At 38.7% G+C, this 72,089-nt stretch overlaps 1 protein-coding gene across 5 annotated transcripts; it reads right to left on the bottom strand.

Annotated features, from left to right (window-relative positions):
- Positions 1–25,048: 25,048 nt before the first annotated feature.
- Positions 25,049–59,048, bottom strand: LOC121315973 (BTB/POZ domain-containing protein KCTD3-like). Of its 5 annotated transcripts, none has more exons than XM_041250617.1 (18): positions 58,702–59,048; positions 51,001–51,054; positions 49,003–49,048; positions 48,576–48,649; positions 47,637–47,695; positions 47,148–47,228; positions 45,873–46,058; positions 45,000–45,090; positions 44,213–44,406; positions 39,754–39,869; positions 39,453–39,540; positions 36,593–36,709; positions 32,781–33,008; positions 32,151–32,306; positions 31,772–31,868; positions 29,565–29,758; positions 29,168–29,306; positions 25,049–28,598 (listed from the first exon to the last, which is right to left on the bottom strand). In XM_041250617.1, exons 1-18 carry the CDS (start codon positions 58,770–58,772, stop codon positions 28,025–28,027), a joined length of 2,565 nt encoding a protein of 854 aa, XP_041106551.1. In that variant the 5' UTR covers positions 58,773–59,048; the 3' UTR covers positions 25,049–28,024. The 5 variants fall into 5 exon arrangements, with proteins under 5 accessions (XP_041106551.1, XP_041106553.1, XP_041106552.1 ...); XM_041250619.1 differs by having other exon boundaries at positions 32,781–32,951; XM_041250618.1 differs by having other exon boundaries at positions 44,213–44,403.
- Positions 59,049–72,089: the final 13,041 nt, after the last annotated feature.

Raw genomic sequence — 72,089 nt, 5'->3', positions numbered from 1 at the left:
GTTCTGCGTGGACTATCGCAAACTCAACACGGTTACCTGCAAGGACGCTTACCTGCTTCTAGACTGCTTTGCCGGGTCTTCTTGGTTCAGCTCCTTGGACCTCCGGAGTGGGTATTGGCAAGTGGAACTAGACGCAGCTGCACTTGCCAAAACGGCTTTCTCCATCGGACAAGGGCTGTGGCCACGTCCGCCGTGCCAATCCTGCTCCTCCCTCGCCGGGTTCAGGGCCTGCCCGCTCTGGGTCTGCACTGACCCGCCTCTGTGCCAGTCCTGCTCCTGCCTCGCTGGGCTCAGAGCCTGCCCGCTCTGGGTCTGCACTGATCAGCCACCGCTGCTGCCGTGTCGGTCCCCCCCTACCTCGCTGGACTCTAAGCCTGTCACGACTGGGACCAGACAGCAGACCCTGTGCCAGAACCAGTGACAACGTAGGCCGTCAGCTTGTTTCAGTCGCCGACTACTGGAAGTGGGAGGGGGCAGTGTAACGAGCTGGACCTGAAGCTAGAGCTACCACCCTCTGTCGGATGGCTTCGGGACACTTGGTGTAGAGACTCATTTGCTTACACCGGAGCAAAGGACTATGGGGAGGTACTCGCGCTGTAGCAGTGTCCCGTTCCCCAATTTATGATCCAAAATTATAAATGTTATTGTGTTAAAATTAAGAGTTTTATTTTATGTTGTTCCTGTGACCCCCTGTGTCTGTCTGCGAAATGTAGATCAGTCACTGACATGTTGCTGTCAAGTCCGTGTCTACCCCTTCCTCTCTGTGCTTCAGTGGCTTGTTTCCCCAGTCTCTCTCTGTTGAGAAGATGTGCTGTCCTTTTAAGGGTTGCTGGGAATTAAATAAAAAGCTCTTCTGCTAAAGATCCATTGCAGTCTCTTTCATTGAACCCTCGCATGCAGAAATGTTACAATACATAACAGTATTAAAATAGGTAAAATGAAGACAGAACAAAATGAATTGTAGAGATGATGTTTACATTTAACAAAAACAATGTTATTTTTGATTCTATCCCCCAATCTGAACGATTTTGGGGGAGGTGGCATATGTTCTTTGTTAGGTGAGAAGTTGCTGATGGGGAGGGGCGGCTTGTTGGGGGGGGGGGGGGTACGTGTATGGGCTGGGTGAGGGGTAGAGACTCAGATTCAGAACAGTTGGGAAAACAGGAGAGAGGCTGACATGCTTTAACTGTCCAGGGATAATATCTAAGTATTTTATTTTATCTGTTATTCTGTATCAGGGCATAAACTCTAGAAGTGGTACGCATTAAACAACAATAACCAAGTCTGCATTTTTTTCTATCTGTCGGCATGCGTACCTGCGTACCAGTTAACAAGCCAGGATGATATTGCTAACCTTCTGAGGAGTGTACTGTAGTGTTCCCCCAGAGACATTCAAACATCAGAATCACATTTTGAGGATTGCAAATGTCAGACAGGCTCAGAAAAGACAGATGACTTCTAAATATTTGGGGACGTCTCCTCCTCCTTACAACGACTTACAATTGTTACAAAAGCATAGTACAAAGTATCACATTAATTTAGTCCACACTCCATATTTCTTTTATTTCACATCATTTTATAATATATTGTAGCTGCTGGCTATGTGTGGGCTCCAGCGGTGCAGTAGAACTGCTGTTTTTATTTTGTGCTCTGCCCGGCAATGGATTTCACTCTTTCACAATGCTCTTTCTCATAGATCACTCTTTTAAACTCCTTACTCACAACTAAGGAAGTAATTTATGAATGGAACGAACTTAAACAATTCAGGCTTAGGGGTCTAGGGCTTCTAGACAAAGTTGAATTCTGGAGGGTGGTTGGCATGCATAAAACACACTTTCCAAATTTTAAAATATGTTCTGCAAGTGCTTCTAGTGATCCCAATGACCAATGCTCCATTAGAGCGATCATTTTCAATCATGCAGCATGTTAAAACTTACTAGAAAACCAGGCTAGGGGAAAAGATACTGGAACATCTGCTCAGAATCAAATTGGAAGGTCCAGACATTAAAGAGTTTGATCCCAGTCCAGTCACCGAGAGATGTTTTGCACTCTCAGCAAGGTGACCTTCTGCAAAGCCTTCTGGGTCTAAAAAAAACCCTCAAAAGAGAACATCAACAGAAGTTTTACACTTTAATAGTTCAGATGAGTGAGAAGCTACTGCTCTAAATAGAAATTTACCTGGAAAGGGTTTTCCCCACAAGCAGTGATGAACTGAATCACCCTGTATATGTTTTTACAACATTTATAAATATCAAGAAACAAGTGGTTATAAGCAGACAATGTTTCATGAAAGAAATTTTTATTGTTCTTTTTCATTACTACTGATAATAATAGAATGAAGAACTGTTGTTTTATTTATAAATATTTATTTGGAGAAAATAATCGAGAGTATTGTACATTATTACTTATAAAGCTTACTTATAAAATCCTGAGAATAAACATTTGTTATGGAATTGCAAATGCACTGTTTTTGCTTATAACAGCCAGTATTTTGCAGTGTAGTTAGCACCATTTATTCAGTTGTTTGTACAATAGTGCTTTGATAATAGAATATTCTGTGTATATGGTTACTGTTTGTGTGTAGAAATTGATATGCACACAATAATATAAATGTTTCCACTACAGAATTTAATTTCAAGATGGCAAGACAATTAGATGAATCATTGGCAGAATAATTGGCATCTGATTCTAGTGAATCAAAATGTGTTGACCGATTAATTTATATAATATAGATGTTCTGTGTATTATTTATTTTTAAAATAAATCTTCAGTTCTAAAGAAGCTGCTTGATGAGATTCTGTGATCAATAAGCTATTAACAACCAACCAAGCAAGATGGGCTGAATGTCCTCCTCTTGTTGTAAACTTTCTTATGCTCTTATGTTTGACATACCTTTGTCAAGGGAAAGTGTGTTTGAAAACAAATATTGGAGGCATTTTTTTTGGTAACCACACATTTATTTTTGTTTATATCTAATGTCTTTTTGATGTCATTCACCATGTAACTAATGATGTAACAATATACTGTTCCTTTCTATTTAAACCATCAAACATCATGATATCCAGGCTATTTATCCATTTATTTTCTTTTATTCTTCTGTATTGTACATTATCTAATTTAATATTTTCTAAAACCACAAACTTTAGGTCAACCATGGTGTGTCTTATCCCTGTAAAGTTCTGAACTAGTGGTTCATTTTCTTTTTTGATAAGTGGTTCTGTATTTGTTTATATAATGATGTACCTGTCTCTCCTACATATTTTATTTTATTACGTTATGCAAAATCTACCATTGTGGTAGGATAGCCGGGAGGACAGAGACTCGGAGACAATAAACTGTAGTGAAAGCGCTGCTGCTCTGTTTTAATCAACAAAAAGTAAATCAAAAAGTCAAACAAAACACTGCTCACAAAGCCAACAATAAAAGGTCAAACAAAAAATTGTTTCGGCTGGGCAGAGCCTTAATTGAACATTCACCCCAAAACACCGGCTCCTAGCTCCTAGCTCCAGCCACATTCTCACATTTTGGCAGGGATAGGAAATTAACTCCATCCCTGCCAACCACCACCAAATCACCACAGCACAATATTTAAAGACAGGGCCCTGCCCTGCCACAACCATATTCAAAGTTGCTGTCCTTACAGAACAGATGTTTTCAGACTGAATATTTATTTTCTTTATTTTTCCATTTCACTTTTATCTTTACCAATATATTTGCACACTTTATATATGATCTTTTACAGGTTCAATGTCCCTTAATGTATCTATGACCCCTAAATGTCAGCTACATTGCTATCCCTTCTAAAAGCTACACTCGGTGCTTTCAGAAATATTTTTTTCATTTTTTCTGAATTATGACGTATACATAAATTCTTAACTATTTTTGAAATGTTGGGTAATAATTTTGAGTATGGAATTATTAATGGTACTCGCTTAACCCTCTCTTCATTTTCCTTATAATCAAGTAGTTAATTCCTGTTGTCTGTCAACTTTTCTCAATTCTCTCGCAATAATTTGTCCTTTTTATCCTCTTCTTCACTAGGTGTCAATATTCCAAATATGTCATTGTGACAGAGATCGAATGATGCTTGGTGTTAGATTTCCCTCCCGACCTGAGGGTGTACTAGATAAAGGGAGCAGAATACCATGGACTAAAAGGCAGGACACTTTATTCCCGTGGGTAGGTGGAAGTCAGCCAACTACAAAAGGGACTGAGCTAAGGTACCTGAACTCAATGACCCGAACGGGAAACAGCATGGCATCCGCGGATTGGAGAAGCGGATGCACTCGTTAACCAAGGGGTCATGAGAGAGAGGGTATAAAATAGGGGCATAGCAAAGTAATCTGTTCCTTTGTAAATGGTTAGAAAAACAACCTAAAAGGAGTCCCTACATTTAAAAGAAACTGTGAGTGTTCTGTTAGTCTGTCTCCTGTAAACATTGTTTGATTGTTTTGTCTGTTTTCAAGATTACTAGCATGATCTGGAGCTGCAGCCACAGGCCAGCATTAAATCTGGACACCAGCACTTCACTTTTCACTAGGAACTGTCTTTTCACCACAAGCACTTAATTCACGCACCGTAGGAACTGTGTCTGTGTCTTTGTGTTTTGTGTGGGTGATAAAACTAGACTTTTGGTGCGGGTCAAACCCGTGGGATTATACAAACTGAAGTGATACACGCTGCTGTATCGCTTCCATTATTATTCACAGGTATTCACCATAAGGCTCTGGACATTGTAAACCATTTCAATAAACACCCTTGCACTTGTTCATAATTGTAGTGTGATTTGTATCGGCACCTCACTCACCTGTATCTACTTACCACTTTGCCACAGTCATCCAGATATATTCTAATGTATTCCAATGGTTTCTTATCTATTTTACTCAATAACAATTCCTCTCATTTGCCCATATACAGTACGTGCTTGCAAAATGCATACCTAATTTTGAGTCTATTGCTGTGCCATCATTCTGTTTGCAACTTCTATTTCCAAATGAAAAATAACTGCTTTCTAAAACTTCTTCATCATATTGAATATTTCTTCCGTAGGTATCATGTTCTTATCTACTCTAATTTCCAGAGCCTCTTTACATGCTTCTAAAGTTTCTTGCCTGGGAACACTGAGGTACAGGGATTTTACATCCATGCAAAATAAAATGGTATTCTGTGGAATTTTAAACTTTATGTTATTTACCTTTTCAGAAAATGTGTTGTATCTTTAACATAGCTAGGCAAGCTTTCAACGTGTGGCTGCAGCTGCCTTTCAACTATTTCTGCAATAACGTATGTTGGATTATCAATTACGCTAACAGTCATTTGCATCGGGTGCTTTTCTTTGTGCATTTTTGGGTTACCTCTGACCAAATCTGTTCTTGGATTTTGTGGAAGAATTTAATTTGTTTTTTATTCTTTCGATACAAACCCATTTTTATATAATTTATCTGCCAATGTTTTTGAAAAATATGAGATTTATTTTTTACTTATTGGAGTGGAAAATCAGTAAAAGTATTTTTTACAGTTTTTAAGTATTGTAAAATATTTTCTAGTGTCCTGAACCATAAAATATATTTGTCAAGTCTACTAAAAATATATTTTTTCTTTCTTAAAAATGTAGTTACCAATTATTAATTTTATTTATTTTCCCCCAATTTGGAATGTCCAGTATTTTTTTTTTCTCCTGACCACAGCGAGTCCCCACACAGCACAGACGTTCTGAGGTCATATGAGCGTCCTCCGATCTCACAAGCCTAAAGCCAGAATTGCCTTTACACTGAGCAATCCAGAGCAGAGGTGGGCAGCCTACAGAAATCAGCCCTGATTTTTATCCACTTTGAAAATAGTGCCAAATTCACTTTGTGGGAGTGAATGTGCGCGCATGTAACAGTGTCAGAAATACGTAAAAATAAACTCCCATACAACGTTCTTTGAAATTAAAACGGCACCTCATGGAGGTTTATTTATAATAATAAACAAGTTCCAAAAAACAGATTGAAAACCAGGCACATGGTCGGTACACAAAATCAGGATCTCAACCCAATCCAGGGTCAGATATCAATTCAGGCAGTCAAACAAACTCAGGTCAAAGCCCTTTTTATGTTGAGATGGGCCTTTCATGATGATGTAATTTCCTATTGAATGGACGTCTGATAGGTATAGTTTCTCCGGGGTCTGGGAGGCGTAGTTTCTCCTTGGTCAGCCATCTTACTTCCGGTAATGTAAGGGCATAATCTGCCACCAAACTTGCCCTCATGTACCTCCCATTAATGACCCTGCCCTAGGCTTTACCGCTTTACCCCCCCCCCCCCCCCCCCGCCAGCTCGAACTTCCCAGGTCGAACTACAGTAGAAAAAAACGAGTGGGAGCCTAGAAAGTCCACCCATGTTTCCCATGGCTTTACCTGCCCTATGTCTGACCTTGTATTTATATTGCTGGAAAGACAAAAACCAGTGCATCACCCGTGAGTTTTTGTCTTTCATTTGGTTCATCTACGTTAAAGGGCCGTGATCTATAACCAAGGACAATTGTCTTCCCAGCCAATAATATCTGCTTGTATTTCTCTAATATCTAAAACACAGCCTTCCATTTTGTCTGTCAAACCTGGCAGACTTCCCTTTATTTCTTTCTCCACCCGTAGCTGCTCTTCTTGCAACAACCAGTTAGTTTTTTGTTACGATATCATTGACTCCTGGTGCATTGTCAGCGCCTCTTGTTGTGCTGCCTGGTGTGCACGGAGAGTTTCTTGTTGCCCGGCTACAGTTTGCAGCAACATCTGCAGGATCTCATCCATCTTGGATTCTGCCATTATCTATTGTTGTTATAATCTCCAGAGTTATGCCATTATGTGGCATATTCACTGTGTGGGATTGAATATGCGCACATGTAACAGTAGCAGAAACATGTAAAAATAAGCTCCCATACAAGCACCTGATGGAGGTTTATTTATAATAATAAACAACTTCCAAAAGAAGGTCGGTACATCAGATTCTCAGCACAAACTAGGGTCAGGTATCAATTCAGGCAGTCAAACAAAAAGAAGTCAAAACATAGGTATTCACAATGAACAGCACATACAGGTCTCTCTCTCAGCACATATTGATAACCCAACATATTCCACACAATTTGATAACCCAACATATTCCTTCCAACTGACTTTGTGAGTCAACCCTTTTTATGTTGAGGTGGGCCTTTCATGATGACATTATTTCCTATTGAAAGGACATCTGGGAGGTGTAGTTTCTCCTGGGTCTGGGAGGTGCGGTTTCCCCTGGGTCAGCCATCTTACTTCCAGTAACATGAGGGAATAATCTGCCACCAAACTTGCCCTCACGTACCTTCCATTAATGACCCTGCCCTGTATTTTACCACAATATATTAATTTTTATATATTTTTATATATGTAAAAATGTTATATTTATGATGTGCACCTTCACTATTAGTTTTAAGTTTTTTTTTTGTTTATTTTTAATATTAGTGTGCTTTGCATTTAAATAGAATATATATATAATTTAGAGATGTGGTGATGAAAATAATAAATAATAAAGTGATGTAGTGTTGAACCTGCCATCCTTCAGTCTGAAACAGGGTGCACAATATTTTTATGTCCACAAAAAAATGCCAAAAAATACTGACAAAGAATCCTTTTGGAATGTCTAATTACTTGTGTATACCGTCACAGAAAAAAATTATTGGCACCCTGCACTTAATATAAGATCATTCAAGAAAGCACATTAAATACAAGCTTTTAGTGAACATTAGCCACTAATTAATAAGACATAGACCAAAACATACAATTTTTAGTAGATTAACACACACTGTATAGAAAAACAAAAATAAACAGGACTTAAGTATTTTCAAATATTTGTTCATGACAAAAGTATTGGCACCTTTACATTAAAAGTCTGTTGAAATTTAATATAACTAATGTATTAATTGACTGAAAACAATAGCAAGTGTTCAACATTATACAATGAACTGCCCTTGTATTGAATGTCTGTATTGTCTTTCCTTACAGTGCCACAGTACAGAGCCCCTTTCATTGTAATTAGTAATTTGACTACTGTATATCTGGACTGGAGCTACTCATTCATTCTAAATGGACAGCTCAGAGAGTATGCTCTAATGGAGAATGGAGTTCCACTTTACAGTGGCTTTGACAGCTCCCTGCATATACCGAGGACATCGGACAAAAGTTAGTGATCTGTTCTTGGATAAATGCTTTAAATAATTTTATTAGAGTGCAAACCCTTTCTACAATGTTGGAACAGGAAAACTGATCACCCTGTTGTACTGTTACCATGGCTCCCATTGGTCAGAGTGAATGTGGTTTAAATACTTCTCCTCTGTAACTTTTAAGAAACGCACTATTAATATTTATGTAAGCTTCAGCTTGAGCAGTGGAGTGACTCAACATGAAAAGGAAAGGTGTAAACTCTTTTTTTTTTTAATTAGCCTTTTTGCAACCAGCACAAAAATAGAACACAAAAAAGAAAACCAAAAGGAGAAATGTATCATCTATCTTTAGAAATGGTTTTTAAATTCCAATAAATATTCATCATCGTAACAACTGTTTTAATTCTTTCACAGCGTTTGTGTTTCAGGTTACGTGTACCACTGATGCTGGAAGTGTCAGCACTCCAATTATTAAATACAACACGGCTGCTGGAATCGGTAAGTTTGCTGACGGTCAATTTCTTTGCCAGCATTCTGTGATAAATAAGAAGGTAGCATGACGGCTGTACGGTTTTTGATTTCCAAGGGGCCGCAAAATGTCTGCAGATATTGCTTCCATAATAATGCTCTTTGTAAAACACCATTAGCATGTGCCAATGTTCAATATCTGTGTTGTGCCTTCTCTGTCCCTAAACCTTAATAACCTTAGTATATGTGGGAAGTGTTTGTACATTGTAATTTTGTAATTATGTATGCATATATGCCCTGTTACTCTTTTCTTAATTAATAACACTTTAATTTTAACTGTTAAGCTGCTGTATTGTACAGATGCTCATGTTTTGATACTGAAGTTTAACAAAGAAGAACAGAGAGATTTGTGCCCCACCTCAACCTTTTTTTGCAGTAAAGATGACTGGCAAGCTATCTCATGAGGGTGTTCAAGAAATTACTGTATCCTTGAAGCAGGTCTCAGAGCTCCTTTATAATGCATCTCAGAACAGTTTTCTCCTTTCTTCCTGCACACCAAGGTCCTTTAGAAACAACGGCTGGTGAGAAGACTGGAATGCAGGACTTTGACTCTAAATTTTATACAGAGCTGTGGTTTATCATCCTGATGGCTATCCTGGGGCTCATTTTTTTGGCCATAATATTGGCTGTGGTGCTACAGAGAGCTATCAGTAAACCACCACTTGAAAGGGAGAGGCCGCCTATAGTCCCTCTGCAGCAAAGAATGCCTTCAATGAGTGTCTACCCACCAAGTGATACATACATGGTGAGCTTGCTACACTTTATTAAGAGATTTGTTTTAATGGGTACATGTCTGACATGAAGTGATTGTGTGGCATATGCTTGTATGTGTGTGTGTTAAGAATCAACTGCAACCAAATTATGAAATCTGCAAATCGTTAGTTTACCTACCGTAAACTTGGTTACCTGAAAGAGAAGATGGCCACCAAAACATCATTATGGGATACACTCCTGCCTATTGGTAGGTGTGACTGAGCTCTTTCTATCAAAGCTGCCGATAGGCCCTCTCCCCTCGGTGACCTCGGGGGTATTTAACCGTCACGCAGGAGACTCGTTGTCTTTTCACGACAAAACCGTGATGTTGACTGATGCGACCTCACTGTTGGTGGTCTTCTTCTCTTTCAGGGAACCAGGTTTACAATAGGTAAACTAACGTTCCCTTTCAATTCGAAAAACGTGTACCAGAGCTGTCGCGAGGGAGAAAAGAACGGCAGCATATGAGAGACGTTTAGTCCTGCCTGACCAAGGTCAGCGGTGCGAGCGTGAAACCTCAAGGACCCTAGTGCCCACAAAGGGCAATGAGGGATCTATCACATTCAGGTGATAGAACCTGGAAAAAGTATGCGGGGTAGCCCAGCTAGCCGTATCACAAATCTCAGCCATGGAAGCACCTCGAAAGAGGGCCCATGACGTAGCCACACCTCTCATGGAATGTGCTGTTACCCACCCATGTGGGGGTAAGCCAGCACCACCATACGCAGTCGAGACTGTCTGCAATCCAATGCGAGAGTCACTGCTTTGAAAGGGCTGTCCCATGTTCCGTGTTCCATGGCAAACGAAGAGCTGGTCAGATTGACCCAGCGCTCTCGTCCTATCGACATAACATCTCAATGTGGTAGAGAAGGTTCAACTTCTTATCCTCCTCCATAGCAAACTGTGGAGGATGAAAGGACTCCAGTTCCACAGACTGATTCATGTGGAAGGCTGTAACCACCTTGGGGAGAAAAGCAAGGTTTGCATGCAGTGACACTCTGCTGCCATCATCCCAAATACGCATGCAGGAGCTATGCACAGACAGCTCCTGCAGCTCACTAACCCGCTTTGTGGAGATGATAGCCAAGAGGAAGGCTGTCTTCATGGACAGGTGTTTCAACTCGATGGAGTATATAGGCTCAAACGGGATCTGTGTGAGAACCTCCAGTACAATCTCAAGGCTCCATTCGGGGAGAGTAGCCCTCCTAGGAGGGTGCAATCGCTGAGTGCCTCGGAGAAACCGGGTAGCCAGAAAATGCGTGCCCGGGGACACTGAGTCAACGGCGGCATGACAAGCAGAAATAGCCACTAGGTAAACCTTCAGTGTAGAAGGTGATCTACGAGCTTCAAGCAGATCTTGCAGAAATTGCAAGATGACAGGCATGGGACAAGAGATTGGTGCCATACTAACGGTCATGATCCAATCTTGAAAATGTTTCCATTTATAGGCGTACAGTGATCTAATGGAATGAAACCCACGACTGTTTCTGGCAGCCCTAAGGCTGACCAGCGGTCCCTTTCAGGGGCCAGACACACAACTGGAGCCTGCCCAGCTTTGGGTGCCAAAGTGTGCTTCTCACCTGGCTGAGGAGATCTCGGCAAAGCAGGATCTCCCAGGGTGGCCCGTTCAATAGCTGGCACAGGGATGAAAACCAGATTCTCCTGAGCCACCTGGGGGCCACTAGGAGAACTGATGCCTCTCTTACTGGGCCTTTTTGAGAAAGGCCGGGAGTAATGGCAGAGGCAGGAACGTGTAAATGAGTGCTCTGGACCATATGGGGGCTAGGGCGTCGACGCTGAGTGGACCACCACAGAGGTGGAGGGAGTACCATAGGGGACAGTGTGTTGTTTCCGCCGAGGCGAAGAGAGGTGGAGTCCACTGTGGTAAACCCGGCCAGGCCCAGCTTCTCTGCCCCTTCCAGCAAGGCCAGCAGAGAACTATGTCTCAACTGTGCCGGAGCTGTGGCTGGGTGGTTCCAAGAGGAGCGCACCTCTTCCACAAAATCAGGGAAAGCAGGAAAGGGTTAAGCTCCAGGAGCCACGTCATGTGTTTGAAAGACGGAACAGCATGGCTCTGCCTACGCTGTCCAGGGGACCTGCAGGTACACCGCCACGTGCCCCATAAGTGCGGTCACAGACCCTACCAGTGGGGGCACGCTAGTAACTGAGACAGCCTCGGAACTAGGGGACGTATCAGCCGGGAATTCAGGCTCTGCCTCGACCTCCATATCCGGAGGGAAAGCAGACTCCCCCCATGAGGCGGCGATGGAGAGCACCTCCTCATCCGAACAAAATGCCTGGTCGATCGACATGCTCTCCCACAGAGGAGTCAAGGGGCGGTACAGAGACTGCGACCGGCACAGGGGGTGGGGGGGACGACATAGGGGGGCCCACGACTGGAGCCAGTGAGGCCTGCCTCTCCAAAGCTCCATGATGCAACAGATCTGAGCTTTCATATTCATATTGTCCCTTGCCTGCTGGGACGTCTTCACCCATCTAGCCAGAGGCTAGGGGGAGAGGCTGTGGGTGGATACAGACGTCTGTGCACAAGGGATCTCCCCGAAGGGGCTCTGTGACGGCGTTGGGATGAGCCCACTGCGGGGGACGAGGAACCCCCCCCGTGCAACTCTCTCCAGGCGATTAGCAAGTACGCATGGGGTGAAAAGCCGCACAGATGTCGCAGGAGCCTTTCAGGGCTGAGGCTGTGTGCTTGGGGCCTAGGCACCGAGCGCACATGTTGTGCCTGTCCTCCTGTGGGATATTGGTCCCACAGGCCTCATAGGCATGGAAGCCAGCCCTGCCTGTCATAGCTTGGAGTAGACTGACAACCGTGTGCACCGAGCAGCGTGTGCACCGCGTGCACCGAATGTCGTGTAGCACCAGGTCTAAAGAGCACAGAGTACCATCCAACAATAGATACTGTGCGCACCGCTTGCACCGGGTATAATGTACACCGAGCACCACGTGCACCGCTTGTACTGAGCACCGCTTGTACCGAGCACTGTGAGCACTAAGTACTGTGCAGCGCAAGGCACCTTGCACCATGCAGCACTGGCATGCTAGCCTGTATCGGTTCAGCGAGTCAATGAGCTCTGTGTGCACTGTGGTACCGAAGTAGTACAGGCAGAGTTTTATGCACCACTGTATTAAAAATCACCAGGGCAGCTAGGCACGGTACCTACCCTGACTGCATGGTCACACACCTGAGCAGTGCGTAGCGTACAACAGGGCCGAAGCCACAGCCGGCAACTGACTTTCACTCACAGTAATAGAAAATCGTTTTTAGATTACAGGGGGACAGCACATTGTCTATTGATTGAGAGACCTACACCAGAGGTGAAGGCCCACGCAGCCCGCATACATCTCAACTCAATAACGAGGGAAGCCTCGGTGAGGAGTATACGGCTGGCCCGGCTGAAGCAGCCGTGCTGCGGCTAGTCCTCTGCGCAAGCACGGGGACGCACAGCTACAATCAAAACCCGCAGGAGGCTGGTGGGCTAACTCAACAATGAGGACAAGGCATGCCCAGCCCTGTGGAGTAACAGTGCTCTCCGAAGCAAGAAAGGGTGAAAATACACACAATTCAACAATAATACTTACCATACTAAGACGGAAAGACAGAGAGAAGTAGCCTGACATGCGGAGCTAGCAGGTGCTAATAGTTAAAAACAGAATATAAAGGCTACGAATGGAAAACGACTGATTCTGGGAAAAGTGGTGAATGCCAGCTTTCAGCATGAAGTGCAGGGGAACTAGCAGTAGCTTATGCAGCGATTTTTAGAAGAAAAAGGCTCAGTGCAACACAGAGAGGTCTTACCATACCAATCTTGAGAAGTGAAAAGAGAGCGAATCTCCCCTGCGTGACGGTTAAGTACCCACGGAAGGCGGGACCGAGGGGGTCACTGAGGGGAGAGGGCCTATCGGCAGATTTGATAGAAAGAGCTCAGTGACACCTACCAATAGGCAGGAATGTATCCCATAATGATGTTTTGTTGGTCATCTTCAAATTGAAAGCTAACCTGTATTACATTAGTAGACTAACAGGAAATCATAAACAAGAATTAATTTTGTATAACAAACTAAATCTTTTTTTTTTTTTATTTGTGTCCTCATTCAAAATGTGGACCCCTACATACCTGATAATGCACTCTGGAGAGTGCAATATCTGCCTTGAATTTTCCCATATCTTCTTGAAACTATAATAGACTATATATATATATAATATATATAATTTATATATATATATATATAATATATATATATACCTTTTGTATTTCACTTGGGTATGATCCTATGCTGTTGATTGTATAGAAACATATTTATCATGAGGTCTGTTTGTGTGTATATGCACTGACATGCCCCACACAAAACTACTATTGTGAGTAGTTGGCTTGGTTAAAATTTCCATCTACTCTACCTGGCTTTTAGCCTTGTTGAAAATGTTAAAATATTTTCAAAGGTCATGATTAGGGACAGATAGAATTCATAGGTACATTTTCCAGATTTGATAGGGCATTAGTCTAAATTGTCAGGAAGTCTGTGGAAAATAATAATATACTTTCTTTTTCATGTAAAGAATAAATAAATAAAATACAATAACTATATTTAACCATTTAAATAAAATTAAACCTTTAAATTAAACCTGGAGTGTGGCAGCACTACAGTGGACTACTCCTGGTGTGGAGTGACATTAGAAATAATTAATGATAATACCCCAGGTATATATAATAGATTAACTTTTAGAGATAATATATAATACCATTTGTAACACGGCAGGGAGGGGGTTAATATCCTCCCTGCCAAAAATATGTGCGAATGCACATTTGTGTGTTTAATGGTTTAATTGTTTGATTGGTTTATTAGTAATTATCCCCTGCACCTGGCTATCATTGTAAACTAGAGCCAGGTGCAGGGTATATAAAGAAAGCAGCCAGTCTGTTCAAGTTTGTTTGGAGGAAAGGTCGAGTGAAACCTTTTCCTGTGTTTAGTTTTTATCATGGGAAAACAGCTTATCTGTCCTGGGTTAGTTAGGGTGGAGATTGTGTTTAGTTAATGCTCCAAATAGAGCTAGGTTTTCATTTATTTCATTTTGTTTATTAAAAGTGCGCGCAAACACTAAAATTGCAATTCAGTGTGTCTGGGTCTGCTTTTAAAGGGGCAACGAACGTAGAGAATGAAGCCTGGTTTACTCATTTTAAAAGAATAAATTCAAGATCATTATTATCTTTTAGTTTCATGTTTATTCTGAGTCATCCTGTGTAACCCTATGACTCTTAAAAGTAGCTACAGGGGCATGCGTACATCCAGTTGAAAACCCCTGGGCTAAGGTAACCTGTTTTCCTTCCATGGGTGCTCGATTACATGCACATATGGTCAGTTCACATTAGATTGAATGTTGTTACACGTCTGAATCAAGTATTGGTAGTTTTGTCCAAAAATGCATTCCTGCTTATGGTTTTGAAAAGTGTTGTAATTCCAATTTCCTTCAACAGCCCTAGAGACAGCCAAACTTCTGTTGTCCAGCAGATGGCTCTAATGCTGTGACATTTATATTTACAGCTTGTGGGTGTCAACTAGAATTAAAGTTTTAATTATGTTTGAAACGGAGTCATAAACTTGAAATGACGTTACCTCGGTCAACCTTACCACCTTAGGTTTGTTGTTGTTAATCACTTCTCTTTCTTTTTTTACCCTCTTTTTAATTGGTATTTCCTGAAAGAAGTCCCCTTGCTCTGACAATCCCACTAATCACATTCCTAATGCAAATACATCACAAGTTCCAATAGTATCTACTCCACAAGCAGAGCAGCTTGCAGAGCTGATGAGACACGATATCAAGTACTTCTAGATCAAAGTAAGAGAGTGGAGTCTGTAAAATATTCACAAGTTTGTCCTTTTTGTTTTAGCTGAAGTTGTATTGTAAAAATAATAACATTTAACAATTGAAGCCATCAGGATGTATCATCTCAAGCTATTAGTGTGTTGCCAGTAAGTGGCTAAACTGTTTGGGGATGGAATTGAAGTTTCACGTATCAGGCCATCACTTATGGTTCCTACTGTTGACTTCTGCTACAGTCAAAGGCTTCAGGAGCTTCAAATACAATTATTTGCAGAGGTGGCTTCAAGTACTCTATTGTGTGTATTCTCTTTTCAGTACAACTCTGCAGTTGTGTGGAAAACTGGAACAAGTTAACGCATTGTGTATGTGTCTGGTGTATCTTACCTTGTGCAGTTTGGGAGAGAGAACTTTAAAGAGTTCTATGCACTGTATGATCAGTACACAGGATAAGATATACTGCCATTATGACAATCAATAACTGTGATTAGTACATGTCTTCAGTGATTTATATACAGTATATGTAAGTTGAATCAGGTGCTTTAGTGGTATTCCCCATAATAAGACTCAGCTTGGACTTTATCATGTATTTCATGAAAAAGGTAAGTTTCCATAATTAATTCCTTGTCTCAATTTTGTATCCATGTCTGCGCAGCACCTGCTTCAAGCTAGTAAAGTTTTCCTTCTTTAAGGCATTTTGGAAGCTATTAACACTATCCTTTTCATTCTCAGTTTGATTCTGTTGCAGACATGTCAGATTCATCAAGTAATGTCACTCTTAAAGGTTTTACAATGCATCTGGAGGTATGAATCAGAGTGTGGTGTTTTAATAGTAAATGCATACAAAAATAAAGCAGCATGGACTGCAGTGCTTGCATGGATTGGTTTGGACGCTCTGTTGCATATTAATGTTACCCTGTATAGTGCCAGAGTGGTGTGGATGTGGCTCCCATTTCCCACGTAATGGCATTGCACTGGTAAACATCAACACATAATTGAGGCAAAATATATCAGTATTATAAACAGCATTCTAAAGGTTGGGGTATCAAATTAATACTATGTTTACAATGTGTTTCAAATAATGAATGTTTTAATGTTTTTATTTTTTTTTTATCTCATTTATTTACTTTAATGGAGTACAGCAGGCATTTCTGATTATAAGGTTAATTTACAGGGAGGCCTTTTGACACGCATGTTTTGTTTTTGCCTAAATACTCACTATTAACCATTTATATTTATTCCACAGGGTCTGGCAGATACCAAAATAGGAGGGCCAGAGTCTCATATCAGGAACCATAGTAACAGAAGTATGTCCGTTCTTCGAGTGCCAAGTCAAAGCCAGCTGAGTCGGGTCTACTCCCAGAACTCCCTGCACCGCAGTGTTAGTCAGCTCATTGACATCCATGATAAAAAGTCTCTTATTGAAAACACAGTCTGGGAGACAATTGTCCAAGGACATGACAGTGGAATGGTACGTTCCTAGAATGACGTTACATTGACAGGCATGTAACCATTATCATCCAATAACAACCAAGATCTGCAACTCTAGTTTCTATTTTAACACCAACTTTTAAAAAAAAGAAAAAGGTCAATAGAATTTATAGTGAGTGTAATGCCTAATAGTTGTAAATAGTTTTGTGGAGGTCCTCCATAGTTTATACTCCTATGAGTCAAACTTTATCAACATAACAATGGGAGAGACTTATTTTCATCAAATTGAATGAGAATACTTAGATTATTTTTTAGATTTGTTTATTAAATATGATTTTGACAAGATCTTGTACTATAGGTATATTACACTATGTAACACAATTTTTGTTCCTGGGTAGTAAGTGTTATTTCCTAGTTGCTTATGCCTCAAAAGTATAGAAAATGGCTATTATTCCCCACAGACTTTGCTTTTGTGACCAGGACAGTGATATTTTGAAATTTACCTATTTCCAATGAGAAAACGGGTGAATTTTCTTTTTATTCACATAAAGTCAGAAAAAAACAACATATGAATCCAAATCAACATGTATTTATACTAAAGTAATACAAAAATGACTACAAAGGATTTAGAAGTGAGTAGTTTTTCAAAATTTACGATTATACTGTAAATCACTTTCACGAATCAGCCCCCAAATGTAGTCTCCCATCATGTTCTCGTTATACTGTCCTTGGTAGCAACGTTCAAAGTCCAGTATATCCTGGTGGAAGCGCTCGCCTTGCTCCTCCGAGTACGCTGCCATGTTCTCCATGAATTTATCAAGATGAGCATCAAGGATATGGACTTTGAGGGACATCCTACAGCCCGTTGTGCCATAGTTCTTCACCAGAGTCTCAACCAGCTCCACATAGTTTTCGGCCTTGTGATTGCCCAGGAAGCCCCGAACCACTGCAACAAAGCTGTTCCAAGTCGCTTTCTCCTTACTAGTGAGCTTCTTGGGAAATTCATTGCACTCCAGGATCTTCATTATCTGTGGTCCGACGAAGACACGGGCTTTGATCTTTGCCTCAGGCAGCTTAGGGAAGAAGTCTTGAAGGTACTTGAAGGCTGCCGACTCCTTATCTAGAGCTCTGACAAATTGTTTCATAAGGCCCAATTTGATGTGCAGTGGTGGCATCAGCACCTTCCGGGGGTCCACCAGTGGCTCCCACTTGACGTTGTTCCTCCCCACAGAGAACTCGGTCCTCTGTGGCCAGTCCCACCTGTGGTAATACGCCTTGGTGTCCCTGCTGTCCCAAAGGCAAAGATAGCAGGGAAACTTGGTAAAACTGCCTTGGAGACCCATCAGGAATGCCACCATTTTGAAATCTCCTATGACCTCCCAGCCGTACTCATACTTCAAGGCGTCCAGCAAGGTCCTGATGCTGTTGTAATCCTCTTTGAGGTGCACCGAGTGAGCCAGGGGAAGAGACGGGTACTTGTTACCATTATGGAGCATCACGGCTTTGAGGCTCCTGGATGAGCTGTCAATGAAGAGGCGCCACTCATTCTGGTTACAGGCAATTCTGATTGCCTCAAACAGACTGGTCACATTGTGGCAGAAGCAGAGCCCATCTTGACGGGTGAAGAAGCTGGAAAAATGTTGGTGACGCTTCCTCTGATCTGCGACTTGCACACTTTCATCCAACAAGTTCCATTGCTTGAGCCTAGACGTCAAAAGCTCGGCATTGGACATGGTGAGACCAAGATCTCTAATCAAGTCGTTGAGGTCTTTTTGGTTGGGGTAGTATGGGTTTCTCTCCTCAGCTCCACCTCTGAAATTGTCATCTGGATCTACAACGTCTTCCTCGCTCTCTGACTTGCTGCTCTCTTCTAAAGATGGCTGCTACGGGGCTACGGGGAGCTCATGGCAGTGTGGCACCGTGGCGATGGATGAAGGAAGGTCTGGATACGTGATAGCAGGTGCATTCTTGCCAGTCCGACGTTTGAAAGGGTCCACCATGCAGAAGTAGCAGTTGCTTGAGTGGTCAGTGGGTTCCCACCAAATTCTTGGGATAGCGAACTTCATGGCTCTCTTTTCCCCTCTGTACCATCCAATAAAAATACATTTATTTCACCCATGACTAATGTGTAAGAGATTCTTGCAACATTTTTCATATATGATATATTTTTTCAATAACATTGAAAATTATAAAACATTTTAAAATTAAAAACTTTTACAATTTAAAAAATTTTAACAAATTTTATAACATAAAATTCCGAGCAACAATTGTCCATCTTACCTTCAAGAGTTTTTTTGCAGTGCTCACAGATGAAATGAGGTGCCCAAGGTTTGTCTTGATCCCCGACAGGCATGCCAAAATATGCCTTGTAGGCCTCACACATTTTAGCAGATGCTTCCACAGAGTACTTTTTCGCTCTTGTCTTGATAAATTGGCCGCAGACATAGCAAAATGCGTCTGCCGGATGCTTGCAGCCTCTTGATGCCATCTCAGAAAAATGCAGCTATGTATCCACTTAGGCAGCTGGAACTAAACTGAACTGGTGGGCTTAAGGCCCCTGTATTTATACTACTATTTATATTAGTGAAAAGTTCTAGAAAGTTCTAGAAGTTACTCCAAGTTTACTCAGTAATCAATCTATCTGGAATGTTCTGGAAAATAGGTACATTTCAAAATATCACTGTCCTGGTCACAAAAGCAAAGTTTGTGGGGAATAATAGCCATTTTCTATACTTTTGAGGCATAAGCAATTAGGAAATAACACTTTACTACCCAGGAACCAAAAAAATTAATAAATAAATTGTTACACGGTGTTATGATATATTTTACCATAACTGATTACAGGTACTGAGTATAAATTGTCTGCTGTTACAAGGTTGGCTTAGTAGTTCATATTAGACATTAATTTTGATGTAACAGCATGACTTAATATTAACCTCACCATAAAGCATTGTTTGTTTTGTTTTGCTCAGTTTGTAGAAGATGAAGACTTCATTGATTCTATAAAGGGCTTCAGTACAGTGAGAAAGGAACACACCATGTTTACAGACACCCATTTGTAGCAAGGACTTCTGTAAAACAGCAGGTTGTACAATGTACAAACAGTATTGTTTGTTGCTAGCATTAGTAAGAACTCACTAAACACTAATAATTCATGCATTCATCTTTGGGGTCCATTATGCAAGAATGCTTATCTTTCCTTTTTAAAATAATCATCCAAAAAAAAGTTGTTAGGTTGTTTTTTTTTTTTTAGAAAATTGACATTTTGTCATGGCCAGCTTATATTAACCCTTTGCGTTCCATTTATTCAGCTCTTGCCAGGCACATCATGTCCAATTTATTTTCACATGTGCTGTTTAAAATAAACCTTTTTTACTCTGAAAAAAATGAAAATGCACTGCATCACAAAAGGACAGTCAGTACTGCATCTCCAGCTAAGCCCCACCCTTTGTTCTCTGTATTTTTCACATATCTCTTCATAGTCGTGCATGCTGATAAATACTTTCCTGATCACTCGTTTTATCACCAATGCCTCAATAATGCTACCCAAGTCATTATTATTACTATAACATCTCAAAGCTCTGCAAATGTCGAATTTTTCTTTGAGCGCTGAATGCAGAAGCAGCTACCTTCTATGTTTGTGTCTGTGTTAGCTCTTTGGTGCAGGGCCTCTGTGTATTGTTCAGACACAGCCCTTTTTTTTGGCTTCCCTCAGCTCCTATCAGTCTCACTCGGCCATTGAAAGGTTTTCTCTGCTTTTTCTGGAGAAAAAACGTATAGAGACCTGTGCTTGACATCTTTTTGATGTCGGACACGGTCCAACATCGGACTGGAAAGAGAAAATTGTAATGTTGGACCTGGTCCGATATAGGACCGCAAAGGGTTAAAAACAGCACATTTCCATCATAATAATTATAGAATAATATTCCAATCTGTTCAAAATTGATTTAGCTGATATATAGAGAAATCTGAGATATTGCATATAAACCTATGGATGGTATACAGTATACTATACCATAATGCAAATACATTTAGTACCATAAACCTTAAGGTGTTCTTGTAAAATCAGGGTATAGACCAACTGTAAAGGTAATATGTATATATTTCCACTCAAATGTATTTCAAATTGTTATTACTGGTATGTTCAATATTTTGTTTTGTTTTTTGCCAGTATTGATGTACAAAGGGAAAATACCCCATTCCTATTTTTAATATCTTGTCTTTCCTTTTGGCCCATAATTAGCAGTGTAAAGTAGCAAGAATAATTATGTAAGTTATACAGGTACATATACAAGACATTTTGTCTGATACATTACGATTGCTCAAAATACAACTACTACTGTACAACTTGTGTTTGGTATATTATGTAATTGTGAAATATACAGAAAGTAATGTTAATTTACAATGTCCAACTAAATGAGACTATTTTAGTTTGAGTCTCACTAAATATACTGGTTAATTTAAAAATGGTTGGTGTAATAATATTTATTAAAATGTGCCTATAAGATTGAAAAACATGAACAGGATGTTTATTTTAATTGCTCTGTAGTAATAACAAAAAAGGCCAATTATTTGTATTGTCTTTGTTAAATGTATGTTTAATGTAGCACTGTGTTACCTTGAATTAGGATCCTGAAACCACAGATATATTAGATTGTGTATTCTGGGTTAGTTAGAGTTCAGGTCTATAAACTAATTACTGCTTATTAGATTTGAACTGTACTGTTATGTTTATTATTATTTCAATCCAAAAGTGTCACATACTGTGCAGTAAGTTCACTTTTCAGCAAACATTCAGACGCCAACATTTTGTGTTTCAGCTTAAACGTCTTCACTAATATTTAAACTTAATTGCCTCGCTCTGTCAAGAGAGCAGTGCCTTTGTGCAATCGGCATGTTGGAGGCTGGGCTAGGACAGCTTACTGTGGTTCGTCATCTTGGGTGCTCATAGCCAGCAAATTCAAACCTGGCGAGACGGTATAACCAGACACTCTGTCAATGAAAAGCCACAAACTGGGAGACTAAGGGTTGCAACACCTGCCCAAGATCAACAGTTCATTTTGCAGCATCTTCGTGATGTCAATTGTTAATCAGCACAATAAAGTCACTGCCCCTACTCTAAAACAGAGTTTGTCATTTTTTCAATCACATCTAATGAATTTTATCCAAATATAAACTTTAAGTTTCTTTTGATGCTCAGATATAAGTGTATACTGCAGAGAAACAGACATTAATAGAATTAGAGCCAACAGTTAATCATCTTGCCGTGTTGAGTGGGTGTATTTGGATGCCCTTGTTGATCATGTAACAGACTAGTGTTGTGGTGCTTTTTGGAAGGAATTCCACATTCTAAATCTGTCAAGTTGCAATTTAGCTAAAAACAAAACTAAATTGAACAAGGAAAAAGCAGCACATGCATATAAAAGTACAACATCAAATACGTGAAAACTGAAGCAATGTCATTGCAGGTGTATTAAAAAAAAAAAAAAAAAGTCCCATCTGCTTCCCTATTCAATCAAAATCGGATTCTGGCTTTCATCATCTACGCTAGGGATTATCTCCATCTCGTATCAGTATCTACTAAATCTTACATTTCCAGGATCCAATATCACTGCTGTATCATGTATATGCCTTCTCCCTCCATTCTCTCCATACCATAAGTTTGCCTGACCCTCCGTGGGATTCTTAAGAGCCTTCCCTCTGTCTCACCCTCCCACTGCCTATATCAACGGACATTCTCCATTCGCTCATTTCTACTGTTCGGAAATCTACTTTCTCCCCTACGACGATCTACTTATGGAGACCATCTCCCTCTTAGCCACCTTGGGTCCTCTCAGAAGCTCCGAATTCACAGTTTCTTCTACTTCTAGTTTCTCCACAGCGGGTATTCATTTCTGTGACCTTTCTTCTATTACAGACACCTTCATCATTTGGCTACATACCTCCAAGATGGATTCATTTTGGCGTGGTCAGTTCATTCAGCTGTCAAGTATGGAGTCCCCTATCCCCTTTCTTTTAAAACAGCAAGGTATCTTCTCAACAGCCCCGAGACCCTTTGTTCATTGATTCCTCTCACTGTATCATCACTCGTCATTGGTTCTCAACCCACCTCTCCACACTCATCTCCAGATATGCCCTCCCTCCTCAGCTCTACACTCCCATTCATTCCGTAGAGGTGCAGCCAACTCTGCCGCGAGGGCAGAATCAATCACAGCCTTATCAAGAATATGAGGAGCTGGTCCTCTTCTGCATTGGGTTCTTATCGTCATTCATCCTCCTCTGATATAATTGCAGCCCATTCTAAAATTGCTAGCATGCCCAGAGTGGGGGCTTTCTGTCCGCCAAGCTCACCAGAGGTTTTCCCCTAATCAGCCTCAAGGGTTTTTTTTCCTCTCCAATGAGTGGCAGGTGTTCCCATAGTCACACCTACTAATAATTCCTAACCACCTCTGTTCATCCAGTTTGTCCTTCTAGTCTTTTGTATATGTTATGCATCAGCACGTGTTCTTTGTTATTATCTCACATTGCAGGTGTTTCGCGGAGAGCCGGGGGTCCATCTTTTGAGGGGCAAGTGATTTCACTTCCCCGACCTCAGGTTCAGGCATCTGCCCACCTTCCTTCTAATGGGGGGCGTTCTCACTGCCGTGAGTCAGAGCAGACCCCCGGCCACACTCTATCCTATCTCAGCTCATGTGCTTGTCTTACCTCGCCCAGTGAGGCTCTGTTCTATCCATTCCTCCTTTTGGGATGTGGCTGCTTTACGATTCCAGTGCTCGAGTCCCATATTAATCTGCATGCATTCTCTTTACCTGAGGTCCCAGGCAGCACGGAGTCTCACCTGCCAATTACGGGGTTTAATGAGTGCCCCTTTACAGAAGCCTCAGATGCTGGGTACCCTACTCTCCTAAGGGGAGACTCCCTCATACTTCCATTTCGTGTCCTGGTACCCAGGACTGATTTCCTCTCACAAAGGTTTGCTCTTCGATTACACTATGTAACACAATTTTTGGTTCCTGGGTAGTAAATGTTATTTCCTAATTGCGTATGCCTCAAAAGTATAGAAAATGGCTATTACACTGTGTAACAATTTTTTTTTTTGTTCCTAGGTAGTAAATGTTATTTCCTAATTGCTTATGCCTCAAAGGTATAGAAAATGGCTATTATTCCCCACAAACTTTGCTTTTGTGACCAGGACAGTGGTATTTAAAAATATCACTATTTCCAATGGGAAAATGGGCAAATGTGTGTCTTTTCGTTCACAAAGTCAGAAAAAAACAACATATGAATTCAAATTAACGTGTTTATACTAAAGCAATACAAAAATGACTACAAAATTATACTGTAAATACAGTATAATCGTAAATCTCAAAAAACTACTCACTAATCATATTTAAGTATATGTTGGTATACTGGTTTGAGGTTTTTATTTTTTTTTAAATTTCCTGGGAATTTATTTGTGTGTTATTACAAAACGGGTGAAAATCAGTGCAAAAAATATACTCCACATTTTTCTCGGTATATATCAGGGTTAATTTTGGCGGACGAGAGGACAGCAAAAATTTATTAAAAACTAAGAGAAAAGTATTAAAAGTAAAAGCAGTTTAATGCTGTGGTGACAATGTTTAATGTGATAGAACTGCAACTGAACTGAACATTTTTTACTAGTAATGGCAAAACAAATGTTAGACTTGGGAAGTTTTAAATTTAAATCACATTTGTAAAATACAATAAATATGTACTGGTTACTTCAATTGTTTAATTTATTTTGATTCCATTCCTTACATTTCTAAGCACTCAGTCACGCTGCTTTTACCGGTGTGTTGTATTTGTAAAACAGCTTGAGATACCAAGAGTAACCAATGAACTATTAGTACTGAATGAAATAACATTACCTATATCTGATGGATACAAGTGACTAGATCTGTGTGACAGTATTGCCTTCTTGTTTTATTTACTCTAATTAAACTACTTCTAGGGGCTAAGCAGCTAAAATGATGTGTGTTTGGTAGAGTCTCTGCTTATTGTATAAGTTAACAATGACATTTTAAAGCATTAAGCATTTTATCAATGACTGGATTCTTGATCTATTCAACAGATAGCACAGTATTTTGTATTTACTGTATGTTTTGTCGTGTATTCTGACAAACTATAAAATGTAACTTGTTTCTGCAATTTTTATTGTATATCTATAAAATTATTTCAGTCCAAATATGTAGCTGTTGCAACATGTGTATTATGAGCAATAATTAAATTATATAAAAAATATACATTTTTAAATTTATCCTTGTGTTGCAAAATAATACAACAGAGACAGAAAACATTTTGTTGAGCCACTTTTTATTATTTGTGACAGCTGTGAAATGAAAGAGCAATAAAGCTTGTGCATGTTCTTATTTTTCGGGGTTGAATCCAGGTACCAGCTCTATGTACATTTTCACCGTACCTAATTTTAACATACATTTGTTTTGTGTAGTGTTCAAGGTCCCCACTCAGTTTCATCCCCAGAGTTTAGATGACCATAAATAAGCAAGTGGTTTCCAGTACTGTAAAGCTACCAAATTCTAAATGAAGAACTTTCAAGAAGCTAGGTTTGTTTGTGGTGGCTTGGCTTTACCATTTGATACAAACATTTATTTCTCTTCAAATATTATATTTGTACTTTTTTAGACTGATAGTTTATTGTATCCCTTCTAACTTTAATTATTTCCCTCTATCAATGGCTTTATCAATCACCAAGTAGCAACCAAAATGACAACTCTGGGTAACTTACTGTAACAAACTTTTAAAAGCTCTGCGAAGCATCCGAAAATATTTCTGAATTTGAAGTAGATTCCACAAGTTCTGGTCACATTTACTGTGAAAGGATCAGTAAGCCTTCCAAGAGAAAAAATGTAAAGATCTCCATTTGCCACTAGCTGTCTGTTTGCACTGTGCTATAACACAGGACTTCACTGAAATGTTTGAATAAATGTATTACAAGCTTTCTATTTAGTACTACTGCACTATGATATTGAAGTACAAGTAACTAGATGCACAGGGATTCTTTCTTTAATAGCTCTAAGCTACCCAAAAACAAAAAAAATGTTAGGTAAAATCCAGGAAACATTTTAAGATGACAAATTTAAGTAAATCTTATACAGCAAATGCAGACATTTGCAATACAGAGATTGCTATTGAAAGCTATTTTCTGAATGATTGGTACAGTTTTGGTCATTCCATCGTAACATTACATACAAATATGTATATACAGTTTGTTTGAGACAAATTACCATACATTTGTACATGTTCCTTCCTGGATTTTACTTGTAAACAAGCTTAACACTAGTGTTGTGCAAAATGGCAGCAGATTGCTAGAAATAGACAGTTTAGTGCAGCAGAGATGTCATACTATTTAAAAAAGATTCAGTGATATTTCCCCCCTCTGGACAAATAACTTAATTTCTTACTACAAAACTACAAAAATAATTTGTAACTGTATACTTCACTTAAACCAGGGAGTACATTTGTTTTTCTTTGCCTCGAAAGTCTCTTCATTCAGTACACTACAGGGCAGTTTTTTCTTTTCTTTAAGGAGAGTGCAAATACATATAAAACAATATTATTAATGCATCAATAAAAATAAGAAGCTTAAACATTAAAAAAGTAAAAAAATAAGACAATACACTAACACATTTATAAGTTTGGTGATACAGACTATATGCTTGTGAGGCTTCTCGGTCAAATTAGAAATGTATCATTAATTATGGTGGTAGCTCCTTACACTGATGACAATTGGAATAATTTCAATTACAGAGTTTCATCCATTTTCTCTTAAAATCAATCTCACACAGCTACAGTAGCAACACACCACACCTCAAATGCACCACTGCAGGGAAAGTACACAGAGGTAATGTGTAATTGTAAATGAAAACAGAACACTAAATATAGACTGGATTACCAAAATAACAATGATAAAATACTAAAAAAGAAAATATAAATAGCTTGCTTTGGTTTAATTGTTTGTTTTTTTCAAAAGGCATCCTATTAATAAACAAACAGCAAGGTCTTGGTAGCCTAATTGTGCTGCACTCTGGCCAGCTTTGATAGCACCACAGATGTACATTTTATGTGATAACCTTGCCAAAAAAAGAAATTGCATTACCAATAATAATCCCTGCCCAAGGTACCGAGGTGCGCTTTATTATGCATTTGTTTGCATGGTTTCATCCATCCAATGTAACACTGGTACTACACGAACATCCCTATCCCTGCTTTGTGAACATTAATCCTCACCAGTAGCAATACTGCTGGTTTAGTATATCAGCTTTCCATGTCCCCAATGTCTGGATTTTACATTAGTGTAATTTTAAAGCTTTAGTGATTATGAACAGTGTAGTGTAAAATATAGCAAGCTAGGCTAGAAGTTTACATTTTTTCAGACATCACCCCTACTGTGGAGAAAGCTAAATTATAGAAGGATGAACATTAAGGTAGGAATACGAGAGGGGATCTCCAAAAAACATCTCCCAAAAAAGACACCCACTGGCATTAAGAATCGTATTAGCATTCCTTTATGGCTATGGGTGATCCTGTTTTATGCCCCATTCCTGCTAAATACCTAGAACACATAATTAGTGCTTTACCTCAAGCAAAACTCATGCATGCTTGTTTCTAAAGAATTATCTAGATCAGCGGTTCTCAAACATGGGGGGGGGGGGGTCGTAGAATGTATCCTGAGGGGCAGGTGGGAGAATGTTCAGGAATGTATTTATTTATCTTTTTAGATTGTCTGTATTTTATTTTTTTTAATTGCCACGCACATCTTAGCTTATTAACTTAAATCAAATCTTACTGCTGACACCTTCCGGCATGTCAGAGTTTCTAGATGGCACGGTACATCCCACTGATGCCTTTTATTTAAGCTTGCATATAACTGAACAAAGTCCACTGCCATGTAGTGTTGTTTATTGGCTTACTATGTGGTGTGCACATAAGTAAGAGCTGGACACAATCGGTGAACTATCATTTGCAGTGGTAAGTTTGCCCTTATTACAATGGACACATGTACATTTATATGTACACGTGTTTGGAGGGGACGTCAAGTACCACAGCGAAGAGGAAGAGGGAGTGATACAAAAAGTTTGAGATCCACTGATCGAGATTTAAAAAAAAATACAATTAAAATAAAAATCACAGTTTACAACGGAATCCTGTTGGCCACTTCCAAGGCAATCTTGAATGGTGCACTTATGGTCATCTTCAATTGCACCCTGGTGTTTTAAGTCAAAAACACCATTAATTTTAGTTGATTCAAATTTTTTACCCAAATCATAAACTATGCTCCTGACAACAGGAGTCATTCTTTTTATGTCTTGGGGATGTGGCCATTTTTGTTGGGGATGGTGACGCAGTGCCAGATGACTCGCTCCCTCCTTCTGCTCCCGAGGGAGGGGGGACGAGCGGAGGCACTGGATATGCCTTCTTCCTCCCCAGGAACCCTCCATCAAATGTGCTCCTCTTCTTTATCTCTTGCTTTAGGTCCATCTCTTCATCCTGGCCCTTTTTCTTGGATTCCCCAGGGCTTTCCGGAGGTGGCTTGGTGGACTCTGGGACTCCATCTCCCCTGTTTGTCCAAACATCTACCACTGAACTTTTCTTGGCCAAAGCACTGGTCTCTACTGTACTCCTCCTCGCCTCTAACGAAGGGACGAGGGACAAGCTGCCGTGCTCAGCACCTTCCCTCTCCAGCAGATTAATACCCAGGTTAAAAGACTGAAAGTCCTTGTAACTGTTAAAGCTCTCAGTCCGCCTGGCTCTGGCCAGAAGGGGGCTCTGCCTGTATGGTCTCACTGCTCCGTATGTAGCCGACTCTGGTATTGTGTCATGAGGGTGCAGCTGCAGACTTAAACAAAAGAAACAGCTTTAAAGCCATACAAAGGATAAGACTATTGGCATATGACATACTTTTAATGGTCTGTTTTCAACTGAATTGCTCTGGCCAGTTACACCAAAAAAAAAAAAAAAAAAAATTACGAAGGCTACAGGCATTCAAAATGAAGTATGAATTTATAAAATAGAGGGCCTGAAGCTCTTAATTTAATTGGTCAAAAACAGGAACTCGTACAGGTGCCTCCGCTATATCCTCAATGGGGAATAATAAGGGATTGGTTGATTACAGGTTCCAATTTTTGACCAATTAAATTAAGAGCTTCAGGCCCTCTCACACATTTTTCTTATATCTAGAAACCTGTTTTTTGATTGCGGGAAAGCTTGGGATATATAATGGAAATAGTCCATACATATAACATATTTTTGTTCTTATTTTGTTTTTACAGATGTGATAGCGAATGTATGCTGCTAACATACTTGTTTAGCCAGATGAGAAGCCATTGAGAACAGTTTCTCATTTACAAAGTTGACCTGCAAAGATTTCAAATTTCTGCATCTTGTTAGCAATATGGAATTTCTCACCTGGAGTTAGACTCTTGCAATCGACTGTGCTGTACCATAGAGGTAGCTGGGCTGATGTTGGGGGTAGCACAGCGAGAGCTACTCAAGTCACATTGATCCAGCAGTTTCAACAGCTCTTCTTCTGTGGGGCCTCCCACATCTAATAAACAACAACTTGTTACACATATCTGAAAGGCTATTTATAAACCTGTACATGCAGTACAAACTGTACTGACCAAAAAAGGTTTAATATTAAGTCCCTTAACTGGTTTGAAATGAATAGCAGGTAGCAGTGTTTGCTTTACAGACGATGAATGTATGTGAAGGCATTTTGCAGTATTACTGCTGGACCCATAATGTAAAGACTTGCAAACTCATGCACAGTAGCCAAAAGAGTCTAAGGAAATTGCCAGCTTACCAACATCTTTCGTATCTTCCGCCTTGTTCACCATGTCCATGGCAGTTGTCAGATCCCACATCTGAATGCTTCCATTTCCATGGCCTGTGAAAAGGTATCGGCGTGGCCTGGACCCCATTCTGCTTGATCCCTCACATTCCCGCACTGTGAAAGAGGAAATTGTGGTGCCATCCACAGCTTGGATCTCACAGATTCTGTCATCGTTAACAAAAAAAGCATTTCAGTTTAAAATACTGTGTCTGAATGTACCTACAGTAAGCTTTCAATCAGTAGCAGTAAGATTATAAAGAGACTCAATGACTTGACAGACAATCTTTATCACACCAATTAGAAATAGACACATTTTCAATTGTTTTTTCCAACTAAAATGTATAAAGCTGTTACTTTTTAAGATAGAATATAGTTGTGGGTTCTCTTCCATTCACATCCCTGGTATCACTACTGTAAACAGTTTGTAGCAGTGGTTCTCAACCTATGGGTTGCGATCCCACTTGGTGTCGCAGTCTTATGAGTGAAAAATCAGAAAGTCTGAATAACGAATTACATAAAAATCGATAAAAACAAGGGCAGTTCACGTTGAGGTGGAGGTCCCCAATACTGCAGTCTAACAATTGTACTAACAATATATACTGAACAAAAATATAAAAGCAACATGTAAAGTGTTGGTCCCATGTTTCATGAGCTGAAATAAAAGATCCCAGAAATGTTGCATATGCGCAAAAAGCTTATTTGTCTCAAATTTTGTGCACATCCGGCTTCTTCACCTGCGGAATCGTCTGAGACCAGCCACCTGGACAGTTGATGAAACTGTGGGTTTGCACAACCGAAGAATTTCTGCACAAACTGTCAGAAACCGTCTCAGGGAAGCTCATCTGCGTGCTCGTTGTCCTCACCAGGGTCTTGTCCTGACTGCAGTTCAGCATCGTAACCGACTTCAGTGGGCAAATGCTCACCTTCGATGGCGACTGGCACACTTGGGAAGTGTACTCTTCACGGATGAATCCTGGTTCAACTGTACTGGGCAGATGGCAGACAGCGTGTATGGCATTGTGTGGGCGAGCGGTTTGCTGATGTCAATGTTGTGAACAGAGTGCCCCATGGTGGCGGTGGGGTTATGGTATGGGCAGGCATAAGCTACGGACAACAAACACAATTGCATTTTATCGATGGCAATTTGAATGCACAGAGATACCGTGACAAGATCCTGAGGCCCACTGTCGTGCCATTCATCTGCCGCCATCACCTCATGTTTCAGCATGATAATGCACGGCCCCATGTCGCAAGGATCTGTACACAATTCCTGGAAGCTGAAAATGTGCCAGTTCTTCCATAGCCGGCATACTCACCAGACATGTCACCCATTGAGCATGTTTGGGATGCTCTGGATCGACAGCGTGTTCCAGTTCCCGCCAATATCCAGCAACTTCGCACAGCCATTGAAGAGGAGTGGGACAACATTCCACAGGCCACAATCAACAGCCTGATCAACTCTATGTGAAGGAAATGTGTCACGTTGCATGAGGCAAATGGTGGTCACACCAGATACTGACTGGTTTTCTGATCCACGCCCATTCCTTTCTTTTTTTTTTTTTAAGGTATCTGTGACCAACAGATGCATATCTGTATTCCCAGTCATGTGAAATCCATAGATTAGGGCTTAATGAATTTATTTCAATTGACTGATTTCCTTATATGAACTGTAACTCAGTAAAATCTTTGAAATTGTTGCATGTAATACGCTTAGAACTACACACTTACTGTTATAACTACACGCAAGCAGGATAAGCATAGACGCAGTTTAAGTTTACAGCTCCTGTATTGCGCAGCACGACAGTATGCTCCTTGGTTGCTAAGATACAGACTGCCAGAAGGTAAGGCCATCTGTATCTGAGTGAGTAAGAGCAAAATAAAGCTGTGTTTATTTTTCAGTTAACTCTTTTCTGTTGTGTGTTTTCAGTATTTAGCAGCTTACGCATTCAGGGGGTCAGCTGTGTAGTTTCGACAACACCTGGTCGGCATGTCAAAGTGCAGTACGCAGCTCCCAAAGAGCTCTCAATATACAGCGGCTCATACCAGCTACTTTATGACACCCAAACTCCCTAGGCAATGTGGGTCACAGACCTTAGACTGAAAAAAAAAGGGTCGTAGGGTGGAAAAGGTTGAAAACCACTGGTTTACAGTTAGTCTGCATTAAAGGAATAAATTACCTTTTTCCAGTTGAAGAAAGTCGCACAAAGAGTGTATTAGTTATCGGGACAACTTTCTGGATAAAAACCTGTTGATCATCTCTCTCTCCAAAAGGACCTGCAAACAGTTTTGTATGTATTAGTTTCAATATTATATTCAGTACGTATTACTAGCAACTGCAACACTCAAGTGTTATAACTGTATAGATTTTTGTTAGTTGCAGTCAGGTATTTTAGACAACAGGTATACTGAAATATGACATATCAGAACTGTGGAATTCACTGCAAACACCTATAAATACAAGTAAATAATATCATTTTTCAATAAACCACAATGTATTTTACCAACCTTAACACCAATAGTTGGCGATTCTAACTGGTTCTCTTTCTCTTCACTTACCAATATCATTTCCAGATGAGTAGCTGCTATGACTCTCAGTTTCTTCAAGGGACAAGATTTTGAATGAGGCCAAAGGAGTGGAGCCGGGCTGGGTGGAAATCATTCCTCTGAATCGAGTCACAGTCCATGTTCGCACATGGTTGTTGTCTGCACAGACTAAGGGGGAGAAACCAGATCACGGTTCAGACCATGACAAAAAATATATAATTGCATTTATTTAAAAAGGTGTTGGCCCTGTGATGCTCTCAATCCTTGTAGAACAACTGTAAATTTAAGGCATTCTGCTATCCCTGTGTAGCAATGACAAAGAACCTCCACATGCCTAATTTTGAGAAAACTTGCATCATTGTGGAATGAGAACTAGGACAGCTTAATTCTTCTTCTGGGTCACATTTTAATCTTACTGGAGTTTTTATTTTTTTCAGGATTCTGCTTCAGGACAGTAAGTTTAAATATGTTAATCATAAAAAAAAAAAAAAATTGTTAGATATGTTTATTACAATACAATACTGCAATCAGGAACATACATCTTTAGAAATTAGAAATGCGAGGGTGAACTTAGATTTGTAGCATTAGTCAACTGGTTTTACTGTGCAGGTAAAAAGACAAGAGACAAGTAAAGCTGGTTACCTGATACCAGGTGTTTCTCAGAGAGCATGATCTTGGTGACAGGACTACGGTGTACAGTGAAGGTCTGGAAGAGTTGAGGACCAGACCCCACTGTTTCTGGATGTTGTACAATCACTCGCACTGCCCCAGAGCTTGTACCATAGGCAATCTCAATCCAGTTCCCACTCACACCTGAAAACACAGCATCTCTAAGTGATAGAGTACCAATTGCTTTAGAAACTGCTGGTGCTGCAAAAAAAAACAAAAAAAACAAAGTGTTCCTCTTAGAAATACCAGCTGTTTAAAGCTGCAATACATAAAAGTTTGTCTTTGGGGAGCAATCTTGTAAAGCACCAGAAGTTGTATTTGTATGTTACCAAAAAGATGAAGCCTGTTCAATGCCAGGCAAAGTCAAGAACACAGACAAAGGAGAGAAAAAAAAATCTTGGTGTCTTATAAACATATAGCTTCTGAGCAGCACAGTTTTGTGATACATTTGATATTCAAAGCTTCAATATTTAAAGCCCAGTGATGTACAACACATACACAATCCATGTACTAACTATCTGATTGTAGTATTTAACTGGGTGCCTATTCATGAACATAGTGCATTCATTGTCAAACTAGTAACATTTACAAACAAATGTATGTCTAAACATTCTAGGTTCAACATAGAAGTTTGTAACATCCGATCTAAAGCTAATAAAAGAATTGTGACTCAGATATTAAGCAGTTCATTTTATTGCATGTGCTGTATGTAGATAGTTTTTTTTTTTTAAATAGATTTTACGGTAAAACCTGCAGTAACCAGGTTTTATCACAATGGATGCACATTTCTTTGTGACATAAACAGTATATACATTATCCCAGTGGTATGATAACAACACCCACTCTGTGGTACCACCACCAGAAGCAATAACATCCAAATCATTTCTGGAAATACAGTGCCTATAGTAAGTATTCATCCCCCTTGGATGTTTTCAGTTTGCTGTGTCTGGCTGAGTGCTTGGGGTTACTGTCCTGCTGAAAGGTGAATCTCTGTCCCAGTCTTAGGTCTTTTGCAGACCGAAGCTGGTATTCCTCAAAGATTTGCCGGTATTTAGCTCCATCCATTTTGCCCTCTAACCTGACAAGCTTCCCAGTCCCTGCCGATGAAAAGCATCCCCATAGCATGATGCTGCCACCACCATGCTGCACAGTAGGGATGGTGTTACCTGGGTGATGTGCTGTGTTGGGTTTGCGCCAGACATAACGCTTTGCATTTCGGCCAAATAGTCCAGTTTTTGTTTCATCGGACCACAGAATCTTTTGCCAGATCTTTTCCAAGTGTCCCACATGCCTTTTTCAAATTCCAAGCAGGATTTTACATTGTCTTTTTCAGAAATAGCTTCCTTGCTACTCTTCCATACAGGCCAGATTTGTGGACTACCTCAGCTATTGTTGACACATGGACAGTTTCTCCCATCTCAGCCATGGAATGCTGTAGGTCTTTCAGAGTTGTCATTGGCCTCCTGGTGGCTTTTCTGATCAATGCCCATCTTACCCAGCTGCTCAGTTTGGGAGGACGGCCTGCTCTAAGCAGATTCTGGGTGGTGCCGTATACCTTCCCCTTCTTAATGATCGACTTGTCTGAGCTCCAAGGGATATTCAATGCCTTTGAAATCTTTTTATACCCCTCCCCTGATCTGTGCCTTTCCACAACTTTATCCCAGAGTTGTTTTGAAAGCTCCTTGGTCTTCATGGTAGTATCTTTGCTTTGAATGCACTACCCAACTGTGGGACCTTACACAGGTGTATTTAATCTGAAATCATGTGAACCACGTTTATTGCACACAGATGGACTCCATTTAACTTATTGTGTGAATTCTAAAGGTAATTGGTTGTGCCTGAACATATTTAGGGGTGTCATAGCAAAGGGGGTGAATACTTAGCTAATGAAGACTTTTTATTTTAATTGATTTGTTTTTGTTTCATTTTTTCACACACTGGAAGTGTTGAGTAGGCTGTGTAAATCATAGGAAAAAAGAATCCCTCCCATCGCACAAAACAAACACAACAAAGTTAAATATAACCAATATGATTTAGCTTTTATTTAACAGTGAACGCAATCAATCAACTACTGATTAATAACCATTTCTGTTTGATGAAATGCAAGATAAAAAGTGGCAGTGGCAGCATTATCACTGGCACTAGGTTTACATGGCTTATTGTCACTGTTTTTTTTTCTTTATCCTGGCTTTTTTTTCCTGAACCCAAAGCTGAAAATTACTACATTTATTTCCTAATTAATGGTTTAAGGAAACGTGATCTGTTATTATCCAGCACACGTTTACATCACATCAAGTTATGATGACATATCACTTTAAGTAATAAACCATGCAGCCTTAGAAAGACACATGGGAATACCAACAATTTCCATTACTGGTAGTCTGTAGTTTTTATAGGGCACGATATATAATGTTTTGCTGGAGAGAAGGACACATCTTGTGTCAATTGGAGCCCTCTTTTATATCTATGGGAGTACCAGTTTGGCGTAGAAATATATTGTCCAGTAAAATGCCAGAATACTAGGCCCTATAAAATGGAAAGCAAAATATTTTTTCTAGACTAGGTATCCGAATGACTAAAATGACACGCTTTCTCGGTATCTTGAGACCAGTAAATGGGGGGGACAGACGGACGGACAGAAAGCAAAATAAAATGCACTGATGACACAAATGTTTGCATAATTTCTATACATTTAAACCTATAATGTTTGTTATAATAGCTACAGTAAATGCATTATTTTGCAGACAGGTACTATTAATTACTCAGACGAAGATTGTTTTTAAAAACTTAATAAAAATGACAATATGTAAATATATAATTATTTTAAAAAGTGTTTGATTCATAAAATGCTAAACACTGAAACATGGATTGTTTTTTGCTATATTCTATGTAGGTTGTAAGCTGTAACATTTTATAGCGTGAAACTGATAAATCGGAAGTGAGCATTACTACTTATATAAAAACAGTTTAAAGCTTTTTGTAATTTGTATTATGTTACATGTTCTTCCTAGAGCTGGCGGTCAAACTTTACTGGGCTCCTACTGCAGACAAAAGCAACGTAAACTAGTAATAATATTGTTGCATTCATTTAAGGAAGTTTGTTACTGTGCGTGTGACTGAGGGTTTGTGAATTAATAGGATAAGTATATGTGAGTATATAGCTTTGTTTGAGATTTAGAGATACACACTTTTTAATATTTTGTTTGTATGTGCTAGACTTCCACAATTCAGAGTTTTCAGAATTTAGATATCTACCCGGAGTGTTTTTTCTAGCAACAAAAGGAATGCAGTGAGAAAAAAAAAACACAACAATATATGTCCAACGGGCAAAGTATAACGGCAAAACTTGTAGTCCCTGAGACAAATCTCAAACACCTGAGGTAAGTGTAAATCAGAAATATAGGCTTGGCTTCTCATCTCCATATTTTAACACTTTGTTGCTTACGTTATACAAATATGTACAACATTCTTTCTATCACCTGTAGTAAAAATAATACAAAATTAACAAACACAAACCTATACAAGAAAGCTTAAATTCCTTAATATTGTAATCCTAAGTATAAAACAATACTTTTTTTTTTTTTTTAATCAACTATACTGTTCAATAGAAAACAGAAAAACATTTCTAATTACCACAGAAATCTGATGATAACCAATGATGGCAGATCAAAGCATTAAAAACCACAATCAGTCACAATGAATGTGCATTGGTATCTCAAACTACAGCAGTTCTAAAGTGTATCACACAATCCTCAGTGCTTGCAGTGCTGTCAAGATATACCTACTTGTCTTGGGTGTGAGATAGACACTCAGGGCAGTGATGGCATCATTCGATGGATCATGGTAAAGTTCAGTCACCAGAAGATCATTATCCTTCATTCTTAAGGGAAATTTCTGCATATCTGAAGTGGAGATCTGTATTAGGACCATGTTGTTTTAACAGAAAAAAAGTTCTTAAAGGAGAATTATACAAAAATATCAGTATTTAAATTAGCGAACTGTAGTTATTCTGTACATAGGGCTGTTTACATGTACTTTAATCAATCAATCTTTATTTTATATAGCACCTTTCACAGTGGAACACCACCACAAGTCATTGAATTCAACAAATATTGTCTTATGCACGCCCTTGTCAAACTAACTCTAATCCTCTCCACTATTTTTATGGCACATACATAGCGTTCTCATCAGGGTAGCAGAATGTCCAAAACCGTCAGGGCACAGACTACAAACTTTCTGGACACTAGGCTGGGGGTGGGGAGAGAAAGCCTGTGTGAGCATTACTGTGCGCTGTAAAGAGGACATCTTGAACACAGCACTGTTTTAAAACAAACATTTCTATCTTTATTTGTTAATTGGAAAAATGTAAAATATGCCTCTCATAGTTAGCATTAGTAATGTAATTTACCAAAAAAACACACACACAGAAACACTGTTGAATTGTGTAATGCAGCGCACGTGACTGTCTGATGGTAGGGAGTTAACATAAATGTGCTGTGTAAATGAAGCCTGAGAATAGATTTCGGACAGAGTGCAGAGTGCAATCACACTTCCTTTTAACTTCAACTTTTTTCACAGAAAAAAATCTCAATTAAATTAATTTTACTATTAACACAGTTCTGTTCAGTATCAGGGGGAATCTAATGTAAATATGATGTTATGATGTTGAATAAAATTATAACACTATTTATTTATAAGCTTGAAATGGAGAGGAGACATACAAATGGATGTCAAAATTGCCATTACGCAGCAAATAAACTAGCTGATTGTGGGAATTATACATTTAAAATACTCTCTTTATAATTCAGAACTTTTGATTAAATGAATATATAGAAAGACATAACGCACTTAATCAAATGCCCACCACCTCGTCTCATTTCTTATTTACAATAATCACATTTCACCCTCTGATGATTTGGAGGTGGCATTTTAATTATACACAAAATATGAATAAAAATAAGTGTAAGAAAATAGCAAAAATGTTGGGTTATTATAACCTTGGTTCCCTGAAATTGAAATGTGACCATTACCAAATGGGTATTTACCTGTAAGGACCAGAAACCTGAATAGAAATACCAAAGCTGGGGGGCTCCTGAGTGACGCATCCAGCAAAGGCGCTCCAGGGTTTTGGGGATCCATAACATTCAGGTCAATAGAATCGTGTAAAGGTATGAGGAGTAGCCCACTCTGTTGCATTACAAATGTCACTGACAGATGCACCCTGGAACAAAGCCCATGAAGTTGCCACGCCCATGGTGGAATGGGCAGTGCTTTTCATAGGCAGTCCTGTGTCTGTTATCCATTAGGACAGCCTCTGTGTAGACATGGCTTGACCATGGGACTTCGCCCCATAACAGACAAAAAACTGTTCGGACTGCCTCCAACTCTATGTCCTGTCCACATAATACGCTAGTGCTCAGTGCCCACACAGGGCAAAGCGTATGGAGCGGTCCTCCCTGTCAAACTGAAAGGAAGTGGATGGCAAGCCTCCAATTCCACAGACTGGCTGGTGTGAAATGCCATGATAGTTTTCAGCAAGAAAGCAGGATTGGGAAGAAGCACAACCTTTGTCCTGGCTTCTGCAGAAATTAAGCAGGCTTTTGCAATTGAAAATGCTTGCCTCTCACACCCACTTAGCAGAGGTGACTGCAAGCAAGAAAGATGCTTCAAGTGACAAAAATTTCAGCTGTCGCATGGTGAACATTTTGAACCTCCGTCGTCACAGATACAGGTTGACCTGTCTGAGGTCTAGGATTAGTCTGAAGCCTTTATTCCCATCAGACACTCAAGCCTGGGAAAGCCAAAGCTATCGTCTTGCAGCTACCAAAGCAGCAAGATTTCTGCTCACAGCCTGTCTGTTTAGTTTGGAGATAAGGAGCAGGTTTCTATTCACCAGGTGCCTCTAGCTGCTGTGGGAAGGGTCTATGACTCTCAGAGAGAGCCTTCAATAAACAGGTCTGGTAAGCTACCAATATACTATTATAATTACCCAGCCTTGCTGCAAATGCACCGCTTCTGAATGTTTTCTGAGACCTGACACTGTTCGTTAGGGGAGGTAGTGTCCTTGGTCAAGAACGTTAGTATAGGCGGCTGCACCAGAGAGGCAACTACAGCATCTACGGGAGGAAATTGAGCTAAACCCAGTTTCTCTGCACCATGCAGACTGTACAATGACCCTATTGACCAGGAAACAGCGGGGGTCGGGGGGTTGTCGGCCCCACCCCGCACGGGTAAGGAAGCCCCATCACGGGTAAGGAAGCGTTCGAAGCCCATGTTCAGGCCAGGGCACTTGCAACGGGGAGCAGATGGAGCAGTGCACTCACACAAACCCAAACAGTCTGAATGCATACAAGACTTCGGGAAGCCTGCTGTTATAGCCCTAATAGCCTTACAGACACTAAGACAGCAATGAGATACTGTGGCAGAGACTGAAATCAATCTAAGCCAATGTACAGTAGCAGCAACACCGCTGTACAGAAATGTAACAGGGCGGACGCAGTGCACAGTACTGCAAAAACTGAAGAGTAAACTGAAACAGTAAAAAACTGAAACAGTGCGTCTCTCGGTCAACGTAGAGCTGCTGAGCCCACCATCTTTTTAAGAACCCTGAACACAGTTTTTAATATTTAAATAAGAAATTCTCACCAATGTAGTATATGGATCCATTGTTACAACCCAACAAGAGGAATGATCCTGCAGTGTCATAGCTTGTAATTGGGACAACATCCTGAACCTGTATTGGGGGGGAAAAAATGACCTTAAAAGTTTTGCACAACTATTATTTTAAAAGTTGAAAGCTGAAATACGGTATATAAAAGGATAAGACACTATACAGTATAAAAAAAAAAATTCTGATTGTCTTAAATGACAAGAAAAAAGTGCGATAAAATCACTGTTGCAGTACATTAAACCATCCAGGATACCAAGGAATGTGACATATGCTTACCTGCCAATGCTGCGTAACAGCATTCCACACCCCCACCTTCCCTGTATGACTCGTAGCGACCAGCTGATTCCCAATAAAGAACAAGGCATCCACTGGAACCCCTAAGCTGAACTCTCCTAAACACCAGAGAAACACTTGCTTAAAATTACAACATAATTTCGGTTTGTTATTCATAACATTTGGAAAACTGCTGCCGAGCCATTTTATTGTCATTTTAAAGCCTAGGCTTGGAAGTTGTAATGAACTTTAAAATGTCATTACTAACACACAACCAACCCCTTTACTCCACCCTTCTCCACTCAGTTTGGTTCAATATACGGTACAACATATTGAGCCAAACAAGCATAGGAAAAGGCTGGAACAGAATGGCAAGAGTAGGGGAACTGATGCAGCAGAGCAGTTTTAACTTGCACAAGGTTATGTGCAGGTTCCATTGGGAATCGCTAAGTGCTGTTCATCAACAACAGTTGTAGCAGCAGCAGCAAGATCTGTGTGAGTCTCCTTCTGCTGACACATTCCATTTTCCCAGATACTCAGATGGTCAGGTTATAAGGGAATAGTCACTAATAAAAACAGAACCCAGACAGATTACTCTATAGAGAGATAAGGGTTCGGGAGGAAATCAACACAGACAGCTGGGGCAGTCACAAGAAGTTTGAGATGTCACTCCCACTCAGGCTCAGCAGCCTTGAAGGCTGTCGAGAAGGAGGGAGAATGGATGAAGAGTGACAGGTTCCTGTCTTAGGGGGCCCTCTCTATAAAATAGTGCTTATAGCAGCAGTGCAGGAATGCTGTTTTATGTAAGCAATATTGAAGGGAGACCAGCCTCTGGGAGAGCTCCATCACTGGAGATGCCAGCTCATGTCATTTTGTTTAGAATCTCCTGTCAGGTTTGAAGATCATTCAAACATGGTGGAAATTGTATTTTATTGTTGATTTGTTTGTTTTATTATTTAGCCGAGTTAAAAAAAAAAAAAAAAAAAAAAAAGCAAGCTAATCTCGACAGCCTTGTAGATTGGCAATACCGCTGTTTTTTTTGACACAAGTGGGCAGAAGAGCATGTAAACTCATCATCAGCACTGCCAGATAAGCTGGGTGTTTAACACATTGGATTACGTATGATATTTAAATTTAATGTGTAAAGAATATGCATTGCAATTTTGCTGCCCAGCTTGAGTTTTTTTTATGTTACTTGTTGGTTCCTGGCATCTCAATGGTCATTTGTGAATACACTGCATGCAGAAGCTAGAAAATTGATCACAGATATGCCGGGACAGCTAATTGTGGCCTGTCTGGGAATTGCCAGAAACACATGACCAATAACTTTCGGTTTTTGTTTTTGTTTGTTTTAATTGAAAAACACAACACATACGTTTGAATCCACTCACTTGCAATGCATGTTTGTGACTGGTGAATAAAGTCCTGGACACATTGCCCGATGCCATCAACAGCGACACAATTTTTCGGTCGAATCGGGCAGTGTGTTATGAATTGCGATGCGATTTTACAAGATCGACCGATCGATCTCAAAGTTTAAACATGTTTAATATTTTGCGATCCGATTCCCTCGCATCGGGCAGTGTGTTATACCCAATCGGAAGTCTCAAAGTCAGCAACCAATGAGTTCACCGCGTTCAGTCGACTGAGACAGACATGCATGTATTCTCTCTCTACTAATACACATACACACAGTATTTCATAGGTTTGTATATGATGTCTGTGCTGATATCTTTTGAAAACAAGCCCCATAAGCATTGTACTTCTTAACTATTAGACAAAATATTTACAGAGTGGAGTACTTAAAAACTGGTTCTATAATCATGATTAATTTACGATTAATAGTGTTTTAATTAAATATACCAAATAACATTTTTAGTTAAAATGAAGGGAAAACATACTACATGTTTTCAATATAAGCATTTGGGCGACACAATACGTTCCCTACATTGTAAACAAAAATGTGATTAGGTATAATTTACTTAAAGCACTATTAATATTAAATGAATATTAAGGACGTAGCAGCATTTTTTAAATATTGTATAAACATTTTGTCTAATAGTTAAAAGTACGATGCTTATGGGGTTGCCAGGGCTTTCAAACACTTTATACAAACCAATGAAATACCTTGTGTGTGTGTGTGTGTATTAATAGAGAGAGAGAATATATGCATGTCTCCAGTCATATGTGGGTTTCACGAACACACCAACTTCTAGCCAACATTGTAGATAGTACTGTCATAGCCTTATGTGTTCACCTATTGTTACTGATTTGCCATTGCCACTGTACTTTATGCATCTAGGGCAGGTCAAACATCAGGAAAAAAAAAATCACAAATTGTGCATCCCTTCCCCCGATTTCAATCGGGCAGTGTGTGATGCCCGCTCGCAAAGATTTTTTTTGAGACACAACCTCCTCCATTGAGATGCGATGGTCACATCGGGCAGTGTGCTCCAGGCTTTAGCGACTTGATTCTTAGTCCACCTCAATTTAACCTATCAATTTATCTGAATTTTTGGAAGGGGAATCTATATAATAAATACAATTCATACTGCTATAGCAAGGCGATCAATAAAGAATACAATATTAATCTCTCTGTCAATATCAATTTTACTGTGTACATGGCTATATAATCTTAACCCTTTGTTCAGCGCTTGTCAGGCGTGTCAGGTCCAATTTATTTTCAAATGTCTGTGATATTCTTTGAGCGCTGGATGCAGAAGCAGCTATCTCCTTTGTTATGTCCGTATTTTCTCTGTAATGCATGGGGCTATGAGATACGCTCTTTTTTTCGGTTTCACTTGGCCACTGAAAGGTTTTCTCTGCATACTCCGGCAAAAAAAAGACTAGGGACCTGTGCTTTACGTTTTTTTGATGATGTCGGACAGGGTCCAACATCAGACTGGAAAGGGAAAATTGTAATGTCGGATCTGGTCTGAAATAGAACCGCAAAGGGGTTAAATGTCTACTGTTGTATTCACTATTTAAATTATACCCAATGCTGTTTAATTTGGATATTTTACTCCAGCCAGTTTACATTATGATTTACCATATGACAATGGATTATTTTAGGGATGCAACGGTTATGATTTTCCCAAACCAAAACTAAAATTCCACATTTGTGTCTGTGTAGACTTAATTTAGACCTTATAAAAAATGTAACAATGATACTGAACTGACATAGTTGAGGTCCCATAAGCAGTAAACTGGGCAAAGCTGTGGACATGGACCAGCTTGATAGTAACTTGAGAAAGACCATAATTACTACCCAGTGGAGTTCCATAATTAGAAAAATAAACAAAGGGGTATTGTAGCTTACTGCTTGGGAGTCTGCTAGTTTGTTTTCCACTGGTTATTTGTCGTGCCGAGCGGGAACCAAACTGCAACTCCGGCCTCACAATACATCTGAATCCGGCTCGTAGCATCAGTCAGTACACTCCAGAAAGACAAACATGGCGTGTAGTCGGTGGAGAAAAGTACAAATTCCTGCTCTCTCAGAGAAGCATTCTTCTTCTTTGTGTGTAATCAGCCCTTTGTTGTATTTCCGTTGTATTCAGTAAAGAGATCATCCAAAATGATCATCAATTGGACCCCCTCCAACAAAATGTACATAAAAAATGCTGACTGGTTTACTGTATCCTACAGTATGCAAACATGGTTCAAAATCTGAAAATAATCTTTTTCTCTCTATGGCTCATAGGATCATAATTTGTAACTTAATTGTCTCATGAATTTCCAAGGCGGTAAAAACTTATTATTTTGTGTCAACCCCCCCAAGCCCAGGATTTTTCGTTCCATAGTTGATCACTCAGTCTGTGGAAAGCAGGTACTACTACTTAGTTTTACATATTTTTCACTACATTCCATCTACCAAGAGGCAGCTCAAGTCATTATAAGATAAGTGAAGTCCTCCAACACGTGCAAGTGTTCATTATTTATACTGAAATATACATATTTGTGTCAAACAGGATTTTATTTTTCGAGGTTATATTTTAGTAACTACAATTGAATTGCAAGATACATGTTGTGTTTTCTAATCAGATTTTGCAATGAAATCAAGTAGTATTGTGTGACAGGTAGGATTTTCCAATCTAGCTGCATTTATTTTTTAGTTTAAAATAAGTTTTTGTGTATGGTACGAGCCCAAGACAAGTTTTAAACATGAGAGAAAAACAACCATTTCTGCTGGAAAGGAAACGTGTGCTAAGATAAGAGGGATCCTTTTTCTCCACTAAAAGTAAAATATCATGAACTGTGACAAAAAGTACATCTCTGGTGACAACATTTTTGCAGGAAGGCAAGTGAATTTTTCAAGCAATATAAAAATGTCATCTTTTTTGTCAAAAAGCGTACCCTGTCTCGACTGTTCTAACCACTACCCCTACAGAAACAAATGCACTATAAAGCCCCATATGGAGTAACACAATACCTGAGAGCAATATTAGTCAGTAGCCAGACTTGCCTATTTCACTGCCGCTGCCTCCGTCCTGAATGCTCCACAGGATGATGCTGCTTTCGGATGCCACAGCCACCATTTTATCCTTGTCCCCATGGGGACCGCCCACCACCTTTGCATTGAGAGCCACACGCTCAATTGCCCAGTCCAAGTAGGGACTGGAGAACACCTGTTGCCAGCCTGAGGACTCCTTTATCCTACAGTAGTTTTAAAAAAAGGACTTACAATAATTATTTAGTTCTGGAGATTGTGTAAAAAGCATGTATTTTTTAAATTACAACTATAATTCTATGATTTTTACCAGGATACAATACATGGGATAAGAAATGTATTTCAATGGTGTTTTGGGACTACTGATCCTATGATGCATTTCGAGTTGCCATAGGGCTCACATATCAATGCCATTTCCATGAAGCATAGAAATATAATCATATAATAATACTGTGGATGCAAGTCATCAGCATTTCTGATTTGCTCAATACCCTGATGTTGGAGACACCTTGGTTTTGTGGTCTTAAAATACCTGTGATCAGAATGAGACATGCAGGTTTCAAGTTGCAATGTATACTTTTTAAAAGTTCACATACAACAGTATTTTCAATAAAATGAACAGCACTTTTAAATGTAGAGCACTTTTCACTGTGCTGTAATTGAAATTTGATTTCAGTGTTCCTGTAAGTTCAATTCAAATCGGTATTAATGAGAGATGACTGTATAATGTAATCTGGTCTCTGTTTGCTGGATTTTACCACAGTTAAGAAAGAAATGACAAAGAAATAGTTTAGATAGATACCTGTAACAAACCACAAAATGTGCATATGTAACTACAATCCAGTTGTGATGACCCGCAACTATTAGCACTTTCCGTGGATCCACAGGGGAGCCTGGAGAGGAAGGGAAAAAAAAAAAAAAAAAAAAAAAAAAAACACACACAATTGGCATATACTGTACATAGCGAACTCTGGATTTCCCCGAATGTATACATGTCATTCAATAAAAGAACTAATAAAATATTTATTTGCTCCATAGTGTCAGGGAGAGACATGTTACAGTTTCTGAATAATTTGCTCATATTCTTTATTTTACAATTTGGGGGATAAACCATTGGAAATCCTGGATATTAAAATACCCTTCATTATTGTGTGTACAGCTTGCAATTACTACAATCCTTTTACATGTGTTTTGAATGTCAATTGTCGTATTTACAAATTCCCCAATGTGAAACATCTTCCAGGTTAAGCTTAATTGTTCCTTAAGGCTAACGCCCCAACTTCTATTCTTATCCACCTTCCCTCTTGGCTTTATCTAGTCTACATCCCAGAACGCAAGCTTGTTCAACCCCTCTGGCCCAAATGCAATGTGTGGTGTTGCCATACAAACCCATTCCCACAGAAATTAAAGGACAGCCCAAAGAAAGCAGCCCACATGAGCAGATCAGTTTGTATCCAGAAGGCTGGACTTGGATAAAATAGTCAGTTTCCAGCAGTGGTGCCACAATTACCAAGGCCCTGTTGCAGTTTTCCTAAATAAAAGCTTTTTTTTTTGTTTTTTCTTGAAACTTCTCTACCTGAAATCAGGATCTGGAACATGTAATTCAGTACATCTTGAGCACTGGCTAAGTTTAAAAAACAAACAACAACAAATCAAAATAAATCCATGTGCTTACCAAGCCTCGTTGGTCCTTCTGCAGCCCCAGTCCCAACCCCAGCTAAAGAGGCCTGTACACAGTTCCCTGACTGAGCCCCGCCTTCAGATATGCTCTGTGCAGCTCTTTCTTCTGGTGGAAGGACTGCTGCTGATGCTGCCACATGTGCTTGTGCTGAAGCAGCACTAACCTTATGACTGGGAATAGCTGTCATTAGGAAAAGAACAAAGAGCTGTTAATTTATATCATCCCCTTAATCAATGTTGAAGTTTGAGCTCACAACATGAGGCTTTTCCAGACAAAGTCAATTAACTCTTTAAACTGATTAAAACATGTATAAACAAAAATAATATACAAATGCAAATCGCAAATCGCAAATGCATGCTGACAACTTTACGAATATTGAATTGTAAACACTATTGTCACCCACTCAATATATCCAATATAAATCTGCTATATATCGAGCGCCGCGATATAGCAAGAGACCCATAGAAAAACAAATAGGCTAACAAATACTGTACAACCACTCATTGGTTTTATCGGGGGTGTCAGGGTGCAGTATAAATCATCTTTTCTCATTTCTCGTATAAAAAGCAGCACACCGTTTTAATTTGTACAGCAGACAGTAATTGCTTCTCATCAACGTCAGTCTCCAATTAATTTCATGAGTGTTCCTCTCCTTTCTCAAATGCACAAACCCGCTGCATTAAAAAATGATACTTTCCCAACATAAGGAGGCGTGTTGCTAGGGAGCTGACGACATTGTCTTGTGGCTTTTGCTAGTGCATTGCTGCCATGTGTGAATACCTTGTTGGCTAAAATAAAAACCGCTTCAGGAAGTAAATATTTAATTTGTTTTTTGTTATTGTGCAATACATGTGTCTATGACAACAGTACGACATTAATGCTTTGTTTTTAACTGCTTATATAGTGTTATTTGTGATGTGTAGTACGAAATAAAACTAAGTGCCTATGTATATTGCAGCTAAGGCACTCGCAGTCAGACAGTAAAAATGGGGAGCCAACTCCAGGACCGTGATCTGCAGTATAGCGAGGGGTGATATAATGAGGGGTGGGTGTATATAAATTACAAATAAACGTCTCATGTTGTTAGGTTTAGACACCCGCCCCACAGTATCATTAATGTAATTTTGTTTTTAACACTATCTGGCCCAGAGAGACTAAATGAAGCATCACTGTGTACTGTTTAAAATCAAAGGCCTACTTGTTTTATCAGAATAAACAGCCTACAAGCAATATCACTATGCAGTTTCATATTAGTCATAAATATGTTACCTGGTGGAGGGAGGTATCCATGGAAGAGAACACTGCCACATGATGATCGATCCAGTTCTTCACATAACTGCAGCCTTCGTACTAGACAATGCACAAGAAGAAACCCAATGTACCAAACAGTATTTTAAAGTGGAATATTTTTAAAAAAATAGGACAAAAATCTGTACCTTATATGTATCTAAACAGTAAATAAAAACCATATTGAACACAGATGTACATTGGTTAATTTCGTAATTGTAATGCAATATTATGCATGATGCAGACAATATGGGCTGTCACAAAATGTGTACTACTAGTAAAACTAATTTCCTGTTGCTATCGTTTTTTTATTCAAATATAAATACATTCAAAAGAAATTGTCCTGAAATTATTTAAATGACAATTCCAAAGTGTAACTATAAGACATGTTTCTATCTTTCTTGCAATATACCCTTAACACACATCGACTTATTTCTGATAAATTCCAACCTGAATAAATCAAAAACCTACCTAATGGAGTTATTCCATAAAATTCAGCTTCATGTCGGAGAACATTAATGTTCACTCCCCTGTAAGGGAAAGTACAAAAATACACTGTTTTACATACACTACCATAACAACCTTTGCTTGCACTGTCTTGGTCAAACAGGAGTGAGAATTGTTTTATCAGGATAGGTCTGAGTATTGTCATCCTTTTACTTGAAATGGTGAGATGTCATCTGGTCACAAAGACTGTAATCAATGTCTATAAACATAAAGAAGGAGTTTTTTTTTATTAAACTTTAGGAATTTTGCTGTACATTCTGTGATGAATACATTGATTGGTTGACTTCTTAATGTCTTAAAAATCAGGGTTCGAAATTAGCAGTTTTTTTCTGGGTTAGGTACGTTTCATTTTTATTGCCGTGGAAGTGGAGGTTCTGAAGGTGTGGCCACACCCCCCAGATGCCGAGGGAAGGGTTTGGTAGCAGTGCAGTTTCTCTTCTTACCTTTTTAACAAATTAAATATACAATGCAACACAAACTTCCCATTTTTGGTACTCTATCAATGAACATTAAACTGGGCCAGGAGAATGTGCGTGGGGCCAGTGGATCTTTCTTTCCAATAGTCCTGACGGCTTTTTAATGTCAAGCACTGGCCATGATTTAGAATTAAGTGTAGTAGTGATGACATGTTTTTTTTCAGCTTAAAACTAGTTTCATTTCATACACTACTGACATCAAAAGCTGAAGTGTACTGTGACTTAATCTACTGCAATGGAGTGGCCTGATTGTTTGGAAAGGTTATGATGGTGTACAGCAGGTGGCACTGCCTCCCAGAGACACTCCATTACTGGTTGTCACAGTGATGAAATAATATTACTTTTCTATAGTTATATGCCGTACATGTACCCTTGAATATTGTTAAATATATATGTGGATGTTCTGAAAGATTGTGTTTTTGCTTACCGGAGATCTAATTCTTTTGTTCGAAGGAAATTCAAAATAGGTGCAAACGCTGTTGGGTCTCTGTCAATAAATATCTGTAAAATAAATACATACGTTTTACTGGTGGCACACAACCTAAAACAACACACAAAGGGTTGCAATAGTGTGTTTCCTGTGATAACTAAGGAACACAAAACAGAGCATTGGTTAAAAGACAATACTGCATAATACAAATACATTCTTCTAGGCTAGCATAATAAAATGCAAACTGGATTCAGTGGGCTGTTATAACCATGATACACCAGTAGATGGCAAAAAGGAGTATTTTTATTTTATTGTATTACATTACAAAACCAACCATGGTACTACACATTACATATCTCCCATATCTCAGTTTTCAGACAATAACATCAATATAATTCAGTAGTTACACAATTGTAATACTCACTGCTCCAGTTTCATCCCTTAGAGTTGATATCCTCCCACTGAGCAAACTGCAAAACAAAACCTTGTCAATACTGTAAAACACTTACATAATTCACTATACCTCAATTTCCCGAATGAATTGATTATAACTTTGCAGCACAATAAGTCACAGCCTTACAAGAAGTTTGTTTACATTTCAAAAAGATATATATTAAAAAAAAACATAAATACTGTGCACAATTACAGTACACAGGGGTGTGCAATTCATTACACCCGAGACAGCAGGTTTTGCGGTTATACTGCCTGTTGGACAAATTTTTATATATATAATATATATATATATATATATATCTATATAATATATATTATTGATATTATAAAATAATATATATATATATATATATATATATTTTTTTTTTTTTTTTTTTTTTTCCCTATGTTCGTTCTGCTGCTAGAAAAACACTCCGGGCATATTTCTATACAGCCACGCAAGTCTAGCACCTACACACAAAAAGTGTTTACGTCCCACACCTATCACTTCTGATTGGCTAGCTGTGGGAAAAGTTGATCTTCTATTGGTTATAAAGAAACCCAGAAATGGCTGCCAAAAGAGCCTCTGGCAAGGCACAGACTAACCTTTTAAACTTAATTAGCAAATAAGTGATACCACTTTCTAAATACTTAAACCTGACATTTAAATGAAGAAATCTAGCGAAGTAAAAAAAAAAAAAAAAAAAAAAAAACACAAAAAAAAAAAAAAAAAACAAAAAAAAAAAAAACACAACAGTCACTAAGGTATTAGTGGATTAGAAAGAAATTATACAATTATTTCTAAATCTACTTTATGATCAAACATGTACTTGATGGGATGTTAAAAAAAAAAAAAAAAAATATATAATAGAAAATATGTTTTGTCTTTGCATAATTTGATGGAGCCTACTTTAAATATTGCGTGCATTTTAGTAGAAAAACTGTAAAAAATGCAGAGAAACTTGACAGGTTGTACACAAGTCCTTTAAAAACCTGGGGTTCAGCAGTTACAAAATTGGCATAACATCAAGAAAAATCTGAACTCCGCAAAGCAGCAGCAATAGTGAGTGAACTGTGATGCAACAAACTAAAACACCTGTACATCAGGAGTTGAATTCAGCTTATAGAGAAAAAGTTGAAAAAAACAGGCAGAAGCTATTTTATATTTGACTAACTCCAAGTATTGCTTACTATAGTAATGCTCTTAGTATGTTACTTAAATTTACAGCAATTGTGTTCCAAACTGCACAGAAAGTAACATTTCCTAAAAGTATGCTATAAATTTGTTGAAGTGAAGTGGGGTCGCAGGGAACCTTTTGTGGCTAAATCCGTCCCTGTTCATCACTGATTGATTGACTGTGTTCACTGTTAAATAAATAAAACCAAAATCCTACAAGTTATATTCTACCTTTTTTGTGTGTGGTTTGTGCAATGGGGAGGGGGCAAGTAATTTTTTAAAGAAGGACAAGTCGACTTTTCTAGCATTTTGTCCCTTGGACAAGAAGTTTTTTTTTTTTTTAAACTGCACACTCCTGGTATAATGCCAACTGAGCCATATCAACTATTGTTAATAGAAAACTTTAATAATGTCTATTTTTTCCATCTAGAAATTGAATACATTTGCTTTCAGTTCACTATCAGTTTGAAGGTACTGGAATGTTTCTACATTATGGTTCCAAGGATTTGGGTTGTTACAAAATTAATCTCAAGAGCTTTGCAGTATTATGGCACATTCACCCACGTAAATGTTAATATCGGATAAGTTTTTAAACCCAATTATTCTCCTGTTAGCTTGTGCAATTCAGGTATACACTGAGGTATCTCACACTGGGCCTATTTCCTCATAAAGCCTTCCCCTTCCCATGCAAGTCAGGCATGAGAGCGAGTGATGTTAATGAAACTTGAAGCTTTGCTATCTCTTCTTTCCTTATCAAATCAGGGTCACAATGAGGGTGCATCACTGGGGTATCAAGTTTGTAAAGCATTTCACCTTGAGAAGAAAGAGTCTGGAATCCACATTAGTGTTTGCTTTGAGGTGCTGAACCTGTAAACCAAACAAAATTGAGAAGACAAATAAAGCAGACGTTTTTACCAATTGAGATATATTATAGCAAAGTGTACTATAGCAATACCATTTAGTGTTATTCAGCTGGCTGTTAGAGGAGGCTATTGAACGTGATTGGTAAGGTTGGGAACAATTTGCACTTAATAACTGAAATTACAAAGAAGGAGCATTTCGCACTCATTAATGGACAATGAACACAAATAATTGTATTGCAAAGACATGTAAAGCACATTTATAGGGCCCAATTGTACTTTTACAAGAAACTCATTACGGGTGGACACAGATCCTTACAGACATCTGGATTCAAAACTGTTACAGTCAACTGAAGTGTGAATCCTTAATTGTCTAATACAATGGCCCCACATCAGAGGGGAATTGTGTCACAATGAAATGTTTTGTGTTACTGGAAACTATGTACATTTCGGAAGCTAGCGACTCCAATATCAAGGCTTTTAAAGTTGAGGTAGCTGCCACTGCAAGTATTAGTTCGATAGCAAGTTTTATCCACATTTCTCTGGATGAGAGACCAGAAAGTCTGTGTCCCCCCCGAAAGATATAGGCTACTGAATTCCTGAACTTTAGGTTTTTACTTTGACTTTTATTCAACCTTTGAACTCCACATTCTAATTACAATCAGAATATGTTTTCTTGGGTGTGGGTCAGGAAATTCTAAATAAATTTAAAAAAAAAACATAAAAAATGGATTGCTATAACTTCGAGCCCAGGTAATTCTTACCAGTCATATGGTCGTCAGTTTTTACTCTCCTTAAAAATGTCTGCATGCTTTTTGTATGCTTCCACTATGCATTTGTAACTTTGAAATTATGATGAGACCTATTGGTGTACTGTAATTCAATATCATTGTATGCCTCTTTATTGTGTAGAAATACTAAATAACTAAAAGGAGTACAAGCTATGGACTCCAGCCCCCAAATAATGAAGTAGTCTGGATAGCCAATGCAGTGTGTGTGTTTCCCTACAACAGATAAATGTATCTAATGAGGTACAGTATAGTGTTTCTAACATTTTTCCAGCCAAAGCACTGGCACTTTGAACTCTAATAGGTAAAAATATGCATTCTTATCAGAAAAAAAATTTGCTTTTTATTTCTTAGCAACACACACACACAAAAAGAGGGCTGTCATGTCATGTTTGTTGTCAATGCAAGTATTTCGGTATAGCTCTTAGTCTTAGGCTCTTAGTCTTAGTGTACTGCACTTCACTAAACCACAAAAAAACATCCAGCTGAAGTTAAACACTTACTCAATATTCTGATGTGGTTAAAGCCTTAAGTTAGATGTATTCATTATTAGGCTTCTAAGCTCCTGGCTGGGAAGCCTATCGTTGTTGTTAAGATTATTATTTTTCTTTCCACCAACAAAACCTTAAAAGTTGCATAAAATGAAAACCGTTGCAATGAAAACTCTTGAAATTTCACAGTTGTAGATACCAATGGGAACTAATGACCACTGCTGAATGAACGTGGTTGGTCACATGGTTTGGCCACCATATTGGATTTTATGACAAATTTGGGACAATTTACAAACATCTTGTCGGAAACCACTTATCACAGAGTTCTGAAACTTGGTATACATGGTTAGGGTTTGTCCAAGATGCATGGTGCTCGAAATGAAGCCGATTGGTGCAGTGGTATGGTGGCCATGTTAGATAATCTAATTAACACACAAATGTCTTTGTCTTTAAAACTACTAATCTGCATATATTGCACATTAAAATGACCACTGTTAAACAAAAACCCTTAACTTCAGAGTAGTGGAGGCCTATGGGAATTAATGTATGCTCTTAAAAAAAATACCTTGATATTGATCTTGACCTTTGACCTCTCCTTAAGGTGAAATGTATAACTAGCTTATAACTAGGGCTTCTGTTTTTCAGGTTTTATTAATTGTATTTTTAAGGTGCTTATTTTTAGCTATTTTAGAGTTTTATGTAAATAATTTTATTCGGGGCTTTCATTTTTGATATACTGTATGAAATTAGTGTTTTCAGTTACTTTCCAAAATGCATGAGCATTTTTTTTTTCTGTCAAAATATGTTTAGCAGAAACTCGACAGTACTTCCACGCTTAAGTTGTACCTTCTTTCCTTTGCTGTCTTCCACAATGAAATCCCTACGGTCATGGACACACACTTCTGGGGTTTTTGTGTGTAGACATTTTTTTAAAATTTGCCACAATTCAGCTTTAAATCCCGCTAACAAGTCCCCATTCCTGATTGTAATCTCATATTAAACATTAAAAGCAGTCACCAATAGAAATGTAGGACTGTGCTGTCACTCAGTAATTGGGGCAGGTTTAAAGTATTCAGAACAAACCAATGATAGATACAAGTCAGGAAGGCAGGAAACTGCCCTGCAGCACTGGGAAATGCATTTATTATTATTATTGTAGTAGGTTTTAGTTTAATTGGAAAAGGGTAAAGTCAATGTGAATTGGTTAACCATTCCCACAGTTTTTTCTGTGTTTTCCGGTGTTTACCGGCTTCCACCAATTTAATTTTTTTTGTATTGGGGGTGTTTTATCGGTTAAAACCGAAAATCAGCAGCCCTACTTATAACTCATTACAGTGTAGACAGGGTCATGGTTACTATGGAACACAAATAAGAACCCATATAGGCGCTATTCAAAAATGACCTTGATTGTGACCTTTGACCTCTACTTAAGGTCAAATGTAAAACTAGCTAATAACTCCTTACAGAGTGCATATAGGGTCATAGTTACTATGCAACACATAGCCTATATGCTTTATGCAAAAATTACAGTACCGTGAAAAAGTACTTGCACCCTGTCTGATTTTCTGCATTTTTGCATATTTTTCACACTGAATGTTATCAGATCTTCAACCAAAATCTAATATTAGATAAAAGGGACCCTGAGTGAACAAATAACACAACATTTTGTTACTAATTTCATTTATTTATTAAAGAAAGTTATGCAACACCCAATGCCCCCATGTGAAAAAGTAAATCGCTCCCTTACTCAATAACTGGTTACACAACCTTTAGCAGCAATAACTGCAACCAAACGCTTCGTGTAGTTATTGGTCAGTCTCTCACAGCGCCGTGGAGGAATTTTGGCCCACTCTTTCATGCAGAACTGCTTCAAAACTCAGTGACATTTGTGGGTTTTCAAGCATAAACGTCTTGTTTCAGGTCCTGCCACAACATCTCAATGGGGTTTAGGTCTGGACTTTGACTAGGCCATTCCAAAACTTTAAATTTATTTTTCTTTAACTATTCTGATTTAGACTTCCTTTCTGTTTTTCGGATCATTGTCTTGCTGCATGACCCAGCTGTGTTTCAGCTTCAGCTCAAGGATGGATGGCCTGACATTCTCCTGTAGAATTCTCTGATACAGAGCAGAATTCATGGTTCCTTCAATGATGGCAAGTCATCCAGGTCCTGATGCAGCAAATCATCCCCAAATCATGACACTACCACCACCATACTTAAAGGGTCGTATGAGGTGGAACCAAACTGTGGAACGCTGAGTTTAGTTTTCGCCAGACATAATAGGGCCCATGTTGGCCAAAAAGTTCCACTTTTGACTCATCTGTCCATAGAACATTGTTCCAGAATTCTTGAGGATCGTCCAGGTGCTTTTTGGCAAACTTGAGATGAGCATTCATGTTCTTCTTAGTGAGCAGTGGTTTCCGCCTTGCTACTCTGCCATGAATCCCATTTTTGCCCAGTGTCTTTCTGATGTGGAGTCATGAACACTGACCTTAGCTGAGGCGAGAGAGGCCTGCAGATCGTTGGATGTTGTTCTAGGGTTCTTTGTGACTTCCTGGACGATTTTACCCCTTGCTCTTGGAGACAGTTTGGCAGGACGGCCACTCCTGGGAAGATTCACTACTGTCCCAAACTTGCTCCATTTGGACAATATGGCTCTGACTGTGGTTTGGTGGCGCCCCGGAGCCTTAGAAATGGCTTTGTAACCCTTTTCCAAACTGACAGGCATCAACAACTTGTTTTCCCTGGAGGTCTTCAGGAATTTCTTTTGATCATGGCACGATGTGCCTCTAGAACCTGTGTGCTGACAACTTCACTCTGACGGGAAGGGCCAAAGTTAGTCAGATTTATATTGGGCAGGGCTGGCCCAAATCAGGCCTGATTGTTAACCAAAGTATTCAAACAGCTGACCCTAATTATGTCTTTAATTGGGTTAACTAGGGGGGGCAATAACTTTTTCACACCTGAAGATTGCATGTTTGATTATTGCACACCAAACAAATGAAAAGAAGCAGCAAATTTTAACTCAGTTTAACTTATTATTTGGGATGAGCACTTTCTGAAGCCAAAATGTATGTATGATGTATTAAATCAAAAGCAAATACACCCCCCCACCACTAAAAAAGTTAATTTTTTAAAATAAATTATTGATATTACAATTATTTTCTTAGTAAATGAGCCACTGTCCCTTAACCACAACTACCATTTAACTAAACACAAAATATTGATACCAAGTTTATTATCCTTGCCCCCAGAAGCCTCCATAATTACAGGGAAATTCCCTGCCCCCGCAACTAAAAAGACATGCCTTTCGTAGGTAAAGGAACCACTGTGTCACTAAACCACTACTGCCACATGAAAGTACACACCGTACACAAAATATTGCTACCAAATGTAATGCCCGGCCAACCCCAGCAGCCATTACACCTGAGGGGAGCATGGCGAAAACCAGCCTCACATCCAGAGGCTCCAGCGTCACAGTTGCCTGCCCTGCCCCTGCTGGAGTACCCCGTGCTGTGTCCAGCACCGCTGAAGAGCCCAGTGCTACCGCCAGCAAGCCGGGGGATGGCACCAACATTGGGGCCACACTCCAGAGAGGAGCCCTGAGAGGGGGAAAAGAAGCCCAGGGGTTACCAAGGGAATTAAACGGGTGCCATTAAATAAAAGGCCCAGGACCACCACAGCAGATGGACAAAGCTATGAGACCACCACCACTACCCCTGTGCAGCACCCCGGTGCCAGGATGTCGGTTCCAGCAATTCGGGGTCCCAGGCCTCTGGCCGCCTTGTCTGGACCTGGGCATAGCTCCCAGTTCGCTGCACTGCCAGGCACAGTCGGTCGCCTGGTCCCAGATTCTGCTCCCCCTGGTGGACCAGATATCTCTGCACGGTCACCAAGGTTTGCACCTCTGCCTGGGTCTGCAGTTGGGTCCACTCTTGCCAGTCCTTGGTCTCCTGGTGGAGGAGCTGGAGTCTGGGCCAGACTCGCCCGCCCTCCAAATTATCCACAAGAAGCCACAAAAACCTAAACAGACAGTATGGTACTTGTCTGGAGTTTAAAGAGGGGAGCTGGATGATTGCAGCCACAAGTGTGTTGCACAAAGGGAGGTGTGTGGCAGGTAGTGTGTAAATGTGTAAATACATGTTGACTAAGTTTGGCAGGGATGGGGTTAATTCCATCCTTGCTATAACCCACAGGTGGAGCATGTGGCCATACCCTAATTAGATAATTAAGTGATAATTTGGGAATGGCCACATGGCAGGAAAAATCCTTTGGTGGAGCAGTTGGGGGAGGATTGTTAGGAGAATCTTTAGTGAAGGTTACAGTCCAGCCTTAAGGTGAATATTGGTTTTGGTGTTTGTTCCTGTGTTTTTGTAAATAAATATGCACAATATCGCTTTCACTGCAGCCTGACTGAGTCTCCTTCCTGATGCTATGCTCTCACAATCACCTTGATTATATCACTCTTTCTATCCCCTTCTGCTAAAAACCTAAGTGTTATTTTTGACCCCTCCTTTTCCTTCTCTCAACACATCTCCTCCCTGTCACAGACTTGCTGCTTCTTTCTTAGCAATTTCTACCAAATCCGTTCTTTTCTCAGTACTTATTCCACTCAACTCATGGTCCAAGCTCTTGTATTCTCCCATCCTTGCTACTCATGCTACCCCTCTGTTTTGCACTCTCCACTGGCTACCTATCTCTGCTTGCATTCAATACAAGACCCTTGTTCTTGCCTACCACTCTCTTCACCACACTACCCCCTCCTACCTCCAATCCTTTTTATCTGCCTACACCCCCTCTCCTCATGTCTTCCCTCCACACTCCAGCCTCCCATGCCCGCTCCTTCTCTTCCCTAGCCTCTGTAACACCCGGAAGTCACCTTGGATAATTATTTCTGCGACATAAATAAATAAATAAATATCTTTCTCATCATCATTGTCTTCATCATCACCACTGTCTTCGTCATTATCATCGTCTTCTTCTTCAGGCAAAACTCACTCTTAAGTGACACAGCAGCTCGGTTACCTAAGAATGTCTTTGGAAAATCATTATTTTATGAAAATCCTTTTTACTGGGGGGGGGGGGGGGGCTTGGGGTTGTCTGTGATTTTAGGACACTCTTCCAGGGGAAGAGGTAATACATTTGGTATCACTATTCTGTGTAGTGTGGACTTTAATAAGGCAGTAGTGGTTTAGTGACACAGTGGCTCATTTACCTAAGAAAGGCAATATCATTATTTTATGAAAATAAATCACTTTTAGTGATGGGGCAGGGTATTTGCCTGTGATTTTGGGGCACTTCTGGGGCAAGGGCAATACATTTGCTATCAACATTTTTAGTACAGTTCAAATGGAAGCTGTGGTTAAGTGACACGGTGGATTGTATTTAAGAAACCAACTGGAATATCAATCATTTATTGCTTTTGGTTTGGGGAGTGGCAAAATATTTGTTAATCTTGTTTGCTTCTGAAGTGTTCTTATCTCAACTAATCAGTTAAGTTATAAACACTAAATAATGAATACTTACGTGTAACGTCAGGATTTTACCAAATCCACATATTGACTATTGAATACGTGTCTAACTTCAGCTGGGTCAAAAATAGTACTTATTGTCATACAAGTAGCTGTAGTAGCTTATTTTTAAATAAACTCCCCGGCCACCTTGCACAGTGTACCTATTGACTGCTGACAACAACATTATACTAGATTACTCCTTCTACGACATGGCACTTGACTGTCATGCCACATACCCTAGGAAAATAAAAGTACTTCAAAATGCAGCAGTGTTTAATTTGCATAGCAGGCAACGTTTGAAACAGGTGTTTTTAAAAAAAAAAAAAAAAAAAAAAAAAAAAAAAAGATGTTACGTTCTCATGATTAACATTGCCCAGTGAAAACAGCCGTACAAAAAACAACCAAATGCAGACCACATTATCTCTAAATGACAGTGTTACACCTTGTACAGTAGTCAAAACTGCTAGAGTACTATTATTTTTTTATTTATTTATTTTAAAGTACCGGTTACAAAAATAAAACAAATTAAAACAACGTAATGATGACACTGGAGATAGACTCATAATACGGCTATGCTTCTCTCTCAGCTATATAGTTTTTCCAAATAACAGAAAGCAGCAGCTCTTAAATAAAAGGAGCCAGATGCACTAAATATTCAAATTATAGATCTATCTCAACAACAAGGAATTACGTTTGACGATAACAAAAAATAAAGAACCCTGAGGCAGAGCATCCTCCTTTGGCGTCGGAGAATTGGGCCTCAAGTGCAATTTGCATCCTTCCTCTCCGACTAAAACTAATTTGCTGGCCCTATCACAGATCTAATAATGTATACAATTAATTAATTCCGACCCTCTCTTACCTCGTGCCACCGACGTTCAGCTGGATGATTTCCCCAGATCCTGAAGTAAAACTGTTACAATTCCCAGCCATCTTCCCCACCCCGCAGGGTTCCCACCGCCAGAATGTGTCAGCTTATTTCCTTTCTTCTATTTTCAAATGGGCTTAAAAACACTGAAACACACAACTTCGCAAACCGATTTCAATCCCCAATACGGGAATGAATCGGACCAGGAGAGGTTTCATGGAAACGTGTGCATGTTCGTGTATTTTATAAGACCTGCTATATTACCGCTAGCTATATTGGAACTATATTGATCAGATGTTGGGGATGCCGTTGTTTTTGCCGTAAACCAGTCCTTGTGTTACTTTCTCTGCCTTCCCTTGTGGACCAGCCGCAGCTTCATTACGTCACACCAAGCAGCTGAAAACACAGCACAGTGCGTTCGTGGTTTTCACTAGGCTACACGCACCGTTATACTGTTCTTTCCACTGCCCTGTCTTAGTAGGAAGGTAGTCGTCTCCATTTTTACATATTGCATAGACATTACTTATTTACTTTTGAAGGCGAGTCATCCCCTGAACTATATGGTTCTTTAGACCTTCCCATCCCAAGTGAAAAATACTGTTATCAACTTGCAGCAAAAAACATTCAAAGAGTTATGCATTTTATGAAACATTACCCTTTTTGGTTCATAAAAAGATACCTATTTTCAGTCAATCCACGAGTTGTGACATATTTAATTGCTGAGCACCTGTTTGTTAAATCGATCAGTTTTAGTAATTGTGTCTAGCATTAGTAATTGTGTCTAGCATTCCACCAAGTAAAAGAGTCCAGTGAGAAGTACTGTTCGGCAAAACCTGGTTACCAACTATGCAGAACTGTTTCAGTTTCATCATTCAGCTAAATGAAGTGTAACACCAGCAACATTAATACAGTTAAATTAGTCTGTTAAGATTTTGCACCATTTTAAATTCAAGTCCAATGAAATAGATCCGTTTTTGTTACAGCATGATAACTATTGTTTGGGGAAAAAAAACTTCAACTAAAAAAGAAATTCATAAATCAGTGCCTTTTTAATTATTATTATTATTATTATTATTATTATTATTATTATTATTATATTATTATTATTTATTTATTTATTTATTTATTTATTTATTTTAACATTCCCTTTCTGTATGATGTTTGTAATCTTTCTGAGTGTTGGGCAGCCACCGAAAAAAAAAAAAAAATATTAAGATCATTCTTTGTGGGACAACTTTGGCGTTTCTTCTAACTATACAAATGAATGCACACACGTGTAGCTTAATCTGATATTCCTGTTTCAGCCTTAGCACCGGCTGACAGAATGCCACCACTCCCAATTTAATTCATCCTGGAACTGACCAGGTCATTTTGCACCGTTAGGAAAACAGAAAAAACTTTTTTTTTTTCTTTCGATTGGATTGGTTCCTATGCATAGTGACCAAAAAGTTTTTGCACGACTGATGTAAATCATATTTTAAGCCAGGCATCTTATTCAACTTCCAATGCCAGTTAAATTCAGGGACTTGAAACTTTTTCACTCATTTCAAATTGTTTTCTATCGTGAAGATGCAAGTGGTCTCCTGCCCAGATGTCAAAATATTTTATAAAACTGCTTAGAAAACTCCTGTAATCTGATTGGATTGCAACTAATGTACAGTGTGTATTTACTGCTGCATAAAAATAACATTCTGGTATGTAATGTTTCTATATTCCAGCAGATGGCACTTGAAGTCCAATATTTGACTACTTCTAGCCTGTAAGCTAATATATACTTTTGCACAATATGTTGATTTTAAAAGATGCACATATATCCATAGAAAATCAATAGAGCCCAACGGCTGTGATTTCTTAGAATCTCAGTTTACCACTCAAAACCAATAAATAACAGATTATTCTTTAGAAAGAAAGATAGTAGCTCTTGAGAGTATGTATTTATTTACATTGGGATCTATTTAATTTATTTGTACAGGGTTGTCAGCTTTTTAGACTAGAGTGGAAGAAAACTACGATGACTATCCACATAAATCCATGATATTGCCACAGATATCCCATCTGTTTCACACCATTTAAATTATGCTTCTGGGCAGTTCTAAACATGACATACAAATAATGTTTGAATAGATTTGAAGAGATAGACAAGCAGTCAAAAAGTGAAATAAAACTGTGTTCTTCTTCATCTTGTTCTTGTTGAAGAAATATCACATCTTTATATGGCTGGCCCCTTTATCTTAACTTGGCTGTTTTTGTATATGTGAAATGTTTTTGGGCAGATTGACTGGAATACACAAAACTGCTAGGGATGTTGGTTTTCATAATCTTGGTACACAAAGGTCTATATATTTTGATCTAATAATCCACTGCAGTTTAGTTCAACTGAATAGACCCCAATACTACACAATTGCATATTCCCTTGTATAAATTAATAATATATATTTACAGTATTTGTATATGCACAAATGAATATAGTTAAGAGGAGGAAGTCTGTGTTTAGCATAGGAAAGGTTGCCTCGCTTCTTACATTTTTCCATTGTAAATTAAATCTTTATTTCTTGAGGAAAATGCATAATCCAATGTAGATATGAAGGGATGTAAGCTTGCTTCAAACCAAACAAAATAAGATGATTAATGTCTGATTCACACACTGCGATTTATCACTGGGCACCGCAACACAAAGCACCACAAGAAAGGTAGGATCAATGGGAGGTAGATGGATTGGGTGAAAGAGAAAATGTGAGACAGTTCCTGAATCGAGGATGGTGAAGGCATATTACATATGGTAAGAATGAGTTTAAACACAATAGTGTCACTTTTAATGATTTAAAGAGTAAGTAGCAGGGTTCCAAAAAATAAAGTGTTACACATCCCGACGTATTGCTATAAATATTTAAACAACATACCTGTAATTTAAATTTTCATTGTTAACATCCTGACAACTTTTTATACATGTAATTTTAAAGTCTGTTTCAAACCTCTTTTCAAAATGTCTGTTTAAACACTGTTTAAAAGAAGTTTTAGTTTTACCAGTGCAATCTGTGAGCATGCACTGGAATCATTGCAGCCTATTGTAAATGGACTGTCTTTTGGTTTAAACGGCCAATTGTGATTGGACTGTCTTAGTTTTAACAAAGTCCTATAGTGAATTGACCCAAGTCCGTGTTACACAAGCTGTGCTTAAAAGGACTCTGTAACCACGAACTGGCCTTTGTAGTCTCGGGAAAAGGAAGGACCCAGCTTCTTTTGTTTAATGAACTGTGTGCAATAAAATTTAAAAAAGAGAAACAGAACCAACAACAATGACACAGACTGTGTTAAAGTTTTATTATTTATCGTGGGATTTGAAATAGTCATGAAGCTGCAGCGTGGCTAGCTGCCGGACTTGGTGCTCACCAGCAGAGGGCGCCAGAACACCTGCAAGAAAAGGGGTTTTATATTAATCCAAAGAACTATGTAACCAGACCAACCTTACTTACCTGTTCCTGTGTGGGCCACACGGGTGCGCAATCTCCCAGGCGCAGAGAGAGATACCAACTGGAATACTTACCAGCAAGAGGATTGTAATTACCACAAAGGCCTTGTAGATTATAAAACTTGAAGTATTTGCTTTACTTGCCTTGTGGAGCCTACTGATCCAGCACTGGATCTGCCTTCTGCCCACAGCCGCTGGCGTGGCCTTTAGTTGCTGTACGCCTCAGGTTCCTCTTGCAGCTGAGACAAGCTCATGCAAGGTTTAGAGACAGTGAATAAGTGAGCTTAGTGTGCAGATTTTTGTTTTATTATTTTCATCAATGTTTTGGTTGTTCTGTTTGAACTTTAAATACCCGGAATAATAAAACTGCCTATTCTCACCCTTCATTTCTGCCTCAGTGTCATCTCTCATACTACCAGTTGGCTACCACATACAAATTGTGTGTGTGTATATGTGTGTGTGTATATATGTGTGCATATATATATATATATATATATATATATATATATATATATATATATATATATATTGTTTGTTATGGTTTGCGATTATGTGTTTTGGATCGGCAGAATACATGTGATAATGTGGCTGGAACCTTAAGTAGATAATTCGTTAATTAGGTACATGGCATATAAGGAACATGGTCTCATTTGAAGTGTTTTTTAAAACCCCAAAGGTAATGACTAAAGCTAAGGTTTACAATTTTAGAAAAGCAAACTATGAAGGTATGAAACAGAGACTAACAGAAGTAGATTGGAGTAAATAGAGAAAACACCCACAGAAGAAGGATGGTTGTTCTTCAGAAATGTAGTACTAGAGGTGCAAAACAATTATATCCCTAAAGTAGACAAATCTAAATGTAAAACTAAATTGCCAAAATGGTTTAATAGATCAATTAAAAAAAATATTCAGCGCAAAAAGGCACTTTACAGAGCATTAAAAAAGGACCAAAAAGAAAGTACGCAGAAAGAGTAAACGGAACTGCACATGCAAGTCAAAAAGGAAGTTAGAAAGGCCAAGAGAGAAATAGAAATGAACATTGCTAAGGGAGCTAAAACCAATTCCAAAATGTTTTTCCAATATTACAACAGCAAGCGAACATTCAAAGAGGAGATTAAATGTTTAAGAGATACAAATGGCAAAATCGTAGATGAAGAAAAAAATAGCAAATATATTAAATGATTACTTTTCACAAGTTTTTACAAAGGAAGATACTGACAACATGCCCCACATGTCATCCAGTTCCTATCCAGTTTTAAATAACTTTAGCATAACTGAGGCAGAAGTGTTAAAGGGACTAGGAGCTCTTAAAATAAACAAATCCCCTGGGCCGGATGAGATCCTCCCAGTAGTACTCAAAGAAATGAAAGAAGTAATTTACAAACCGCTAACCAAGATCATGCAGCTGTCTCTTGACACAGGGGTGGTACCGACAGACTGGAAAATTGCAAACATAATACCGATCCACAAAAAGGGAAACAAAACTGAACCAGGTAACTTATGGAAACTATGCAAACTTATGGAAACTATAATAAGATCCAAAATGGAAAATTACCTATATGGTAACAGGGTACTGGGAGACAGTCAACATGGTTTTAGGAAAGGGAGATTGTGTCTAACTTGCTTGATTTTTTTGAGGATGCAACATCGATAATGGATAATTGCAAAGCATATGACATGGTTTATTTAGATTTCCAGAAAGCTTTTGACAAAGTCCCGCACAAAAGATTAATTCTCAAACTGAACGCAGTTGGGATTCAAGGAAACACATGTACATGGATTAGAGAGTGGTTAACATGTAGAAAACAGAAAGTACTGATTAGAGTGAAAACCTCAGAATGGAGTGTGGTAACCAGTGGTGTACCACAGGGATCAGTATTAGGTCCTCTGCTATTCCTAATCTACATTAATGATTTAGATTCTGGTATAGTAAGCAAACTTGTTAAATTTGCAGACGACACAAAAGTAGGAGGAGTGGCAAACACTGTTGCAGCAGCAAAGGTCATTCAAAATGATCTAGACAAGATTCAGAACTGGGCAGACACATGGCAAATGACATTTAATAGAGAAAAGTGTAAGGTACTGCACGCAGAAAATAAAAATATACATTATAAATATCATATGGGAGATACTGAAATTGGGGAAGGAATCTATGAAAAAGACCTAGGAGTTTTTGTTGACTCAGAAATGTCTTCATCTAGACAATGTGGGGAAGCTATAAAAAAGGCTAACAAGATGCTCGGATACATTGTGAAAAGTGTTGAATTTAAATCAAGGGAAGTAATGTTAAAACTGTACAATGCATTAGTAAGACCTCATCTTGAATATTGTGTTCAGTTCTGGTCACCTCGCTATAAAAAAGATATTGCTGCTCTAGAAAGAATGCAAAGAAGAGCGACCAGAATTATTCCAGGCTTAAAAGGCATGTCATATGCAGACAGGCTAAAAGAATTGAATCTGTTCAGTCTTGAACAAAGAAGACTAGGTGGCGACCTAATTCAAGCATTCAAAATTCTAAAAGGTATTGACAGTGTCGACCCAAGGGACTTTTTCAGCCTGAAAAAAGAAACAAGGACCAGGGGTCACAAATGGAGTTTAGACAAAGGGGCATTCAGAACAGAAAATAGGAGGCACTTTTTTACACAGAGAATTGTGAGGGTCTGGAATCAACTCCCCAGTAGTGTTGTTGAAGCTGACACCCTGGGATCCTTCAAGAAACTGCTTGATGAGATTTTGGGATCAATAAGGTACTAACAACCAAACGAGCAAGATGGGCCGAATGGCCTCCTCTCATTTTTTAACTTTCTTATGTTCTTATGTTCTTATGTTCTTTGTCTGGGTGGAGGGAGTTAGTTTGTATATGGTTATCTTGTGTTTTTGTTAATAGTGAAGTTGAATGCCCAGCCTACTTTTTTGTATTTTGTTTTGGCCCTTGTGCCTTTTTATTTCTGATTTTGATTGTTTTTGTTTATTAAAATGTGCATTAGCACATAAAACTGCAGCTTCCCACAGCGCTATCATTGTTAAAGGTGTGTAAAACTATCAGTAACTCAGTTAGTTAGAACCCAATCAGGCATTACAAGTGAACTGAATAGAGAAATGTAACAGGTGGGTCATGCACAGTGTGGGTAGCCATTGAGATATTAGAGAGACACTGAGAATTTCATTTAAACGGCGCACAGGAATCCAGGTTTTATTAACAATCACAAATATTGCAAGCAGTTGCAGAGGTTGGTGGCTGTCACTAGGGTACCAGCAATGGTATCTCTAGTGCAGAAGAACATACACACATGTGTAGATAAATACAAAACAGAACACTGCACGAAAACAAAGCTAGTGAACAAAAGGCGGCCATGCTCAGGCTGTGTGCTACTCCCACTGAAAGGGAGGTCCCGCTTCAGGAACCTCCCTACATAAACTAAATGAACTTGGGAGGGATTTAAATTCCCTTTAATTAATCCCTACCCTAAAGTTGCAGGTATCCCGGTCTACACACGGTGATAACCTGTAGCTTACCCTGGTTAAGCAAGGAGTCATGAGGGTTCAGGTTCGGGTTCGGGTTCGGGTTCTGGTTCTGGTTCTGGTCCACCTCCACTTCCACACACCAGAAGAAACAACGAAAGACCAAAGGGCTTGGCTTTCCAGGCCCTTTTAAAGGCGATATTGATAATCAATTATGCAATTGACACCTGGCACATTCCTTTTCAATTAGGCAGGGAGTGGAGTTTAATCTCCTTGTCCTGCCATATCTAGCACACAATATTTTACAAAAAAAATAAATAAATAAATACACATTATTTTATTTTTAAACCATCAAATCATATTTATAACATAAACCACTACCAACTATACATTTACAGGGACAGGCCTCAGCCTTGCTACAAGAAAATACTAGAAAGTGATAAATCAATTACAAGGTGTTAGTCAATAATATATAAAACTAATCAAATCAAAATGTAACGTTATATATATATATATATAAAAAAAAAAAAACGAAACATACAAGTGACAAATAAATACCTGAAAGATAACTGGGGTATTATTGACCCTTTTACATAGGGGTCTTTTGCAGCTGCAAATCACTTTGCACATATCCTTACGTCAGACCCAAAGAGATGGGAATGCAGAAATACATTAAAGCAAAATGAAGAACAATTGTCCCACTCAGTAGGGAGGCACTGGTAGTGAATTAGTCATATTGGGAAATCTTTGCACTTGTGGGACTGAGGAAATGGCTATTAAGGGAAAATGGTGAAGGAAAAGGAAAAGAGTTGTTCTGATTTGTTCATCTAATCCAATATTCGTATGTAGGCAGTACATGAAAATGGTATGGAATGAAACACGTACATGTTGCTAGATGCAGAAAGCAGCACCATACCAAATAGGGACTGCTTTTCTTTTTCGCACATAAATGAGTTGCACCTGGCTGCTCATTGTTAAAATGTAACACACTGGGTTTGTTTTTTGGTCTGCACTCTGTGTTTGGTTGTGAACAATAAAGTCCACTTGGGAAACAAACCATACGGAGTCCCAGGGGTGGGAGCACAGCAAAGTTGCCAAGAATGAAAAGTGGGGTACTGGTATGATTACATTTTAGCAGTTTGCAGTTCTACATAACACATACAAAACAAATATGCTTTTGAAAATGTAACCCACAGCAACAACACACGGTGCATAATATGTCAAAAACCCATTTTATAACATTTGAAATAGAAGCATTTAAGAGATATCAGAATATTCATGTTTCAGAATATATATCATATATAATATATATATATATATATAATATATATATATATATATATATATATAAATATTATATAATTATATGTAGCAAGTTTATTACCAAAAAAGTTTGGTATTAACTTGTGTGTCAATGGTTAGGAAATTGCAAGTTATGGTAGTCATGCACTTTGTGTGTATGTTTCCTTGTATTCAGAAATGTGACATTACAGTTAGCACTCTATGGTATATTGTTGCTACATGTATGCTGTGGTACACAAAGCAGCGTTTTCCCAGGACTATGATTTCCCAGCGTTATGTCCGTATGGCCAGTCTATGGGGAGAATATTTCATGTAATTAGTGATGACATTGCTGATGTCATTAATGATGTGATATGTCATGTCAAGTGTGATGGTAAACATACATGTAAGGATGTAGAGTTAAGCTTGTGTGGCTACCTTAACTTGCATCTTCCTAACCTTTTGGACCTTGGCAACCAAAGCTTAATGTTACTTAATAAAAAGCTTGTTAAAAAAATTATATATACGTATATATATATATATATATATATATATATATATATATATATATATAGACACACACACACATTAAGACTTACATTAAGACAATACATATATTCATATATTTACAAAAGGTAAAATGCATACACTACATAATTCACTTTTTGAGCTGCATTGCTACATTTAGCATTAGGGTCTACTGGATCACAATTCATAAGAATTGTAACATTATGTTTAACACATTACTGCATTACCGTAAGTACTTTTGTGTAATGGAATGTGAGACCATTAAATGAAAACGAGACATTACTTGTTTCACATTCTTTAATTATTTATTTGGCAGATGCCTTAATCTGAGGTGGGCAGTACAGGGTTACAATGCACAATAAATATTAATTGAAATGTTTATATTTTTGTTGCACTAAAACATTTTGATCGAAGCAAGCAGGCCTTCTTTAACCTAAAATAGATCGATTTAATAAATGCACAGGAATTAGAAAGAGAATACTGGTGCTAATTCTAGCAGCATGGAATCTAGCAGCAGCGTCAATAAGTGATGCCACAGATTGTTTCTAAGGGGATTCAGAACAATGTGGTTGCACACAACAATGCAAAAACACTGTCAATGAACGTCAGCTTTTCATACCCATTGTAGTGTGGCAGTACTAAATGTTTGCTTATTTCCTAACAAATTAAATTAAAAGTTGCAGATTTTGACTATGCCACCCTCAGTTAAGGTGAGGGACCTCTATTTAATTCTCCCGCACAGATAATGAACTGATCAGACAGAACATCAGTGACTGGTGGGATTTACCCACAACAACAAAACAGATGAAAAAGAAACAGTTTAAACAAACATTATAAAAACATACAGAAGTAAAGAAACTGAATAAATAACTTTCAAGTTAGATTTGATCCAGAAACCAAAACTAAAGTTAAAACAGAAAGGAACACACATTTTAATGACTTAATATCAAATCTGACAGTCAATTCAATTCTCAACAAAAAAAAAAAAATCCCAAAAGCAACAATAAATACAAGCATAAAATAAGTCTAACTTTCTAAAGTGATTTGTAAAGAATTAATTCACACACAAAAAAATAAAAAGTGCAACACACCACCATAGTGGTCTAAATACAACAGGATACAAACCTAATCATAAAAGTTGGTTAATTTAAACACAGTCTAAGCACAATACTAAAATAGAACTGGTATAATGCATAAAACAGACTTATAAATTACTATCATTCAAACATAATTTACTTACCAATTACAGGACTTTCATAGTTATAAATAAATCAATACAGTGACATTTCACTGGAACAAACAACCTTTCCAGTTTATTATAGTTTTGTTACATCCAATAAAAGAAGTAATTAAAAAAAAAAAAAGGTTCACGTGTCATAAAAAAAGGACAAATACCTTCAATAATACCTAAGAAGCGCCTGAGGTGGGGGAGCGACTGACCTCATAAAAGATAATAGAAATAAGTACTTCAATAACACAGAAAGTTACACAGCGTCACAAACACTTCATCAACCCGGTAACCTTCACTGTTAAGGAATGCCGTGCTGCGAAGGTATTACCACTCGGCCGGGAGACACTCTCCAGTTGACTTACAAAAGTAAATAAATATCCAAAGTCTACCACCTTTACTCCAAAGGAAAAGTACATTCTCCCAGCGCAAGTACAGAATGGCCGGAATGCTTTGTTCTTCAAAGCAAAGCTACTTTTAAAAGAAGCCATGGACCAGATTCAGCCAGTGATTAATGGAGCAGCACCAATCAACACAAAGACTGAAGGATTTCCAGGGCACCAATGCAGCATAAAGCAAGGTAGAGATAAACAAGAGTTTTCAAAAGTGCACAAAATAGATTTAAAAAAAAATATATTGTGATTTCTCTGGTTCTCCATCATTGGCTCTTGCTGCTGGAACATTAAGCTCTGAAAGAGACATAAATCCACACAGAAGACCCCACTCTCCTATTGTCTGAACCGTGGGGCTCAGTATTCTCAGTTACCACAGGGGCAGGAACATACGAAAGAGGACAGGAACACATTCAATTTCTGTGCACTACCTTTCCCACACCATCACCCTTTTCTGGCCTGACCACCTATACTGGGAGATCTGGGTTAGGCTGACCTATAATGACATATAGTTTCTTTTCGCAGTGGTCAGTAAGTTTACCCTAGCTCTTCGCTCCTCGTTGTCACAGCAGTATGCGCTCTCCCAGCAATATGGGGGAACTCTGAGGCCACTCTGAGGTCATAAACTTTCTTCTGGTGAGAGCAGAAGTCCCCATCCTTTTCCCTGCTTTTTGAATGGCTGTGGCAAAGTGGTTAAGTGGATACAGGTGCAGGAGTGATGCAGTCCATGATAAAACAGAAAAAGAGAGTTATAGCCAGTCTGAAAGAGATTTTATTGTATCCAGGTCTGGTGACCAAATAATAAGACCCTGGCAATACACAACAATATGTATTGCGCAGTGTAAATAACAATGTGTTGCAGTCCCAAACAATAAACACAAATAACACCTATAATTCATGACATAAAAAAATGAAAAACTATAATAAAATAAACATTTCAAAAGATTGTGTAAACAGGCTTAAACTGCTATATATACATACAAAATTGTAAAAACAAAGTAATTGTTTGCAAAAATAACACAAAGGGCTTTTTTCACATTAGTCTACTGCATAGCATGACTTAAAAAAATGAAAACTATAATAAAATAAACATTTCAAAAGAAAATATTGTGTAACCAGCTGTAAACTGGTTATATGTAGGTCTACATACAGAAATCTAAAATCGAAATCATTATTCATAAAAAAGAAAATAACTCCATCATATTGTGTAACAGGAATGCGTATTCAGGGAAACATACTTCAAAGTAGCCCTCATATTAGCAAAATCCACACAGATATAATGCTTACCAAATTGTTGTGTGCATTTACCACATACTGCTCTTTCACAGTGGACACAGATAAGTGTGTCACTTGATGGGCACTGTATCCAGGTTGAGCTGCGTTTCCCTGCCGCTTTGAAGCTTTCTGATCGAAATGTTTCTGCCAAAGCTCATACGATGATATTTTCCCGGAAGGCTGCCATGCCCAGTACATTATAAGATACAGGAACTGGACACCAGTGATTGCTTTCACTGAGTACTAAGTTTTGCGCAGATGGTGGAAACTCTCTTCTCGCTTTGTTTACTGTTTCAACCAGGCTTTTTTTTTTTTTTTTCAACTGTTTTGCTAATTACAGTGAAATAAAAAAAAAAATTGTCACTGGTAACATTCATCTCTTTTCCTAAGCACGGTTACATCAGTCTAAGTACCACATTGCCACCCAGTCTCTGACCAGCTGCAGGGCACGTTTCATCTTTGCACAGGTAAGGGTAGGGTCTGCTGTCAGCCAAAACTTGAACCCAGATTTGATAGGTTTGTGACCTGTGACTCCGAGCTTTTTTTCAGAAACAGCTGCTTGTCCATGTATTGTTTTATGTTTAGCTTGAAACAGGCAATGCTGTTTTCAGTGAAGTGATTCCAAATTCCTGCTTCCAATGCAAATATATATGTAACTGCTCTCAAATCAAAATGCAAAAATATCAAGATTGCTCGAAAAAGTCTTGTAATAGTAATATTATAAGACAGCAGACTGTATGCTCACGTAGACAGCCAGACGGCAGTTCTCCAAGGAATTTATAAGCTTACAAAAGAGATTTAGATAACACATATCTAGACTTCAAGAGCAATATTTTATTCAAATACTGCTGTAAACTCAGCAGAGGTAGATATAACAAACAAGCTTGTATACATATAAAAAAAACAAGTGGTCAAAATGACTACTTTTGGCATTGTAGGTAGACATGCTTATAACTTTATTTTATTTTTGCGATTCTGACTTTCAAATGCTTACAGAATATTGTATTTAGGAAAAGTCAAGAACAGACAACCGTGGATCTTTAACACACACAAGAGTAATTTCAATTTTAAAAATGAAAACCATCAAAATGACTACCATGGCGGTTCTAGTGTTAAATAATTACTGGTGTTCATTGTCATGAAACTGGTCAGGTTTTATCAGTGCTAACAACTCCTGTTGTGCTCATCTTAAGCAACTACATATGGTAAACACTTCAAACAAGACACGCGAATAACAAAACAATAACAACAAACCCCCAACACACCGCACTAACACCAATGTTTAATAAAATGAACAAAAATAAATCTGTTCCAATTCTGTATTCTTAAACAAAATCCACAAGCAACAATTTAAAGGTCACAGTGATTTATTTTCCCCATTTAGTAAATTTATCATCCCAGTAAACTATCAAATTAATAAACAAAATGCTACTGGCATTTATTTAACCTTATACTGATAGACTTTCTTTCAAAAACAGAGGTCAGCTGGGGACATGACCAATGGTTGTCATTCTCTTTTCAGGGAACCAGGGTTATGGTAATAATTTTTCAATTCGAATGACAACCATTACCAAATGGGAAAGCTGTCGTGGCTCCAGATTACCGACAGTACAGCTCCCCGGTGATAGCCTCAGAGCCCACATGACACCTAAGGGCATGCCACTTGCAAAACTCTAGGGCCCAGAGAGGGTCTCGTTCGATTTGTCACATCAAGACAGTAAAAACGCACAAATGTCTGACTACCTGT

This window comes from Polyodon spathula, chromosome 5 (assembly GCF_017654505.1).
Source record: "Polyodon spathula isolate WHYD16114869_AA chromosome 5, ASM1765450v1, whole genome shotgun sequence".
NCBI lineage: Eukaryota > Metazoa > Chordata > Actinopteri > Acipenseriformes > Polyodontidae > Polyodon > Polyodon spathula.
The sequence above is the reverse complement of the archived record's forward strand: the minus strand, read 5'-3'. Positions and strand labels throughout refer to the sequence as shown.

Bases quoted from the DNA above. Each gene is read 5' to 3' on its own strand.
- LOC121315973 (XM_041250617.1), bottom strand. From the start codon at position 58,772: ATGGCTGGGAATTGTAACAGTTTTACTTCAGGATCTGGGGAAATCATC. The intron at 39,541-39,753 runs GTAAGCATATGT...CCCCCAATACAG, and splicing joins CTGTTACGCAGCATTGGCAG to GTTCAGGATGTTGTCCCAAT. The intron at 33,009-36,592 runs GTAGGTATATCT...TTTTTTTTGCAG, and splicing joins CTATCTCACACCCAAGACAA to CACCAGCAGTTTCTAAAGCA.